Source organism: Ruditapes philippinarum, unplaced genomic scaffold, assembly GCF_026571515.1.
Source record: "Ruditapes philippinarum isolate M1 unplaced genomic scaffold, ASM2657151v2 ctg6046_1_1_1_1, whole genome shotgun sequence".
Lineage (NCBI taxonomy): Eukaryota > Metazoa > Mollusca > Bivalvia > Venerida > Veneridae > Ruditapes > Ruditapes philippinarum.
The window spans coordinates 1,688-73,776 of record NW_026854767.1 but is presented as its reverse complement, the minus strand read 5'-3'; the positions used below and the strand labels follow the sequence as shown (position 1 = coordinate 73,776).

Here is a 72,089-nt window from a genome sequence, read left to right as displayed (position 1 = left end):
TTGTTCATTTTGCCGCCAAAACGGGTAGTTCACGTATTTTAAAGGAACTCCGCGATTGCAGTTTAAGAGCCAAAATTTATCTATTTCGCATTTTTCAAATTACATTTTTTTGTATATAGTTTGGCATTTGGACTCACGTGGAGCTCCTTGGATGTTATATTTCCAGATATTTATATATCACGAGTGCCGTGTGGCAGCCGTAAAAAGTTGCCTCGTACTTCACTTTGCCAAAAAAAAAAATGACGTATGTAAAATATATTGTGTTATGTCTAAAATCTGTGTCTTTTTTAAGCATGCTGATTAAAAGTGTATGATTAAAAGTACAACTACGATCTAAAAGTACAAATAACGGAAAGGTAAATATAAACCCCCATAAAACTTTCATAGATAACAAGTGGCAAGCTTGTTCACGATAGCTCTAAATATAGATACGTATGTGCGAATTCAGTTGTTGTGTTAACATCTAGATCATGTTTTTTGAAGTGGTAAAAATTTGTTGAACTTATCAATTTCCACGTGCTGCGATTCACGGTCTATAGCATCGACCGAGTACGGGTCTTTCTGTTTAGGAAAGGCCTGGGCTGCGTTTCAGGAAAAGTCCTAAGTCCTTTGTCGGTCCGAAGAATTTCATGTAACACGGAGTGCGCGTAGCTCCATTCAAAAGGGTTTATGTATTTTTTTTAATTTTAAATGCAGCGTGACTTGCGCTTATACGATAAGTAGGTCAACGTTTTTTACCATCTGGATACGTTCAGCAAGTCAGTTAAAAAATCACCACATTTAACAGATGCATCGTTCATTCTATTCCTTCTATCTTTTTAAATAACTGTTTTTTATTTATCTAATGATCTTGTAACTAATAAATTAACCCCGTTTTTGCAAAGTGCATCTCAAACTTGTATCATCTTACGACTAATCTTACGATACACCTTAATGTCACCTACTTTTTAAGTATTTGGCACCGCGATCGGCTGTAAAATCGGTAAATTCTAAATATATAAGCTAATTAGTGATTTGCGTGAAGACAAATGCAATCTTTTTCACGAATCTAAAAATAGATCAAAATCTAAAAATATTTTTTAAACGCGAACTTGGACATACTGCAATGCAAAAGTTCGGTTACAGATGGAAATCTTCTGTCGAGCAAATTTCATATGATTTCATTTTTACATTTAAGAGATATTGTACTTGCAATGCAAAGGGGCGAAGCAGAGTACCTGTGTAAAGGCCATTATAATGATAACAGTGTTAAATATTTTACGTGTAATTAAACAAACGACCGGATCCAAAAATGGTATCGGAACAATTGTCGAGCAGTGTAAACAATTTAAATTTGCATTTCTTAATTTGTAAAAAGAATTAGTAGAGCACACGTGTATAAAAGATATAAGCAAAGCAAATACCGTACATGTGTACAATGTAATAAATGCGTGCAGGGAGGTTATTGTTACAAAAGAACTACTTTACGATTTCAAACAAAAAGAAGATATATAATTAGACACAAGATGACGTACAATATAATTATATACCAGGCATTTTCGACTCCAAAAATAAGATCATTTAATTCTATTTTGAAACTATATCGTACGACGATAATCATTGTACTGAAATTATTTAAAAGGACTTCTATGAGTTGTTATTAAAGTGCTAAAATAGAGATTCTAAAAATATATTTGGCGGTATATTTTTTTGATAAAAAATGACAAAAAATGCAGCCATATTTAGCAGACATAATTTAACAAAATAACCGAATTGAAAAATGATTGTAAACAATTCAAAATGCACCTCTTAAAGCAGCATACCCTCATATTTATGCTAATTTTCGTGACACTTTTGAAAAGGTGTTTTAAAGATGAATATTATTGTGAAGTGAACGAAGGAGAAGAATTTCATAAAACACTTTGTTTTTTTATACTAATCCTTTGTGTAAATTGTAACATGTATATAAATAAATTATGTTTTAACGAAACTTAGTAATCAAAGAAAGTAATTTACTCACTGCAAACGACTCTTACTATCTACATAAATTACCAATAAAAGAGGTCAAAATAAGCACAAAAAAAACCCTTACTGTACTAGTCAATCGATAACCTTTGATTCAATCACACATAACATGCAAATTACTACTTTAAGGAACGCCACTGAGGTCCAAAAGCTTAATAACATAAAATTGAATTTCTTACATTGATTAACTTATAGATATACAAAAGACATATAAGAAAAATACTCAGAATAAATTGAAAATTCAATTTTTGTGCTATTTTAGCCGAACATTTACACATAAGTTACTGTACTGGTCTAGACATCAAATGGAACATTAATCTCGGACATCCAGCGCAGATATCTCAAAAAGAAAAATAATAGAGTCAAGTTCAAATTCAATTTCCCCTTTATTTGTTAAAAAGTTACTTGCGAAATTCGGCAATATCAGAATAATTTCAGTGAACAATATGATGACGAAGGCAAAAACTTTAATAAGATAACATTTTTGTTGTTGTTAACTTTTACACACGTAAGGTGCTGATTAAAGGTTTGTACTTTTATAAGTTTACATAACAAAACTACATGCACTTTTTGTCATCTCCCCCGTTGTAGCAATGTACTTTAAAAAAAGTCACTGACTGTTACTGTAAAGTTACGCATGAAGGACTCTTTAATAGCATATTGATCATTTTTCGGTACGAAAATATATTATTAATGTATATAGCGAGTGTAGCAGACGATAGTTTATTTATTCAAGGTATTTTAAAATTTGTAACATCAAATCTCACAAAGATAAATATTAAAGATTATTCTCTTTTTACAATGATAATAAATACTTTATTCACGTACACTTTTCATTTGTCCGGAATCAAAGTCAAACCGACGCGTAATTAGCTCATAAATATTTTGTATTGACGTAACAGATAAAATCCGGTGAAGCGTACGAAGGTCGAAAATCTACTATATATTCTATATAATATATTCGCATGTTACTATCTTTCTCAATGTCGTCTGCTTAGGCCTATTTAATTCCATGTGGCCTCCACAGGGGTGTGTAATACCATTTTTTTTCTGATTGTATTCTTTTTTTTTCTTTCTTTTTTTTTTTTAACTTTTTCTTATTTTATCATTGTAAACTACAATGAAGTGTCTCTTCTGCATATTATAATTAAAGGGCATTACAATAAAAGATTTTCCTTTCATTATCCTAACATTGCACAAGAATTAGCATCCGAATGCCCTTTTGGAGTTGGGATGGGGGCGAGGTTCTCGTATATAAAATGCTAGGTGTACCGTTTAAGAGGCAGATTGGTGTAAAATATATTCTGCTTTTTCAGGTATTAATAACCCATAACAAATAAATTTTGATAATATTTTACTGCATTTCATAGCGAAAGTTTCATCAAATACCCAATTTGAAATTACATTAAAACTTTTTAGAATAATTTAAAATTTTAAATCTAAATCAACATTTTAAAAATAATTTATACCTTTACCAGTTTTGAAAAATGTCAAAAAACAACAAAAAAAAACCAAAAAACCTTTTCCCATACACGTTTGTTTTAAATGCGTATTTTTTTTAAAATTTAAATTTTCAAAATTTCCGATGGGAATTTTTGAGGTTTAAAGATTGGGGTTTATTCACAAAAAAAATTTGCTTGTTTGGAAATGCATTTCTTCAATTTGCCATACTAACATTAATAAAATAAAGGCGTAATAAAAGTGCCGCGTTTCAAAATTTCATAACAAAGTTTTTATTTTCGTTAAAGTTCAATTTACGTTTATTCAACGTGAACAAAAAAAGAATATCAAGTTAGCTCATGGTGGTTTTAAACTTGGGGTTAGGCCTTTATACTTGTTTATAAATTTTTTTAAATTTCGTTTAATTTCCTTTATTCACAACCACCCGTGCCGATTTTGCGACTTTCCGTTCGTAAAAATAACGGTAATTTGCCAGACCTCTCAGTGCTTATAATTTTGAACGTGAACGTCATTTGCTTATAACAGAACACCGTATAAGTTGTTAAGAGGACTCGCTATAAGTAGGCGCGTCCGTTGAAAAAATCATTCTTTTTTCACTTTTTAAAACATTCTTATTTTTGGGTATTGTGATAAAATGAAATATTTATTAGTGTAGGTTTTCAAATACTAATTTATTTGAAACTCGTTTGAAATAAAATAATTATTCAATGCTCGCCCCAAAGGCCTCGAAAAATAAACTTTATAACAAACTCGTTCAATAAATTTTCAGTATTGAACTTTAAACTCCTTCCCAATATTCCCTTTCTATGTAAGTATGGTAAATCTTTTGTTGAGAATAATATGTTATGCCATTTCCTCTATTTTTTTAAAAGTCAAAACATATTTTTAAAGAAAATAATTCAAGGCCTGTTAAAGGCATATATAATGTTATAGATTAAACAAACTCAAACCCCTTAGCTTGCTTTGCAAGCAACCTATTCCTAAACCCGTACGGACCCAGTGGGAGACCCTTAGAAGCAGGCCCGGCGGCAACCACTCTTTTGCCATATGATCATAGTTTTGCTAATTTAGTTTAGAACATTTAATGTTTCAGATTGAAAAAGATGAACAAATACCATTTAAATTTAGGTTGCGAAGGTCATTTCTATCTTTTTAAAGCGTTTTTTTAAAATTAAATTTTCCGAAAACATGTGGACGTCACCAATACTGGAAACAAACCAAACAAAAACAAAATCCCTTTTAATTTTTACCCAATGGCACTCTTAAATAATATTCAGGCTATTGAAAGAACATGCTACATTTTAAATTTGTTGGGTTCAAGGGGAAACAGGTCAATGGAGTCTTCATAAAAAAGCATGATTGAAACTTACCACTGATTTGAATATTACATTTTTACTCCTGTTCGTTCTTTCTGATATTTTAAAGTATTTTTATCATAACATTAAACAAATCAATTACCCCAAATGGACAAAAAAATACAAATATATATTAAAGTTTAATTGCTATACAGCTTGCTTCAAACATTGTTATTTTGAATTGTGGGAAAAAGAAAACTTGCAATATTAAAACCAGCATTAAAATATGTTTGTATATTTTTCCTTTAATTTAAAGGGGGCTCCCACTGAGGGTTTTTTCACATGACTGGGGGACTGACAATATTTTTTCCCGAGGTTTATGTTTCCATCTTGATGGAGATCTAAAAAAATAAACATGTGTGCAAAATTTACAATTTCATTCGCTTACTCCGTTTTTCCAGGGAATAATTTATTCTAATTGTGAAAAAATTACAACAAATTTTTAAAATAGTTGGCAACGATTTTCACTCAAATTAGACCACGAATAGCACACAAAATACAATTTTAGTTTATTTCTGAGTAAACATTTATTAATTCAATTTTTTTACACATCTTTTTCCGTTTTAAGTGCCCCATCTGATCTATGTAAAAAAAATAAATGTTTTATGTTTTTTAGCTTATAATAATAAATAAATAATAATAATAATAATAATAATAAAAATAAAAATATAATAATAATAATAATAATATCTTTATTTCCTCCAAAAGAAGTGCAACTTTTCTATATTACAAACTTACTCAGGAAATCAAAACCATAAGTTATGAAAAAAACAATATTTTTTATAGAAAAAATTAGAATGCTTTAAATAATATTCTATTTTTTTTAGCAATTACATAATATTAGATATTTTATCTCCAATGTAATATTTAACGGTATGTCAGTGCACAATTATCGGAAGAAATGACGAGTTTTTGACAATGCCGTAAAGAGGAGGCTTAGAATTAATCTATACACACTTAACATTAAAAACATTTTATAAACTCGTTCATCCGAATTTAAACCTGTACAATGTTTAGGTTGATTTCAAGTGTAAAAATTTTATTATGGTAATGATTTCAACAAAATGATGCAACACCCAGGCACAAAATTCAACAATTGGTTCTCCCGTTTGCCAAAACCCACTAATCTTTCTAAATAATTAATAACCCCGTAAACCAACTTTAACATTGTCACTGACCGCCAAAAAGTTATATTAGTGGTTTGAAATGCACTTTTAAATAGTCGGTAAATCGGGTTTTACAACTACAACCCCAGTGGTTTATACCGATCAACACTATGATAAAAAGAGGCGCAATAAATAAAACTTATTCCACCTGTCGTTAAATTTATTCTATTTTTTACCTACGCTGAAACGATCAAGAGAAAATCCCAAATTCCGGGGATTCATAGTACTAAATGAAGTTACCCTTATTAAATTCAAACGATATTCCATATTAGGAATTAATTTTTTATGGGCCGACGAAATCTCTTTGACGGGATAAATTTAATTTTAAATTATTGCCGGACGGTATCTCTTTACTTGGGATTTTAAAATTAATAATAAAAATTTTAATAAATTAAATAATTGACGATAATATGATTCGCGTGGTAGCATATATTCCGAAAAGAGTGTTGTTTTTATTTTATTAATAGTTTTTTTTCGCGGCATTGTGGCATATCTTTGGTAATAAATAAAATCCCAATATATCTATTAGGAAGATAATTTTCAACGAAAAATGTATTGCAGTTTGTTTTTAATGTAAAACATTATTAACAAACACGACAGAGTAAAAAAGGATATTTTAGGGAAATAAATTAGAAAAAAAAAATCTTCAAAGGAAAGTTTTTTAAGAATAAAACTCTATTCCCTTATGACCAGAATTGAAAATATAAAGTAAAGTGAGAAATTAGATGGTAACGATAGTGATAACACAAACGCATTTTTGGGATGATAAAGCAACGGATTAGGGCAAAACGCACGGATTAGAGCGAAAAAAGCACGGAATTTTGCTATTTTGGTCCACCTAAGTCGGATTCAGGAGAAAAACGGATACAGCAAGAGGAAAACCCTAAACCCGGTAGGTACAGACTTTTTTTTCAAATTTGAAAATTAATAATCAAGTATTCAGAAAAAGAAACAAATATACTAAATTCTAATGAAAGTTAAGATAAATTTTCAAAATACCACATTAATTTTTAACATTTCAAGTTTTTTTAAAAATATTGCTTGTTGAACGACAGATATTTAATAAAAGCCAAATTTGTTGATTTTTTTTTGTACTGGAAATTTAAATAAGACTGAAATTGTAAAAAAATGATTGCGTTATTTAAAATAGGGTTTTAAATGCATATTTTTTCCCGTGGCATCAACGTCGCAAGAAGCCACGAAGCCCGCAAATTTAAAGCCCGACCCGGGGGGGGGGGGGGGCGAGGCCCTTTTGCAATGTTTATGGGCAGAAAAAAAGGGTGGCATTTAGGGCAATCCTTCATAAGAAAGTAATTCTTTATCGGGAGTTCAGCCTTTTGTTGATCTGTATTTCATATAAAGAAACCCGCTGCATGTGACTTGTAATTGCCACGTGGCTAGTGCGGTGTGATTTGAAAGGGCATTCTAATTAGATTCCGTGCGTGCATGTTTTTCTTCTCTGTTTTTAATATATACCTGCGTGCGCACTTTTTATAACAAGAAATGAAATTAAAAAGTTATATTACATTTTAAGAAAATAAAAAAAATGCTTCTCAACAAAAAAGCATGCTTTTCATTTTTATCAAATGAGCCACAGCTGGTTGGATCCATGCTGGTCGCAAACCCATTATGTTAGTTTTGTGGCACATCAATGTTAAAATTTCCCCAACCGCCCCATGTCATTTCACAGCTTTCAGTAGCTCATGTTTGGATATTATTAACTGTTCCAGTCTCTTCTCCAATATATAGGCTGTTAAAATCCACTTTAAAAAAAAGGTCTTTACTTCATTTACATCATTATGGAACATGTATCTGAAAAAATTTTTTTAAAACATGTACTAGCAATGCTAATTGGGCGGTTTTGAATTGAAAAAAAAAATTTTATCGCGCCATGAAAAACCCAAAATAATGGTTTGCGACCAGCATGGGTCCAGACCAGCCTGCCATTCGCGCGTCTGATCGGAAAACCTGCTGTTCGCTATCGTTTCTCTACTTGTTATAGGGTTTTTAACGAACAGGGATGGCAGCTGGTTGGATCCATGCTGGTCGCAAAACCCCTTTTGTTGGTTTTGTCTGGCGCGCCTTTATGTCAAGCCCTTTTTTTAAATGCAAGACACTCCTTCCGAAAAATACTGATGTTTACCCGGGATATTAACCGTAATAGCCTTTATCACTTTCCTATCCTTTATCTTTTTTTATCAAATTTTTAAATATAAATTCTTAAAAACCGGAGTGTATAAGTTTACAAATACCTCAACTTTACTTTAAACCCATGAATAAGCAATTTTTTCGTTGCTTTTTTAAAAATTTTGTTTGGTTTTTTTTCTACTTTACTTTGTCTTTTTTTTTAGTATAACAAATACCTGTAGTTTTTCTTAAGTCTTAAAAATCTTAAAATCATTACTTTATCTAATCATGCTTAAAAAAAATTAAAAAAAAGATAAAACAGTTGTTTATCTACGTAAATTGCCAAGTTAGGTAACTATTCAATGGTGTATTTATTACATTATTAAAACTAATTTTAATTTTCGTTCCATTCCGTCCGTCCGTCCGTCCTTTCGTTCGTTTCGTTTGTTCGTTTCGTTCCCTTTCGTTCGCATTTCATTTTTAACGAACAAAAAAGCAGGAAAATACCCCAAAAACCACATTTATTTTCTTTTCAGTAATACGAGTATAGCGCGGAAACATTTCCTCATTATGTTGTGAATCTTTTCCTTTTCCCCTCATTTTTCAAAAAACAAGCCAAATTGAAAAACTTGCAAAAACAAAATATATTAAAATATGATATTATTGAATTCAACGTACAGATTTCATTCATTTTGGGACAATGCAACTTAAAATTTTTCTTATAGTAAAAAAGACCAATCTTGTAACAGTATTTTAAAATATGGTATATTTTTCTTAACCCAGTGAAAATGGACGGCGATGGTACATACGTTCTTGTTACATTTAAGGGGGTTTCAATTACCCGAATTAAATATTCATTAAACTTATTCCGCAAGTTTTCGAAATAATGTGCGAAAGAAAATGGACAATGACGTCAGCAAAATCGAAAAGCCAAATGCGTCCGTTCCACAAAACATATAAGTTAATTTTATAGAAATACTAATTATATAGGTAAAGACTCCTATTGGGTGAAACTAATATGTGAAGGAGGGGCTTTACTCTTGTTTTATTAAATTTACAAATTTTCCTGATTGCAGCCAAAAGAGACCCAAGCGCTTTAAAAAGGCAAGATTCGGCTGAATAACCGCTGCTTGCTGAATGTTGCTGCTGTTGCCCCAAAGATACAGATGGCCCTGTTACCTTGGACCGTAATTTCCGTATCTTGTACTGGCATTCTTTTGGTGATGTGCTTGTCTGTCTAAACACAGGTTATGTTTTAAAAGTTATTAATAAGAAATTTGGTATAAAAAGTACAAAATAAATAATAAGATATCATGTAAAAAGTACAAAATAAAATAATTTAAGAATGTCAATGTAAAAAGAAACAAAAAAAATAATAAAGATTATCATGTTTAAAAAGTACAAAATAAATAATAAGAAGTCATGTAAAGAGTAAAAAAATTAAATAATAAGATCAATGTAAAAGAGTAAAAAAGAAATAATAAGAATGTCATGTAAAAAGTACAAAATAAATAATAAGATGTCATGTAAAGAGTAAAAAATAAATAAAAAATATTGTAAAAAGTATAAATAATAGATGTCATGTAAAAAAGTACAAAATAAATAATAAGATGTCATGTAAAAGAGTAAAGAGTTACAAAAATAAATAATAAGATGTCATGTAAAAAGTTACCAAAATAAATAATAAAAGAGTACAAATAAATAATAGATGTTCTATAGAAAAAGTACAAAAAAAATAATAAGTGTCATGTAAAGAGTAAAGAGTAACAAATAAATAATGAAGATCATGTAAAGAGTACAAAATAAATAATAAGATGTCAGTAAAAGAGTACAAAATCATGTAAAGAGTACAAAATAAATAATAAGATGTCATGTAAAAAGTACAAAATAAAAAATAAGATATCATGTAAAGAGTACAAAATAAATAAATAAGATATCATGTAAAAGAGTACAAAATAAATAATAAGATATCATGTAAAGAGTCATGTCAAAAATAAATAATAAGATTCATGTAAAAAGAACAAAAGAGTACAAAATAAATAATAAGATGTCATGAAAAGAGTACAAAATAAAAATAATAAGAAATAAAGAGTCAAATGTAAAGAGTACAAAAATAAATAATAAGATATCATGTATTAAAAAGTAAAAGTAAAGGAAATAAATAATAAGATAAGATAAAAAAGTAACCAAAATAAATAATAAGATGTAAAAGAACAAAATAATAATAAGATCAAAAAGATAATAAGATCATGTAAAGAGTAAAAAGAAATAAACAGAAAAAAATAATAAATAATAAGATCATGTAAAGAGTACAAAATAAATAATGTTTAAGACAAAATCATAATAAGATAAAAAGTACAAAATAAATAATAAGATATCAAAAATAAATAATAAGATGTAAAAGAGTACAAAATAAATAATAAGATATCAATTACAAAGTAAAAATAAAGATGTCATAAAAAGAGATGTCATGTAAAAAGAACAAAATAAATAATAAGATCATGTAAAGAGTACAAAATAAAATAATAAGATATGTCATGTAAAAAGTACAAAATAAAATAATAAGATGTCATGTAAAAAGATACAAAATAAATAATAAGATTGTCATGGTAAAAAGTACAAAAAAAATTAATAAGAATCATGTAAAGAGTACAAAATAAATAATAAGATGTCATGTAAAGAGTACAAAATAAATAAGATAATGTAAAAAGTACAAAAAAATAATTAAGATATCATGTAAAAAAGTACAAAATAAATAATAATAAGAGTCATGTAAAAGAGAGTACAAAAATAAAATAATAAAAGATCATAAAAATTACAAAATAAATAATAGATATATGTAAAAAGTAAAAATAAATAATAAGATTGTCAGTAAAAAGTAAAAAAGAAATAATAAGATGTCATGTAAAGAAAGAACAAAAAGTAAATAATAAGATCATGTAAAGAGTACAAAAATAAATAAATAAGATATCATGAAAGAGTACAAAATAAATAATAAATGAAAGAGTAAACAAAATAAATAATAAGTATGGTCATGTAAAAAGACAAAATAAAATTAAAAGAATGTCATAAAAGGAGTAAGGATAATTAATAAGATCATGGTAAAAATAAATAATAAGAGTACAAAATAAATAATAAGATGTCATGTTAAAGAGTAAGAAAAGACAAAATAATAAGATGTCATGGTAAAAAAGTACAAATAAATAATAAGATGTTCAATGTAAAAAAAAATAAGTAATAAGATATCAAAAAAGTAACAAATAATAAAGGATCATGTAAAGAGTACAAAATAAAATAATAAGATCATGTAAAGAGTAGCAAAATAAAATAATAAGATCATGTAAAAGTAAAAAAGAAATAATAAGATGTGTCATGTAAAGAGGGTAAAAAGTACAAAATAAATAATAAGATGTCATGTAAAGAGTAAAAAAGAAATAAATAAGATGTCATGTAAAAGTACAAAATAAATAATAAGATGTCATGTAAAGAGTACAAAATAAATAATAAGAATGTCATGTAAAAAGAACAAAATAAATAATAAGATACTCATGTAAAAAAGTACAAAATAAATAATAAGATCATGTAAAGAGTACAAAATAAATAATAAGATCATGTAAAAGGTACAAAAGAAATAATTAATAAGATCATGTAAAGAGTAAAAAAAAAGAAAGTAATAAGATCATGTAAAGAGAGTAAAAATAATAAATAAGATGTCATGTAAAAAGTACAAAATAAATAATAAAGATCATGTAAAGAGTACAAAATAAATAATAAGATCATGTAAAGAGTACAAAAGAAATAATAAGATCATGTAAAGAGTACAAAAGAAATAATAAGATCATGTAAAGAGTACAAAAGAAATAATAAGATGTCATGTAAAAAGTACAAAATAAATAATAAGATGTCATGTAGAACGTACAAAAGGAATGAGAAGGCCGAAGGTGTGCAAGAATTTTTTTTTGTATCTGTCGCCTGAATGCACATTGGTTTTTGCACATAACTATGAACACTGACTGATAAAGTCTATGGAAAAAATCAACACTGAAACAGAGAAGGGGGTGGGAGAGTTTTTTTTAAAAAAAAACACGACCTTATGAGTAAAGTGTTTGCGGATGATAAGTAATGAAGGAAACTTCTTTTTTTCACTCAAACAAATTAACACCCAAAAGTTACAGATCTGTTTATATTTACTCTGATCTTACTTGTTTGTTATAACCGAGTGTTCGCTATATCCAAGTTCGCTATAAGTGAGAACCATTGTATTCTATATCTTACTTATTTATGTTTATTAGATATATGAAGGACTTATACTCGACACTGGAGGAACTTTGGCGTGCCCAAAAGGTCGGCAAACCGCGGTGTGGGTGTTTGGCAATGTGTTTGGAGTTTAAAGGAAAGGTAAAAAGCGTCCCTTCTTTGGATTAAAATATAAATGTTTTTTATTGCCATGTTTTTTACGTTAACGCCAGAAAAAAAGGATCCAAACATCACACGACTTCTTTCGTTACTACACTTAAATACTAAATTATCAATAAGAAGTTACGAATATCTTTGTAAAACCATAACATGATACCAGAATGCTTACAAAAAAATAACACTCCATTGTCTTTCTTTCCACCAGTTGCTACTCTTTTGGGTTGTATAACAAGCATTCCAAGATATGACAAATGTTATTAAATTTTACTTACGTTGTTTTTCATATTTAAATTTGGCCTTTCCTTTTAACCAATACAAAAAGCGCGAATAGCAAATTGTTTAATAAAAACATCCATTTTCAAACTCAATCCAATCGAGTTTAAATGTTTAAAATATTTTAAATTCGGCAGATTCTGGGCGGTCTTAGAGGATCTATAATTAGAACAAAACGTTTGCTATAAAAAAAAAACAAATAGTTTGTTATAAATAGAACAAAAAGTTTGTTATAAATAGAACAAAAAGAAATCACCAGAAAAGTACGTCATTTATCGAATAAAAGACATATAATTTATATTCCAATTATTTCATATTACAATGATAATGTTATTGTGAGGATTGTCAAAACAATAATGTCAGTCCCCGAAGGGTTTTCCAATAGAAAACATTAGCACGACCGAAATACATGTAAAATGAATTAATTATTGTACGCATATCGACAAAGGTACAACAAAAACTTAACCTGGAATCGAATTCATTTCAGAACGTATTGGATGTGTTTAATAACTGGAAAAAGAAGTACGGAAATGTTTACGGGTAAGTAACGTTTTAAAATCTAGAACTTATTTTTAGACATCTCCCCAATTATCATTGGCTTGTCGGAACTTGTGAAAATTCACACTGTAAGATTTGCCATTGACGTATGCACACACCTTTTTCCATGAAAGTACTTTTTTTTTTACAATTGAGCTGTGGCTTGAATTATCAGATTTTAGATACATTGACATTACTAGCAACATAATGACATTTAGCTAAAGGTACTCTGTTCTGATATACTCGTTAGATTCCGTCATAATTCGGGAAAATCCGGATAATTCGGTAAATTCCGTAAAAATTCGTTAATTTCCGTATGTTAATCATCTTAAGAAAGAAATGAAGCATTACAAGGATTTTTAAGCTTTATCAGATTGGATCACAGATTTGGTGATTCTTTTAAAAAACAATCTTTTTTTTACAATCGCGTTTGCCTTTTCGCATTACATGTTCATCATCTTATCACAGGTTTTACGAAGGCTTCCGACCAGGAATAGTTCTGAACGATGCCGACTTTGCAAGAGATATCCTTAGTAGACATTTTGAAAAATTTCATATCCGCACTGTAAGTTTTAATAGACATCTTGTTATCTTAATTTTTTCATCCATTTTTTTTTCTTTATTTATTCTTTTATTTATTCATTATTTTTTATTTTATTTTATTCTAATTCAATCACATATTTTTCATTTTAAGAAACGAACAAAACTTATACATTATTTCATGCATTACTGATTATTCATTATTAACATTAAAATTCAACATTTAATTTAAGGAAATATTAATTGTTATTTTTAGAGTTATCGCCCCTTCATGTATTATCCTGACAATCTGCGACTGATTGACATCGAAGGCGAGCACTGGAAATACCAACGAGCGGTTTTGAACAAAATTTTGAATTCAAAGGGAACCATAAAAAGAGTAAGTTATATGTTATAGAATTGATTATTTAGGGGAGGGCCCACGATAATGTTGCAAAAACTTTTGGCCCAACCTTTTTGTATATTGTGTAATTATGTTGACGTTAAAAGAATTGATGTACGCATAATAATATAAGATTATTTATAATTGACTAGGCGTATATTTGAAGACATTTCTTAAATCTCTGATAAAGTAAATGATTCGTTTGTTTCCGTAATAATTATTCATTTTAAAAGAGACGCAATGCGACGATGTGCTCGCATCAATTTCGTCATTTTGACTTTTTCACTTTTGGAGAGGTAACTTCGGAAAGATGTGCTTTCTTTCCTTTCACTATCGCCATTTATTTGAACTTACTGTAATACTATCACTGGTGAAGTGTGATTTCTTGTTAAGAAAAATCCCAGACAAATGGTTTAAAGCCGCACGCACGAAACGTTTGTGTTACTATAAATAGAAAATCTTAACGAGGGCCAATATATTGTGTGTGTGTTTTAATATAAGTTTGTTTGTTTTACAGGTCGGGGAAAAGATGCAAACTACATCAGACAATATGATTGAACTGATTTCAGAGGAATTAAAAACATCCGTAGAAGCAGTGAACATTTCTCGGTAAATAATTTGTGTATTTAATCATTTACAGCATTCAAGCAGCATTCAAAATGAATAGTTAGTCTTATTGACTAAAGGGGATTGCTAGGTACAGTTAACCCTTTCATCACTAGCAACAAAGGTCAAGGACCTATCCTTGACTTATTTATAGGTGTGTTGTTTCTTTCCCTTAGTTCACCTAGTACATTAATTATGTTTCAATGTCTTGGCATTTACTGGATATTGTGTGACATTATTGTCGAATGAAAAGTCACGTATATGTCCGAAATCAGTTCAGAAATTCGTTGCAGAATTTCTTAATTAATTAATAATTAATAACGAAACTTTAATTAATAAAGACACCTTATTTTTTTTATTCATTTTTTATTATTTATTTATTATTATTTATTTATTTGTTTATTTATTTATCTATTTATTTATTTTCTTCAGGTTAGTAAACAACTATGTTTGTGAAGGCGTTATCCGAATTCTGTTAGATATGGACGACGATCAGATGACAAAACACAAAGAAGCTATTTATAACTATAAAGTCTGCAGTAATTGGTCGGCATCAGCAGAAAACGAAGCTGGGGGGCTAGCTAGTACGTATGCACTTATTAACCTCTTACCACGATTAATATCTTAAAACAACTTGTCCGAACAAATCCGATCATTATTTAGACCAATCAGTGTAAAGCATGATCAGGCGGCACAGTCCATGTTGGTCACGTGGGTAAAATATGTTACCGCCTATATATGCAGAATACAGTTTACTGTTAGTAAGCAGAGTAATACTTAACTAATAATTCGACGGTCTAGTGCTATAAGGACGTAAGTCGTACTTACGCCCTTTTTCATGTTTTTACGCCATTCGAAGCAGAACGTCATCGCGCACCTGCTGACTAAATATCTTAACTCTAGCATTTAATTTGGCTTCAATATCGAAGAATGATAGGTAGGGCGTAAGTGCATCGAGTCCAAAAGGAAAATTTTATAAGGGCGTAACTACACCATATCTACACCGTTCTCAAATTTTATAAGAGCCTAAGTAGTAGTTAGGCCCTTTTAAGACTTTGATACGTTAGTTCAAACAGATAGTCAGACAGTCACATTTACGCACGTTAGAACTCTATGTCACGAGTCAGGGACATACCTTGACACATTCTAAGGATACGCATTGTAGAAAAAGGGGATCCAAGGTCTATTTCCCGTGGAAAAAAGCTGACAAAAATCATTTGAGTCATCGTCTATGAATTGAATCAAAGTTTAATTACTTTGCATCCGATTGAATAACTGAATCACTAGAAATATTGCATTCAAACAGGCGCTTTGCATGTTTCGTAATATAAAGGCCTCTAGTTGTACCTATCTATAGTCAGGTGGTTGTGGGAGGAATATCCCCTCCCATAGACCCAGAAATTTTAAAAAAGAAAGCAACGATATTGCATTAAATTAATTGTCTTTATAAACATTCAGAATTTTGTAATGTTAAAGAATGTATATTCTACCCCTACAGCCTTATGTGGCAACAAAGAAACCTGACATTTTTAACAACGTGTCTTTTTGCAGTAAAAAACTTTAGAAGCTGACAAAATCCACACCGAAATCATTCTGAGATGACAGGAGACATCGTGCATGTCAAGCTTGTAAAATGGCCGAAAAGACCCAGATTACATAAAAGCTAATATTAATAATTTGTTCATGGGAAACCTGTTAATTAAACTTATTTAAATAAAAACGAAGTTTATTGTACATTGGGCTATTGGACAACACTGTGTGACTGGAATAGACAATGGTATTGTGACATAGAGTTCAGACACTTTAATGTTAAATACAGTTGACATTGCCTAGTCATAATGTCGTTGATCTAAAGTTGATTGTTAATTACAATAGAATTTGAATTTGAAACTGTTAGTAGTATAAATAGTGTATTCTTTCAAAGTTTCAAGTGCTTTTAAGCTTGTATTTGGCAGTTTGTATTAAAGTAATTCAAATTCCTGATTACAATATGTATACATGATATACATGATTCGATGATTATATTTCATGTGTATCTTATATATCATTCATTCATGCCTCAATATAGAAAAAAAGATTTAAGGTCAATTTAATGAAACACAGTGACTATTCTAAGTCATATAATTATGTAACATTTAAAATCAAGACTTTAGTATTGTTTTATTTATCTGTCATGTAACCTTCACATATAATGTCATAGGTTTAAAGACTAAAGATAGTTTAAAACGGTCACTTATTACAATTCATTATTGTTATAGATACAAACAATTGTATAATTCGACGGTCTAGTGCTATAAGGGCGTAAATGCATTTTTGCAAGTTTCGGGAAATTGAAAAAAACTGTCTGCAGACTTTGATCCTTTTTCAATCATGGTAAAATTTGGGACACACTTAGAAAAACTAATATCGACTTTTTTAAAACATTTTTTAAATTAAAATAGTCCACCACCATAATAAAAACTCACAAAATCCGTATTATGCCCTTTTAATATTTACATTTTTGTGCATCAGCCAATAATTTTAAAAAAAGACGTACCTAGCAGTTTCGCTCTTTTAAAATTGTTACTCGGGACTTGGCTAAAATAGGGCGTAACTACCATATATGCCCTTTTAGATTTTAGTGTATTCATTAATTATCAATACAATTATACAATTGTTTGTATCTATAACAATAATGAATTGTAATAAGTGACCGTTTTAAACTATCTTTAGTCTTTAAACCTATGACATTGTATGTGAAGGTTACATGACAGATAAATAAAACAATACTAAAAGTCTTGATTTTAAAATGTTACATAATTATATGACTTAGAATAGTCACTGTGTTTTCATTAAATTGACCTTAAAATCTTTTTTTCTATATTGAGGCATGAATGAATGATATATATAAGATACACATGAAATATAATCATCGAATACACATGAAATATAATCATCGAATACACATGAAATATAATCATCGAATACACAATGAAATATAATCATCGAATCAATGTATATCATGTATACATATTGTACCCAGGAATTTTGAATTACTTTAATACAAACTGCCAAATACAAGCTTAAAAGCACTTGAAACTTTGAAAGAATACACTATTTTTTACTGCTAACAGTTTCAAATTCAAATTTTATTGTAATTAACAATCAACTTTAGATCAACGACATTATGACTAGGCAATGTCAACTGTATTTAACATTAAAGTGTCTGAACTCTATGTCACAATTCCATTGTCTATTCCATTCACACAGTGTTTGTCCAATAGCCCAATGTACAATAACCTTCGTTTTTATCTAAATAAGTTTAATTAACAGTTTTCCCATGAAACAAATTATTAATATTAGCTTTTATGTAATCTGGGTCTTTTCGGCCATTTTACAAGCTTGACATGCACGATGTCTCCTGTCATCTCAGAATGATTTCTCACACAGACGAGGTGTGGATTTTGTCAGCTTCCTAAAGTTTTTTTTACTGCAAAAAGACACGTTTGTTAAAAATATTCAGGTTTCTTTGTTGGCCACATGAAGCTGTAGGGGTAGAATATACATTCTTTAACATTACAAAACTTTGAATGTTTATAAAGACAATTTAATGCAATACCGTTGCTTCCTTTTTTGGAAATTTCTGGGGTCTATGGGAGGGGATATTCCTCCCACACCCACCTGACTATAGATAGGTACAACTAGAGGCCTTTATATTACGAAACATGCAAAGCGCCTGTTTGAAATGCAATATTTCTAGTGATTCAGTTATTCAATCGGATGCAAAGTAATTAAACTTTGATTTAATTCATAGACGATGACTCAAATGATTTTTGTCAACTTTTTTTCCACGGGAAATAGACCTTGGACCCCCTTATCTACAATGCGTATCCTTAAAATGTGTCAAGGTATGTCCCTGACTCGTGACATTGAGTCCTTACGTGCGTAAATGTGACTGTCTGACTATCTGTTTGAACTAACGTATCAAAGTCTTAAAAGGGCCTAACTACTACTTAGGCTCTTATAAAATTTGAGAACGGTGTAGATATGGTGTAGTTACGCCCTTATAAAATTTTCCTTTTGGACTCGATGCACTTACGCCCTACCTATCATTCTTCGATATTGAAGCCAAATTAAATGCTAGAGTTAAGATATTTAGTCAGCAGGTGCGCGATGACGTTCTGCTTCGAATGGCGTAAAAACATGAAAAAGGGCGTAAGTACGACTTACGTCCTTATAGCACTAGACCGTCGAATTGTATTGATAATTAATGAATACACTAAAATCTAAAAGGGCATATATGGTAGTTACGCCCTATTTAGCCAAGTCCGAGTAACAATTTTAAAGAGCGAAACTGCTAGTTACGTCTTTTTAGAATTATTGGCTGATGCACAAAAATGTAAATATTAAAAGGGCATAATACGGATTTTGTGAATTTTTATTATGGTGGTGGGTTATTTTAATTTAAAAAATGTTTTAAAAAAGTTGATATTAGTTTTTCTAAGTGTGTCCCAAATTTTACCATGATTGAAAAAGGATCAAAGTCTGCAGACAGTTTTTTTCAATTTCCCGAAACTTGCAAAAATGCATTTACGCCCTTATAGCACTAGACCGTCGAATTACTAATAATAGTACAAATTATTCTTAATCAAATGCGTTGTACGAACAATTTTTTGTAGTGTTGTCCATATCAAAATTTGAAGTTTTGAACAGTTTTTTTCTTATTTATGTTTAGTCATTCTTATATTAAAGACAGTATAACAGCAATAGGCTGAAGTCTTACTATGATATAAACATTCACTTTGTATGTTTGAGATAAAACGAAAAAATAAAAATTTTACACTGAAATTATAATTATAATTTTCGTAATAATATTACATCAAAGTTACCACTTTTTTATTGTTTCGGAAAAAACTTATTATTCTCAAATAAATTAAAAACCTTTTAAATTCGATACTAAATGTCCTATAAGTTTATCATGGTATAATTATTTTCAGGGTTATTTCCATCTCTTACTCCACTTCTACAACTGACAGATACAGCCCATAAAGTATCCCATGAAAAAGTCGTAGATATTCTTAGAGAATACCTTACAAGTACAGTTGACGGTCAGGTAAGCACTTTATAAAAGAAACATTCATGGTATTCATAAAAACATATTTAACCATATCTAACACACGTGAAAAATAAAGATTTAAGAAACGTATTAATGTGCTTTTTCTTTTAACAAATGTAATGCTAGAAAATTTTCTTTACATTTCTAAAAAAGTCGTAAAATTTTCTATACAAAATGTTCGTTGGAATTCGCCATATTTCGTCAAATTCCGTGACTTTAAAAAGTATACACAACGTTCACATCATCATGTCAATTAAACGCTCTATACGGAAATCTGCGAACATTGTCGAACTGATACGAGGTGTTAGACGGAATTCCTAAAAAATATACATCTGTATATACGGTAGTCAATATTTCTCTCTTTATTTTCAGAACAACAATAAATTAAATGACGATGACCACGAAAGTTTGCTATCATATCTCCTTTCTTCCAAAGTCCTATTTCGGGATATTGACGGAAGCCTCGGCCGCCGGGGCTTGACTATCGACGAGACAATTGCTCATATATTGTCACTATTGAGCGAGATTTACTCCACGACGACGGCGATTATACAGTTCATCCTTTATGAACTTGCCTGCAATCAGGATTGCCAAGAAAAACTTTACGACGAAATCTGCAGCTTTTGCGGAAAGGTGAGACTTTTCAATTCTTATTGATTAAAACAATTTGTATATCATTATTTTATCATGTTATTTTTCATGAACATAGTCTAAAAAGTAATTAAGTTTTAATTTTTTACAAGTGTTAACACCAAGATGTAGATTTGATAATGCATTTGTTAATGAAGGTGAATTCTTATAGCATTGTTTTTAATTCAGAAAAAACATTTTATCTTATATACCATTAACGAGCGAAAATATTATATATAATGTTTATAATTACAATGCTATATATGTTAATATAGGATGGAAATATCCCACTGACATCATTTCAAGACATGGAATACTTTGACATGTTCTTCAACGAGACATACCGACATCATCCCATTGCTCCAGGGTAAGATATGAAGTTTTATGAAAGTAATTGTTAATATCAGCTCTAATTCACTTAATTAACATTAGGCCTCCAATATTCATACTTACTCGTATTCATTATCTTGCAAGTTGATTGCAAATTTAAAAGTTGCTTAACATGTAGATAAATAATTCATCTGCAAATCGTACAAGTTTCACCTGTATGCCATTCAAAGCAGTTTTCTTTTTTTCTTCAGGGTTTCCCGTGTCTGTACTGAAAGTTGTAAAATTCGGGGCGTGACATTCAAGGAGGGCATGGTAGTCCGAGTGATGACGAGTCCAATGTATATGGACGAGAACTTATTTGAACATCCTGAAAAATTCATTCCGGAAAGGTAAATATTTTTATCACATATCAATTTCATTTTTAATCTATAATTCAATAGGTGCAACAAGGTAGTCTCAATTTCAGTATATTCATTTTCAAGTAGGATTGGTAAATGCCAGAGGTTATCCGAAACTGATATGGTATCTTATATAAGCTTATAAAGTAGCATACTCTTCCTGGCAAAGATAGAGGGCGCTTTTATTTTAAGAATTTATACACCAATGCCTACGAGAAATTTTAGGGAGTTTTTATCCATTAAGACTTGACTGTCAAGATCAAAGTGATAATAAATGAATAATTGTATACATTTAATTAAGGCAAACATAGAGGGCGCTATTATTTGAAGAGTACATAACATGTACATGTCTAAAAAAATGTTTTAGAGAATTTTCCATTCATTTAGATTTAAGTCCCATTGGTTTTGAGTTTATAAACGAATAATTGTAAACGTTTTATACAAACATCATATTTATGTGATTCTAAACCTTATTTCAGATTCTCAAAAGAAAACCGACTCGACAGTCATCAATACAGCTTTCTTCCTTTTGGTCAGGGTCCAAGAATGTGCCCGGGTCAACATTTAGCCAAGATACAAGTCAAAACAGCAATAATCAACATTTTGAGAAAGTACACACTAATGCCATGCAAAAATACAGAGGTACAACATAGTTTTTTTAACACAAATCTATTATATAATTCAATTTAGATAATATTAACTCTACTTTATTTTTGCGTTTCAAAAAGTTTTTTGTTTTTGTTTTTTTTTTTGTTTTGAAGTAATAATCCTAATATGTTTTCAGAATAATAAGATATTCATTTTATTTATTTCAGATTCCAATAAAAGAAGCTTTGCGGCCATCACTGACCCCTGCCAATGCAGTTTGGCTTCAAATGACCAGACGACGACAATAAATTTATCATTCGGAACTGCCTCGGCTATTATCTATAATATTAACCCGAAGACTGACGGAAAGGGCCGAGTAGTTGCGATTGTAAATTTATATCAAATGTTGACAGCAACAACAATTACATTTCAATAGAATACGCCCAGGATCTTTAACTTAGGTTTTCGATTCTTGGCATGATTCTTTGTTGAGGTTTTCGTAAAAGCCCGAGGATTCCGATCTGCAAAAGATAGTTCAAAATAACTGAAAAAATTAGTGTTGTCTTTTGTGACGCAAAGAATCGTTGACGTGACGTCATTTTATGTGTCATCATCTAGCGTGACGTTTATTAATGACTAAGCGCGTGTGTTAACGGATGACTTCTTCGTTGTGTAGTAAACTGCATCAAATTGTGAAAACTGTTAAATGTGTAAATCTGTGATATTAAATAGCTTCTATATAATTTATTCAAAATGTTGATTTTATCAAATGGCATATATTTGTTTATCAATATGAATATTGTTTTGATAAGTTTGTGACATCTAGTTTTGAAATAAAACTGTAAAAACAACTTACTCAAGCATTTGCTGACTGCTTTCCTCCTATATACACCACATAAGGCAATGGTGAGGGAGAAATGATATGAGTTAAGACATACCCCATGGTTCATATACATATCGGTACCCTCTTTGCAAAATCTACTAAGAGACTTAGCTCATGCTCAGGTCTTTTTCTGCTGATAAAGATTTAGTGACTTACACCAATCTAGTAAATGTTCATTCTACTGATAAAAGGCGGTATGTCGAGTGAAAAGGTCAACTGCGGAACACTGATTTCTATGTAATGCATTTTTTTGTGTGATTTCAAAGTTCAAAAAGGGTAACCATAATTATTTTAAGGAATATAAGCAGGAATACAAAGAGATTGATGACAGGACTGTGGCAAGTTTTTCTTACAAGTCAGCTTGTTATATTTCATTAAGTGATATTTTCGAATTTATAATAACTGTATCTGTCAGAAAATCACTACTCTTGCAAATCAAAAGTAACTGTGTAGTTATTTCATATTTTAAAGTTCAATCGCTATAGATTCCACCAAAATCGAAATTTTATAACGGGTCAATTGGTTGGTTCAAAATTCATTGAGTTATTTTAGCACTTATATAAGAAGCTGAGTGGTTTGGTAGCGGTATATTCCGGTTAGAAACGTAGAAGAATGTAAATATTCAATTTATTTCAGTTTCCATTTCAATTTAATCTACTCAATAAACCCGTCCGCCCAAAACTAATTGATGTTATGTGCATTGCTGCCGGAAGTTTAACGTATTTGTCAGCCTATGACTTAAATTTCTCACCAACAATTGTCAAAATTTCGCCAAACTTTTATTTAGTCATACAAATTTATTCCATATCCATTTTTGAAAGCTGGGCTTATGTAAAATTTGTATCGTACAAGAGATGCCAACGGGCAGAACGTCAAGGCCGCTCAGCTTAATTCAAACCTGAACCTATTAGCTTCAGATCAAGGATAAAGGTGTATAAGTTATATTAAAATCCATGCATGTATGCATATATACTCTCAATTGAATGTTTAATTTTTTATTTGACCTTTGACCCCAAAGTGTGCCCTTGACACTCCGGACACGGGTTCTGCAAAATGTGTCATTGGCCATTGAGCAGCAGACTGCGTTTCCTGTAAGACACACCGACATATCATGCTGAACATTTGTATCAAATTATTTTGTAATCCTTCAAAGAATAAGTAAGATAAAGACCGAACAAATCCAGGCCAACAAGCAAATTTTAATATCTTAATTTTACCTTTGACCTCTTGTGTCCTTGACCTTTACTTTTATTTTGCACGGGACAACTCCACTCAACATGGAGAACATTTGTGCTAAATTACATTCAAATCCATCTACGTATGTAGAAGATATACCCGCAAATGAATGTTTTATTTTGTTATTTGACATTTGATCCATATGTGTTACCTTGACGACCTTTGCCACAGACACCTGATTTTTTCGTGCAACACTTCGCCTCCTTGAAAAACATTTTTTTCCGAGTTATATCAAAATCCCTCCGTTTATGTAGAAGTTACACCCCTGACATGGGTTCTACACTCGTCACAATTGTGACCATGACCTTTGAGCAGCAGACCTTAGTTTTGTGTGAGACACACCGACCTATCATGATGAACATTTGTATCAAATTATTTTGTAATCCTTCAAAAAATGAGCAAGCTTTAGATCGGATAAATGGAGGCCAACAAACAAATTTTAATAGTTTTATATATGCTTTTTCAACTCTTTTGATCTTGATCTTCATTTTGCTCGAGACAACTCAACACAACACGGAGAACATTTGTGCAAGGTTATGTTAAAATCCATACATGTATATAGAAGTTATACTCGCAAATGTATTTTTTTCCCTAAGTGTGACCTTGACCTTCACCACAGACACCTGAATTGTTCGTGCGACACTCCCCCTCATTCTGGAGAACATTCATTTTTCCGGAGTTATATCAAAAAACCTCCACGCATGTAGAAGTTATAAACCGGACACGGGTTATGTATTCACGCCCAAGTGTGATCTTGACCTTAATGCAGCAGACCTGAGTTTTGTGTGCAACACATCACCCCATCATGGTGAACATATCAATCAAATTATTTTGTAATACTTCAAAGAATGAGCAAGATACAGACCGGACAATTTCGGACTCACGGACTGACGGACGAACTGACGCACGGACGCAAATACCCCGAAAAATACGCACAATATGACGACTATGGTCGAGCTCACTGCAAGCGGGCTCGACAAAAAGTATATCTTTTAATGATTCTATAAAGATCAGTATATCTATATTTTTGCATACTCGAATCACGGTTAGCAAGGCTGATATTTGTTCTTTTGTTAGAAACATAATTATGTTGTACATACTGAACCACTTTAGATACAATTTGTTCTTACAGCATAAAATAAATTAGATAGAAAAATCCCAACCCGTGGTAGTTGAAGCAACCGTAAAGAACGAGTATTGACCAGTTCTCGATGGATCCGATCGCTCGGGGATTGGGAATCTCACAGTCCTCTGTCAATCATAATGGTGAACCGTTTTTTCTTCTTCCTTTATCACTTACCTGAAAACATAGAAAACTGAATAAATGTTGTATAATACGGTCATGCATACTGGCGTTATTTGCCTGTACACGACCAAGTTGTAGTGATAACGTTGAAGAAGAAATGTGTAGTTCGCAAAGATCTCCAATATCTTCTCATCTCAGGCTATCCAGCTAGCTTACGGAACGTCGGTGGTTCTACTCAGGTGCCCGTTCGTGCCTGAAATAATGCACGGAAGGGCACCTGAGGTCTTCCTCCACCAGTAAAGCTGGAACGTCGCAATATGACCTATACTGTGTCGATGTGACGTAAAAACCCAAAAACAAACTTCTCATCTCAGCTCCACAAATTGATATAGTTCGTTCATTATAAAGCAACGCTATTATAACAAAAAACATGAATGTTACAATGCAAAGTGTGAACATCATTGTCAACGAAGAACTGAGTCAAATGTCAAATGGTGATTTTTGTGCAAATGATGTAAACAACCTCGCTCCCTAACTGAAGCCAATATATTTCCCCGAGGACACTCTGACACTATTTATCAATACAGTATGTTTAACTTTATCGTTGTTTACAAGGTGTGTGCAGGATAACACTTCATGTAAGGTTTTCCTAATTAGTAACTTCACGTATTTTTTTATCAAGTTAGTGAGGGCTTGCCGTGTTGTAATTAAAATAGTCAAATATACCTGAATGATCGAGGAAAAAAGAACAGGTAGAACAGATCGTGTTCCAGATATAAATGGACTTTATCATCAAAACAGTCTTTTTTCTTCTTATATAAACAAGTCAATAAACCCTATTATATGTTATTGTTTACTCGAGAAACGCTGTTAACTATTACACGTGAGATATCATATGTTATTTTTTTGCTATTTCTGTTGTCATGTTTAAATTTAATGTGAGCGATATTTGTATATTGGTATTCCATAAGTTGTAGATAAACACACATCATTATCATTATTTTGTATATCATATTGTCTAATTTGCTCTAATATTGCATATATTATGAAAATTATGTTACGTCATTTGTTTTTTGTTAACGTCAATTATTTTCTGGAAAAAAATCTTAAGAAACTATTCGGCAAAAACTAGAACCATCTACAAGACAGGGAAAAGATCGCGGGCACTTTGAGCTAGATTTGAGACGAATCCATAAAGTCTTTCGGGCCTATAGCCCTCAGGCCGTTATGTTCATCTTCGGGCCATTATCGTATCGTATAATGCTGACATCACTCTAATTAAAACATATTAAAATTTGTCAAGGAGTAGAGACAAATATAATCAAAGGGCTGCAAGCTCTGTGATATTTTCTGATTTTTGCCATCTAAATCGTACTGTATATCTGTATGTATTTTCCTGTATAAGTTTATTTTGATATACCATCATTCATCTTGCAAGGCACCGAGTTGCAGCAAATGCATTTAGATTTTTTGCTATAACAGTTTGAGTTTGATACATACGGAGTTGTAAAAAGTTTGAATGCGTTATAACTCGTAAGATACTTTTAACAAAATAAAAATATGTCTTTCTTTTACATCGCTAGTTTTAAGCTGTTTTGAGAACTACTTTTTATTGTTAGGATTGTCGGGAAGCGCTGTTTCATATATTGAATGTCAGCATTGTATTTCCTGATCTGCGATCAGAAAATACAAAAAGTCAATACTTAAAAAGTCTTAAAAGTAAACTCCCAATATTGATCTGAAAGGGCCAGAATAGCGACTGTATTTCTATGTAGGGCGATGCTCTTTTTTGCGTTACGCAGATTGCGCATGCGAGAGAAATACTATTCCAATCGATTTACTTATCGTAAAAAGGTCTATATCTTTTTCATACGTACCAAATAGTAAGATTTATCCAAATCGGACCGGGAGAAAATTGCTATCATCGAAAGGTTAAAAGTGCCATTATAATAATATTATAAAAATACTTTGATTGAAGATTTATTGAAGTTAAATGTCGTATTTACAGATTCATTGAATAAACTCGAGGCGTATAAATACGTCTCGGTAAACGGCCTAGTTTTATTACCAGTGTAGGAGGTAGTATTATGTATGACAAAATAAACAGACCAAGGTATAAAGTACAAAAATTTAGACAACTATAAGGTTTTTGACTATGTGTATTTACAAACGAAGAATAAATATTTTTAAAAGAAGATTTATTATTTTCTTTTAAATAAAAAAAAATTGTTTGTTATAATCTGAAATTAAGGGTACTAAGAACCAATGTTTTTGGTAAATACATAGGTAAGGAAAATGTAAAAAGAAGAAAAACACGAGAAAAAAAAACATTTTTTTTTCTTTGCATGTAAGACCGAAATGAAATGTATTTCACGGAATGAACACCAGATGTAATAATAACATGAGTGACGTTGCTTCGAGTTAAAATATAATAGTTTATGTTCAAGAGTGAAATATAACTTTATCTAACATGCAAAACAGACAAAAATGTTGTCTTCGAGCTTTTCTGTGGTTTTCAGTCATTTTTTGCAAAATTTTACCTCGTAACAACGACACACGCTTCATTGATGACGTAATTTTGACACGCTGTTGAAAAATAATTCTGCAAAATTTTAGGAATTTTAATACATATTAACTAGGATATGTGCTTCTTATGGTGGCTGATTTGGATGTATGCCAAACGGCGCGTTGTCGTGCGGCGTGTTGTCGCGATGTACATTGTCGCTCGGTTCAAATAGAAGGATTGGCGTATAATCCAAGCGACAAAACGACATCGCGACAACGCGCCGCAGGACAATGCGCCGTTTCACGTGCTTCGCTAGAGACAGGACGATAAGAAGACAGTGCCACAACGCGCCGTTTGGAGATTTGTCGTGTTGTCGCTAGCAACAAAACGAAAAGGCGATAACGATATAGGTTATGCTGTCGCTATCGACAACGCAACCCGCAGTGTACCAAATCACCTGGTAATCAGCCACCATAAATAGCCAATCCTTCGATTTGAGGCGAGCGACAATGTGACATCGCGACAACACGCCGCACGACAATGTGCCGTTTTGCGACAGGACGACAGTGCAACAAGGCGCCGTCTTGCGCTTTGTCGCTAGTGACAAAACGACGTACAAAAGTGTTCCAAATCAGCCACCAGCTTCTCGTTGTCAAGCACATTTCTGATTATACTTCTATCTGTCTATGATAAAATATTATTCTTTTCATCCGCATTCAAATATACTTAGTAGTCCGGCTACTAAATGTGACACTTTCAGTGTTTCTGTTTTATGCTTATTGCATTGTCCTTTATTATCAAACACATTTTAATTTTGATTTTTTTTTCTGCAACATTCATGTGTAAATGGCGTGTATACGCCAGTTATTCTGTCACGTTTCTTTATACTTATAATGTTTTGTAACATTATTCATTATTTACTAAGACTTCATATTGTGTTGATAAAAAATGATAAAAGTCGAACTTGTTATATACATGTTGGTAATAATATAAAAGCATCCGATTTTACAAGAAATATAGTCAGTCCAAAAAATTTGACAAAGGCCCCAACACCCCTATTTTGGCCACTCCGCGATACTTTCCTCAGATATCCCTTATGATAAGTGAAAAGATATGTTCGAACAGGTGGGATATAATACAACGTCAGAAGAACGCCTGAACGTACAGATTATAAGAAGCCTTGTGTTTTTTAGGTCGGGTGTGTACATGCCATTACTAAGTTTAACTTTAATAGTTTGTCCAGGCACCCGTTTCTCCATCTCCATCGTTCAACCGCACTCTCTACTATATCTTATATTATCTAAACTCTTGGTAACTCATAAATTTGGCCATTCTAGTAATGTTAATAAGTCGAAATTTCGAGTTAGTAAGTCGAAATTTCAAGATAAGTAACTCGAAATTTCGAATTAATAAAAAACATACACCTGGCACTAATGCTCCTCCGTAGGAGACAGCAGCTTTAAAAGTCTGGTATTTCTGATTTAACCAGTAGGTACCTTTGGTGTGTTCAACGATAAATTTGATTTAGTTTCAAACTGAAACCATGCAGTCTATAATTACTATACGTACTTCAAGGGACTAGAAACTAGGCATGAAGATCTGTGTTTTTTAAATGAGCCGCGCCATAACAAAACCAACATAATGGGTTTGCGACCAGCATGGATCCAGACCAGCCTGCGCATTCGCGCAGTTTGATCAGGGCTTAAAAACCCTACAACAAGTAGAGAAACTGACAGCGAACAGCATGGATCCTGATCAGACTGCACGGATGCGCAGGCTGGTTTGGATCCATGCTGGTCGCAAACCCACTATGTTGGTTTTGTCATGGCACGGCTCAAATTATTATTTCTGAGATTAAGTTATATGTGTATAGTGCATGCTGCAATCTGACTAGAGTTCAGATCTACTTTTTGTTATCTAGATCTGATGAAGACCTTATATGTTTCGCCTTCTTTATAATTCGGATTTCCCGAGAGAGCTATTGTTAGCCATGCAATCAAATCGGATTTTACATATATTTGCATAAGAAGTGGAATCAAAATAACGCTAAACAAATTGTTGATTTTTTTTTAGAAAAAAAAATGTTTGAAGTAATTTTAAACAAATTAATTTGAAAAAATAGTGTCAATTTTTAATTGGCAAAATTGGTTTGCCAGTTTACTTGTCGGCTATATTAATAACACCATGTTTGTTAGATTACCTACTGAGTATATTGGTATTCCCAGGGTTGAAATTAGAAACCACGTCGCTTAGCACGCCGATGACTGGCTGTGTGAAAGGTAAACAGATATGATTTCATATTTGGTCACGATCAGATCTGAAAGCGGAGCGTTGTTTAGAGCTGATTTTAATCAGATTGGTGCATGCTTTTTTCATGACTTTAAGTCAAGATGAAGAAAGCGTCGAAATTAATTTTGTTTCAGTGTAGGGGGTCACTATTGTTAGGTTATAAAATCATGCATATAGGTATTTTTAGTCTTTACAATATGTTATGGTTATTTTTCATATTTAGGTAATAATAATAATAATAATAATAATAATAATATCTTTATTTAAAGAAGGTTACACATTAAGAACATACAATAACAATCATATATATCTTATTTCCAAAGTATATATATATATATATATATATATATATATATATATATATTTGACAGTAAATATAGTTTCCATTTAAAGCCTTAACAAGTCATGTACAATTTTAATAACATAATTAGATATACCAGATCAAAAAGTTAAGCATCAAAATTATATATAGCGAGCCAATAATAACATTTTATTTTACGTTAGCCATGTTAACCACTATCTACGTACTTATTGCTAGAGTTACACATGTTTTTTTTTGTATCTGAGACTTCTTAGCGTAGTCATTTCGAGAGCAGTAATAGACCATTGGTTGAAATTTACAGAGAGTAGAAATATAAATGTTGCTTATAAATGTCCCTTTTGGTCGATTTCAGTTGTTGTTTTACAATAAATTGTGTTAAAGAAGGGAGGCAATTGTTTATTAGTAAAAAACGATAAATTACCGGGGTTTTTATTTAAGAATTTCAATGAACCATAATTTAAAAGTGATATGAATTATATTAATTTTGATGTTATTTAAACTATTACAGAGGCAACGGGCGTCCGTGGTCGATTGATTAAGGTCGTTGACTTCAAACCACTTGCCCCTCACCGCTGTGGGTTCTCATCCCGTTCGTGCCTGAAATAATGCACGGAAGGGCATCTGAGGTCTTCCTCCATCAGTAAAGCTGGAACGTCGCCAAATGACCTATATTGTATCGGTGTGACGTAAAACCCAATCAAACAAACAAACTTACCCACTGAATGTGCTCTATAATATTATTGAAACATTATTTTACTAACAAGCTTATAAAGATACAGCGTATAAAAACAACACCTATAGATTGGTAAACTGGTGAAATAGTTGTTATCCGGAACCCTGCAATTGTGTTTTTTTTTTCAAGCTACCCTCCCCCCGGTACAAACGAACTGTTACAGTTATAGCTTCACGGTATGTTCGTGAAGTTGGCAGCCTAGCAGCCTGGCAGCCTAACAGCCTGCAATTGACAGCCTAGCAGCCTGGCTCCTAGCAGCTTGGCAGCCGAGCAGCCTGAAGTGGCAGCCTAACAGCCTAGCAGCCTAAAGAAAACTAAGAATAGTACAAACGAGAAAGTGATCGGAAATACATCAGTAGCACTTCCTTATATCATTCCACGCCTTTTTTCAATATCGTGATCTTTATTTTTTAAGATGTTAAACTTAATCTTAACATAATTTTTTCATTAATGATGTTATATTTGTTGGAAATGTAAATATATATTGCAGATGCCATAACTAAACATTTAACGGAAATTACAAAACTATTTAAGAAATCTGATTTTAATTGTAACAATTTTTCGTATGTAAAATACTTTCTGGAACAAAATCTTAAATATAAGCAATTAGACAATATGACAATTTATTTTCAATCAAATAAGGCTTATAAGCCCATGATGACATAGTAACAGCATATTTACAAGATAACGAACAGTGCATATGTTAACATACAAAATCATTATCACAATATAATTATGACTTTACAGGAGAAGGTCATAATAACAAGTTATTCGTAAGAACGTAGAATAATGCAGATATTAATTTATTTTTGTCTTACATTAACGTACTTCATATCTATTAAAATGATTGTATGAATTATATGTTCTGTTCTGGAAATGTTTAGCTACCCTGATTAAAATAATATGATTTACCATATTAACCTATGAAGTAGTGTCACAACAAACATAATTAATGTTCACTACATTACACAAATCATTAAACTAAATTAGTTTATCTACAAATCTTACCTCAATATTGAGTCAAGACACATAGATTATATTGTATATTGGACATTGATCACATTTGAACCTTGATAAAAAATCTTCTGGCAATGGTGAGTTCGGTTCTAATGTTATAAAGACCCTATAAGAAAAGCATTAATGCAAAGCATCAAAGGGCGTCCAGGCAAGAAATGCAGCAGGTGATGATGAACTAGCTAGTAGACATATGATGACAGGATATTCTTATAAACTTTTCAAGTGTTAATTGGTTTTTACCAGAATTGTATATCACTTATGAATGAACGGACGAAAGACATTGTTCATTATTAACTTTGATTGGCATGCCAGAGATTAGAATATTACTTGTCGTGGTTATTAATAGCAACGGATATACATGCATACAATCATTTATAATCCATATGTGTAACGCATGATCAACACCACACTTGTGTAATTGTCCATTGTATCATAGTTTGGGGACCTTTCTGTTGAGAACAGCTAAGGATGAACACTAAGTTTATTTTTGATGATTATTGAAAGCCTTGTTAAAAAAAATAAGATTTTGCATTGCATGTGCTATATTTGATACTTTGATACTTTGATGTGTTTTCTTTATTAACTACCTTCGGTAAATAATGAGTTTATACTCATAGAACAGTTTTTGCTACTGCTGCTTCTACTACTACTACTACTACTACTATGATTATTATTTATTTATTTATTTAAATTAAATATTATTTATTTATTTATTTAAATTATTTATTTATTTATTTTTGGTTAAAAACGGGTAGAGAGATTGATTTATAATTTTGCACACACGTTATTAATCTAGACCTTCATCCGGGGTCTTTCAAATAGAATTTGAAACACCCCGCTTCATCAAATTGAACTTAAATCTTGAAAAATAATTTCCAGTCCAGTCCTGCCAAATTAAAACCTCAGTGGAGTCCTTTAAATACTTAAGCAGATTTTGTAGATATTAATATAAGGTATCTGGATATAGAAATTGGACATTTGTGGCTGACCAATCATATAAAAAAATTGCAACGTCAGCATATTTTTAAACAAATCGGAATTGAAAACTCTTAAGATGAGAATGTTCATGGATTGCTGAAATAGATTATTTCACCGTTCACACGTTAAAATAGATGTTGGTATTCAATTTCATTGACACAAATACGATAAATGGCCTAGATGTATTGCCTATAGAATCAGTTAGTATTAAAGTCAAATTAAACAGACCAAGGTTTTTAAAAATTGGTATAACGTGTGTGAAATCTAAGTATTTACTTATGGTCTATATATTTTTTAAACTTCATTGTTAACTTTTTTTAAAAAAGCAAAAAAAAGCATTGAATCGACTGTCACAGTTTGACAGTAGGGGAGCCATTAAACTTTTGTTAATTAAAGTATTTTTTTAATATCATCCTCGTTTATTCAATGTTTATTTCGCAAATGACCTTTAAGTTAACGTACATGCCATGTGTACTTACAGCTCGTATTCGCTATTCTTTTCATTATATGTTTATATCAATATTGACCAAAAGGGTTGACGATAATTTTTATAAAAAAGGATGCTATTTATCGCCTAAATCTTTAATCATCTAAACAATTAGTCATACTGCTATAATAGCGTAGTGGTTGAGAGTTGGCTTCGTCAGTGTTGAGACCCTGGTTTGATTCGTGGAAAAGGCATTTTTTTGTTTTTAGATATTTTTAGTTCTTCGTAAATTTCTTTCACACAATACTATTAGATAACTTTTATTAAGTAAGAAACAACAGACTTTTAAATATAATTAAATTGACAATACTATTCAATCTGTTCAATGACTGTTGAAATCAAATACATTCAATTTTTCTAAATCATTTTAAGTTTAAATTTAAATTGTACAAAATATTAAATAAATCAAAGGTTTATTAAAGAGAATATGAAAATGTTTTCTGAAAGTAAAAACCATACAGATACAAAAATTAAACTGAACTTTCTAACCACTACGCTACTCAAATGTACATGTCCATATCCACTTTTATTTACTATATTGCAATAAAAATACAAAATGCAATAACTGAACAGCTCAAGCACAACCCATTATTAAAAAGCGTCTATTGTATTCAACTTGTATCACTGTTGGTGATCGCAGAAAGTATATATGTATACACAGCGAAATAAGAATAAAATTCCTCATTAATGTTAAGAGCGTGAGATATTCGTACAATTGCACTTAGTTGTGCTTTGATAAGTATTATTTAAGTTAATTCTAGAGTCATGATTATGATAATTAGAACACGCAAAATATATACTAATCTGTTTACATGTAATTTTTGTAAGAAACACGAACTGGCTTTTAATCCGCACGTTTTTAGTCATAATAGGCTTTTTTCTTATTGTATATTGTAATTTTTTGTTTTTTCGAAAAAAATGAATCAGTGACTCATAAAGCTATAGACATAACATGTAAGACTAAAACAAAACAAAAACAAAGAACAAAAATCAATCAATCAATCAATCAACCAATTAATGAATTAATCAATCAATCAATAAATAAATAAATAAATAAATGATGATTAATAAATAAATAAATGATAAGAAATAAATATAAATAAGTAAATAAATAAATGATGATAAATAAATAAATGATTATAAATAAATAAAAATAAATAAATAAATGATAATAAATGAATAAATAAATAAAAAAATAAATAAATGATAAATAAATAAATAAAAATAAATAAATAAATAAATAAATAAAGAATAAATAAATAAAAATAAATGAATAAATAAGTAAGTAAATGAATAAAAATAAATAAATAATTATATAAAAATAGATCAATAAATAAATAAATAAATAAATGATAATAAATAAATAAATAAATAAATAAATGAATAAGTAAATAAATAAATAAATAAATAAATAAATAATTTACAGGCACAGAAACATAACGATATTTTTTTTGTATATTGTAATTTGTTTGCTGTTTGTTTGTTTTTGTTATTGTTTCTTTTTTTTCGAAAATGGATCTCATGACATTGAGACAAAAACAAAACAAAACAAAGAAATAGATTTTAGATCATCAACAAGACGTTTTTTGTTTAAAAACGGCGCTTTCTGTATTCTGGGCAAAATGCAAATTATATACAAAATGCGTTCAATCAATACCATTAAGAATTGGTGTAACCGTAAACTACACTCCACGGAGATTCAAAGATGCCAAGGACTATAATTATATCGCAGTGTCAGCATAAGTTAATATATCTTCATGGGAAAATGTCACGCTGAAAGGCTGCAAATAATTAATTCACTTAATTCACCGTTCACATTTCTAAATAGTTGTATCACCGTGTAGAGAGCACATCCGTATTTTCTGTGCTCGCAGAAAATGATTCAAGTTTCATGACTTATGCTTGCAATAAATGATACAGTGTTTTTGGAAGTAAAAGGTGACTATAATCGCAATAATGCGTACACATTTACGTATAGAATAGGACTTTAAACTTCTCATTCATAAACTAGTATTCAAACGTACGATGAATGCCCTAGATGTATTGCTCGTGAACGAGATAGTACTTATTAAATTAAACAGACCAAGGTTTTTAAAAGTACAAAATTTCGATTAGCATGGCGTCTTTGAATATGATAATTTATTTATGGTCTATATATCTGTCAAAATACATTGTTAACATTTTTGTAAAGAAGTAAGGTAAGCATTAAATTGACTGTCACAGTCTGACAATAGAGGTATTATTAAACGATGTTTTTATAAGAATGTTAGAGTAAATATTTAAGATCATCCTCTTTTATTTGATTTTGATTTAGCAAAACAATTATCAATGAACGTCCTCAATAAAGACCACAGCACGGCGTAATTTTAAAGGGCATTATAATAATAATGTTTGAAATGTATCATAATGATATATATGATTTTGATAATGATCTGATGATCCTTCTAAGGAGAAGGAGTAGGAGAGAGAAGGTAAGATATCATGAAAAGCAGAAGGAACAGGTGGACGAGGAGTAGCAGGAAGGTGTAAGGGAGCAGCATGAGGAGGAGGAGCATGAGGAGCAGGAGGAGGAGGAGCAGGAGGGTGAGGAGGCACAGCAGCAGGGGAGGTGTGGAGGAGCAGCATAAGGAGGAGGGTGGAGATTAGGGGGAGCAGGAAAAGAAAGAGTTGCAGGAAGGTGTGGAGGAGGAACAAGAGGAGGATTAGCAGTAGGGGGAGGCACAGGAGGAGGAGCCGGGTGAAGAGGGGGTGGGCAAATGGATGAGCAGGAGGAGCAGGAGCCGCAGGAGGAGGAGCCGGGTGAATAGGGGGGGGCAAGAGGATGAGCAGGAGGAGGAGCAAAACGGTGAGAAGGAAAAGGAGGATCAGTGTGATGATGAAATTTGACTTTGAATAATAGTTAAAACAAATTTGAAACGGCATCTTGCCAATTATTTACATTCTTTCTCGTTTTGGCGCCAATTTTATAGATTTTGATATGCTTGTTCATACATTTCGAAGCCTTGTTGTGTACAATTTATTTACGAACAAAAATTATTTTGCTTCGATGCCTTTATTGACATTTTTACACTTCGATATTTCCATAGGAACGGAAGGTCTATTGCATGTTCTAATTATTGAATTTTCTTCGGAATCATTAATTTGTAGTCTTGCCCTTTCGTGTGTTACCGTATCATTTAGAACATTTCTATGTTGGGGTCATTGCGTTGATTTTCATTGTCCATCTCTTTTGTTAATTTTGTATGATGGTTATAATAATAATGATGATGATGATGATGATATAATAATAATAACAATAATACTAACAACAACAACAATAATAATAATATTATTAATAATAATAATAATAATAATATAATAATAATAATAATAATAATAATAATAATAATAATAATAATAATAATAATAATAATAATAATAAAAATAATAGTAATAATAATAATAATAAACATTATAATAATCATAATAATAATCATTATTATCATTATAATAATAATATTAATAATAATGATGATGAAAATTGTGCTAATTATAATATTAATGATGAAAATAATACATTTAATAAAACGATAATTTTGTCAAAAGTTAAAAGAAAGTTATCGGAATCATTGATTTAATCATTTAGTTGATGAATGTATACTGCTTGAGCTGGGGATGGAGACGAGAATGGGGTTAGAGATGGTCCATTATTTCTGATGAACTTGCTCAATTAAACTGAGTCCGATTATTTTTTTGTTTTCATTTTTCCGGAGAGATTTTTTCCTTCCAAGAATTTTGTTTTCTTTATTCAACCAGTGTTTATGATTGATGCTATATACTTGCCTGGAAACATATACACTGTGTGAACGGAATAACCGTATCATTTATTGCGAGTCAATACATTTCAACATTCTATTTTGTTGTTGTTGTTGTTGTTGTTGCTGCTGCGAATACAAGAGGTGAATAGGTTTCAACACGGCGAAATAAGAATATACTTCCTCATTATTATTGAGGACACGACACTAGATGTCCGTGCTATTGAAACTTGTTGTGTTATGATTATTGTTATTTTAATAAGATTTATTAATGAGATAATAATATCACATAAATTAACTAATCAAAATGGATTCCATAAGTAGAGACATTTCAAATATTGATAAAAGCAATACAACTGCTCCGTGTCTCTTTAGCACGTTTTAAGTACAAAAAAATACACGCGTGTAAACAGATTGATATATATTTCGTGTGTTCTTATTATAATCATCATAATTATTAAGATTATGATTAATTTTATTTTGATTAAACTCATTATATGACATGATTTAGTTAATTCTTAAGTCATGATTTTCGATTATTAAAACGCACAAAATATCCGAGTGGTTAACGCGTCGGACTAGTAATCTAATGATCGCTAGCCGCATGGGTTCAAACCCCGTCAGGGACCAGCCGTTGTTTCCATGAGCAAGTAATTTTACACTCATTGCTCAGTACTGGTTGGTTCCAGGAACGGATTCAAAAGTGTGTCTGTAAGCTTATAGCTTCCTACACAATCGAACTAAAATAAATTATGTATATAAACAAAATGGATTCCATAATTAGAGCCATTTCAAATATTGACAAGAGGGCCATGATGGCCATAGATCGCTCCCCTGACCCATCGAACTCATACGAACAATTACCTAGACAAGCATTCTGACCAAGTTTGATGACAAAATGTGACCGCTAGAGTGTTAACAAGGTTTTTCTATTTTTAGCTCCAGTGACCTACTTTTTCATCCGAGATGACCCATGTTCAAACTCATTCGAGCTATCAACTAGACAAGCTTCCTGACCAAGTTTGATGTTGATTGAGTCAAAAATGTGACTGCTAGGGTGTGAACAATATTTTTCTATTTTAAGCTCAGGTGACCTAGTTTTTCATTCGAGATGACCCATGTTCGAACTTGTCCGGGCTATCACCTAGACAAGCATCCTGACTAAGTTTGATGTTGGTTGAGGCAAAAATGTGACCGCTAGAGTATTAACAAGGTTTTTCTATTTTTAGCTTCTGTGACCTTGTTTTTCATCCGAGAACTCATCCGAGCTATCAACTAGATAAGCATCCTGACAAAGTGTGATGATGATTGAGGCAAAAATGTGACCGCTAGAGTGTCATCGAACAAGTGTGGACGGACGACAGACACTCAACCACCCTGAGCAAGCTCAGGTGAGCTAATAAAAGCAATACATATACATCTGTTCCGTGTCTCTTTAGCACGTTTTAAGTACAAAAATTACATGCATATATATTTGGCGTGTTCTTATTATAATAATCATAATCATAATTATTAAGATTATGAAAATTTTCATGATAATTAAGGTTATTATATGACACGATTTAGTTAATTCTAATGTAATGATTTTCGATTATTAGAATGCACAAAATATCTATTAATCCGTTAACATGCAAGTGCGGTTTATATATATTCAATCGTGCTGTCCGCAAAGTACAATCGGATTTTGCAAAATTAATTAATTCATCTTTAGGGCTGATACTAGTATATAGTTCTTTACCAATGGAATAATTAACGAAAAGTCAGCAATATTAATACATGTAAATAAATGTGAATACGATATTCATTAGCTGAAAAATCTATTTTATAAATACAAAGCAAAAATGCGATCAATTAAGATCATTAGGTACGTCACCTAATTTTATGCTGTCCCGTTAGGGCCTTCAAGATACACGCATACACACAAATCTTGAAATAACAAAAAAAAAACGAATTACACATGAATTACATGATGAAAAGAGGAAAGTGCGATGGTGACGAGAAGAAACAACGAAAACACGATGATGAAACTCAATATAATTGCGTGTTTTTACCATCGTTCGTTCGACCTTTCACCATCATCGTTCATTAGAATTTTCTCCCTCGTATTTTCGACCTTTCACCATCGTGGTCATCATCGTACATTAGAATTTTCACCATCGTATTTTCGACTTTTCACCATCGTTGTTTCGTTATTTCGACTTTTCACCATCACAATTTCGTTGTTTCGAGTTATATGTGTCACGATACCGTACTTGATTAAATATATACATTGTCTTTGTAAAAATTCAAGATTCAAGAATCTGTCGTTGTGCAGAAAAACGAAATGAGAGAAAGATCTGAAAAAATTTGTACACAAGTTATTGGTCCCGACCTACATCAAATTAAACGCCTTCACTCTCATTGATCCTACTCGATGCGTATATAAACGATAATTACCCGTTGTAGGAGGTAATATTACAATGTAAAATCAAAATAAACAGACCAAGGTTTTTAAAAGTACAAAATTTCCATTGGTATAACGTGTGTGAAATCTGAGCATTTACTTATGGTCTACATATTTTTCAAACTTCATTGTTAACTTTTTTAAAAAAGAGACAAAAAGAAGCATTAAATCGGCTGTCACAGTACTGACAATTGGGGTGCTATTAAACCGCGTTCTTGTTATCATGTTAGAGTAAATATTTAATATCAGTCCTTCATTCATTTCTGATTTAGCGAATAAATTTTGAATGAACGTAAACTGAATGGGTACCACATTTTTGTTTTATAAATGGAAACATAAAACTATGTAATATATGACTTTGGTGATGATGATGATAATGATGATGACGATGATGATTATGATGATGATATTATTTTGATGATGATCACGATGATGATTTACTTTTAGATATCATTTATAATAAGCGGCATTCTACATAATGTTCATACAGTTATTTACTAGTTTCAATATTTTTGTACAATGCTAGTTTCCAGTTTCTTCTACTGTGGAGAAGCTTTTGTAGTTTTTAAAGGAGCCCCGTCGAGGTCAAAAAGCCTAAAAACGTAAAATTTTAAATTCTTACATAGATCAAGTGAAGTACTTTAATGAAAATATCTGAAAAAGGAATTCAATTGAATACCGTTTTTTTTTGTGCGATTCTTCCGACCTCCATCAAATGGTACACAAATCTTGGAAAAATATTTCCAGTCCCGTCATGTCAATTTAACTGAGTGGAGTCCTTTTAAACAATTGTTCAAATATTCTGTTAGTCAATTATTTTCGGAATTGATTTATTTTTCAGTAACTTTTATTATGCTCTAGATTATTATTTTTTTCAAAATAGTGTCTTAGTTTTTACTATGTTGTAGCAATTGAACTTTTTTTCAGAACACACTGACACCCTTTCAGATAAAGGTACTAAATTGATGTAAATAGAAAATAATGATAATATTTATCAATGACTTTTTTGACATATCACTTTACATAGATTAATGTTAACTATCAGGTCTCTCACCTTGAAATATGAAATTATAATAATCAAAACAGTACTAAGGTATCTTTTTTAAAAATGAGCCCAAAATTCAGGGTCATAGTATAGGTAAGGAACGTTGTATTATCAATATCTATGATTTGAAAATAAGATTTATCAAAATATACTAAATACCTATCTAGCCTATACTTATATATACAATTTATTTTTACATTTCAGACAATATTTTGAATAAAAAAAAGGACAGCTAACACTGGTTGTTATTATTTGGGTTAAGTTTTATTTCCTCTAATTTTATTTATTTATTTATTTATTTATTTATTTATTTATTTATTTATTTATTTATTTATTTATTTATTTATTTATTTATTTATTTATTTATTTATTTTTTTATTTATTTATCTATTATTATAATTATTTTTATTTATTTATTTACTACTATTTTTTATTTTAAATTTGTATAAATACTATTGATAACAAATGGGGGTAACAAATAAAAATAAAACATCGTTTGGTGGGCTCTGAATTTGCATCATTTCCGACTGCCTTCCTGAATCATTCAAGTGTTCCGATATTAACGCACGTGTTATATGGTCACGTGATTCGAATCCAGTGGAACTAGTATTTAAGCAATATTAAAGCACAGTTTGGTTGGGCTACTGTGCATCAGAGAAACAATCTGTTTTAAATAAGGAGCATGTTAAACAAAAAGCAACACCGACAACAACAACAACAACAACAACAACAAAACTAAAAAAAAGTTTGCCCCAGGTATCAGAAGACAATGACCATTTCGGTAAATTAGCCAAAATATCTATCGACTAATTACAATTATCTGAAGTCTGTTGTAGTACAAATATAGTGATTTAGTTATTTGTATGGTCAAAGTCAAAAGACTACATTTTGTGACTATTATAAAAATATTTTCGCTTCCAGTGCTACTTTCTTCAAGTAATAAGCATCTAACTTGCTCTAAAAAACAGTAAATGTTATAAAACTCATGTTTGCTTTTTTCTAAAGAAGAACAAATTTATTCATTTCTGGGGCATAATGTGTGTTTAATGTTTTCAGCAACAGGAGTGATTTTTCTTCTAGTAAACATAAAAGAATTTTATATATTCGACAAAAGTATGCGAGAAATTTGATAAGTGTTCCTAAGCAAACCTAAGGAGCAGATATTATTCACTTTGTAAAACGTTCTAATTCACAACAAAATAAAGTGAAACAGGCCTTGTTTGAATGAACCTGTTCATGGACAGTATACTGGTAAGTGCAAGCTATCGTCCACACCCCCTAGCACCAGCTAAAGCAGATTTCAACATTTTAACATGGGAATACTGAAAGTTTGAATTAAGAAACATCAGTACCGATGTGTTCATACGGCGCTTATCAGATTATCATGGAACATTCAATGTGACAGATTCGTGCCATTCCATGAACAGCTTGGTATGATCCGAACATCACAGAATGTTTTACACACTAACAATGGGCTGAACTAAATAAAAATGGAATTTAATTTAGACAAAGGATCACAGGTTATAGATCCTGCGTTACGAACATACGCGATTCCTAACCTTAAATTCTTGAATTAAAATTGAAAACAATATTATAAAGGAAGGAACTTATTTGGTTGGTAATTATGCTTTGTCTTATTTTTTTCCTGATGCACCGCGGAGCAAAAATACGAACGTCAGGAATCAGCCATCATAGAAATTAAATAAACATCTTCATCAACAGAAAGTAGAAGAATTAAGAAGCTCCACTGAAATTAAAAAGCCTAAAAACATATCTTTTTTTTAATTCTGACATAGATCAAGTGAACCACTTTAAAAATGGAAACGGCGTGGCAAATATTGGTTTCGTTAATTATACTGTTGACGCATGCGCATTAAAGATACCAGATATATTAAACATTATAATAGATTTTATACTATTTTATCAAACTATATCACGACTATCGTTTAGCAGATTCAGCACTTACAAATAAAAAGTCGCTATATGAACAGATTTTCATTTCCGAAGTCCAAATGTCATTTAACCCAAAGAAGGCAGTAAGAAGTACATAATAGTGAATCTTTTGAAATTTATTTTCCATTTGTACTTTTAAAAATTTATTTTCATTTCCGGTACCGGAAAGTCGGAAAGTTAATAAACTCTTGGAAAGCAAACAAAAGAACTTTTATTTGTTTGGAATTTTAAAGTACACAGCACTTTAAGGATTGTTGGGAAAATATCGTTTTACCTTCGTAAACTACTGCTAAATTGTTATTACATATCAAAGTCTGAACGACATTTAAAAACATTTAAACATTTATTTTGTACTCATCGTTATAAAGTTTGTACTAGCGTTTTAATACAAAACTGGTTTTGTACATTTATTGTTCGCTCGAATGATTCGAGCTGTATATAATCAGGTTTTTCATATTTGAAGTGAGCAACTCTTCGGGACAAACTCTTATTCAAATTCATATTCAATGCAAAAATTTTTTTGTGATAAGTACAGTTTCTAAAGTGTTCAAGTTTTGCGTTTATTTTTTGGATAGCTATAATTTATTTTGACATACTACATAAAATGCATTGTTTAAATATAACGCAAGAATGAGGCACATCATTCGGTGGTATTTGACAGTCACTTTCCTCTGATGGCAAATGGGCAAAGGTTACCTAAATATTTCCCCTTAAATAGCACTGCAATCAAATATAAAATTTATATGTTTTTGTTTTGTTTTTGCTTTTTTCCTGGACGAGTTGACCACGTTTTACAAAGCATTTATATGACAGAGATTTTATTAATCAATTACAATATTTATTGCTTTATGCTATATTTGCATTTTTGTTATGTCATCTTGTATACTGTCCCTAAATACAAAAAGCGTTCTCGCATATTGCATTCGAGTGTGAAGTTGTTAGTTCTTGTTTCTTAGTCTTCAACAATAATAAGGCAATCACGTTTTGTGTACTTTTAAAGTAAAACTTTTATTCCTTTTTTTATTCTGGGAAGGGCTTTTAAAATGTTGATTATATGTTTGGTTAATGATCCATTTTTTTTCAAATGTTTTCTTATCTGTTTCTTTGATATGCTTTTGCATTGAATGTACTCTACACTTGTTATAGCGTATATTACTTAAAAGGCCCATTTTGCCAAAGGACTGCTTTCTTTTTTCTTACTCATTTTTTGTTTGTTTTTGTTTATGTGTCCAGCTACAATTTCCAGAAAGTAACTCACATGCCAATTACCTGAACCGTTGTACGCTTCTGTTGCTATTTTTTGGCAATTTGGCAATTTAAGTGATTTAGTAATTTGCATGGAAGTCAATTACCACTATGCTTACATTTTGCTACCTTTACAACACACTTTTTTACGTTCATCACTTCTTTCTTTAGGTAATTTTGCTTTAAACATCAACTATTCTCTTATATTTAAACGTTATAAAACACATGTTTACCCTTTTCAAATAAGAAAAAAAAAAAGAGTTGTTCAATGCTGAGGAATGACGTGCCTTTAAAGGCAATGAAATATGATATTATATAAATACATCCACCAAGCACGTACCCGTATTTTCATTACATGAAAGTATTCACATGTATCATTGGCAGGATTCGAACTCGGCGACCAGGGACAGGCGATTAGATGTCAGCAACCTTAACCATGCACTCTGTAAGTCTTACCTAACACGGAATAACTTATTTTGTTTCAAGTGGATCTCCCTGGACTAAAGATTTTTACTCACACCAGCAGTTTGCCGAGACAGTAATAGGTATCTCTTTCTGCATCCTATGTCTTTAGTAATCCCGCACATTCTGGAGTTTTTGATTCGCATACATAGTGCTGGAAATATAAAACTGATAATAGTCGATGGGAGGGTTTATACGTAGCTCAGCGTGAGGTTTTGCACAGTTTACTTTCTCAAACAGTCTTCAGTTTTAACCCTAAAGTTCCAGATAGCTTTTTTGTTGCCCATTTTTTGATATTTCTACTTTTTCAGGCTTCACTATTCTTTACAATCCTTGAAATTCTTCTTTTTTTGGTTTGTGTTTTACGTCGCACCAGCACAGTATTGTTCATGTGGTAACGTTACAGCTTTACTGGTGGAGGAAGACCTCAAGTGTCCTTTCGTTCATTATTTCAGGCAAGAACGGGCACCTGAGTAGAACCACCGACGTTCCGTAAGCTAGATGGATAGCTTCCAAACTCCATAGCGGGATTCGAGCCCACATCGGATATGACCTCCACGACCTTAACCAATATGCCACGGATGCCCCTTATTTTTCTCTACACTCCTAGGCTAGAAAATCAATTTTGTATATATAGTAGTAAACAACCATGGCTGTATGTTTCATTTTTTTATTGATGCCAAATTGTTTTATACAGTGTCTATTTTGTATTTTTTTATATAAAGTTGTGCATCAGATAAAGTATTGTTCAAGAATATTGTACATCCAAGTTACGTTTAAACCACGGTACATCTACTTATATACATATTGTAAATACTGAAAAAAAAAACATCATTTCATTTTCAGTCGAAACATCTTTAAACAAAATCAAGTCCTCTAACAAAACCCATGTTTACTTCAAAGCAAGAAAACAACATATATAACAACATGTAAAAAATAGTTCAATGAAAAAAATGTGTTTCCAACTTAAAGTGATACACCCATCATTATGCGTGAAAATTTAGTCTCGTCACACCCACACGTCTTTCTAAGATCGAATAAGCGTTTCTCTGATAATGAACAACATCACATCTTGTCACCTAAACGCTTCCAAAACAAATCAAAATAACTAGAATGATGCCCAGTGAAAGATTTTAAAACGTAAATTTACAATCATAATGAACCATGGACGTATCACCTCATATCATTTGGACCCTTACCTACAATATACAGACTTATTTACTTATTCACCTTGCTTCTCAAACTCAGATAATTCATTCCCCTTACTTCCAGGTCCATATTTTCTTGTTTTTTTTCTCTACTAACAAAATTCACAATGTCTATTTCCTTGCTCTCTCAAAAATGAACATTCATTTCCCTTTGCTCCCTAATTTTACATTTTAATTTCCCTCGCTACTTGCATCCACACATTAACTTCCCTCACTCCTTTAGTCAGAATTTCATTTCCAATACTTCCTTAATACAATTGTTCCCATTATTCACATATTCATTTCTTTGATACACACATTCGCATGTTTATTTCCCATGCTCTCAAAAGTTAAATTTTCATTTCCTCCATAAATATTAACTTTTTTCACTTAAATACAAGCAGTAACTGTATGGCAAATGCCTATAGCAACTAAAATAATAATAATAACAACTTATCATCATTAAAACAAAAATGGGAAATTCATATTTTCAAGCAAGAATTTTGACAAGGGAGTTTCTTAAGAGAAACTAAGGAAAACAAAAAGAATTTTATCTCTTGTTAACTAAATGCATTCTGTTTGGGGCTATCTTTTTAAAGTATTCATTAAGAAAACAATATTAAAAGTATGTAAAGAGCACATAAAAATAATGTAGAAAATGTAAAAAAAAAAAAAAACATGCAAAAAAAAAATAAGGCAGTGTCATAAAATAATAAATGGAAAGGGAGAGCATGCTGTCGTCATTAACAAGTGTACATGTAGTATACATGGCAAGGGAAGTAACTCATGCAAATAAATGTTTCAAAGCAGGACCCTAGACATATGAGCCACGTCATGACAAAACCAACGTTATGCGTTTGTGACCAGAATGGAACTAAACCAGCCTGCGCATCTGCAGTCAGAAGGATCCATGCTGTTCGCTATTATTTTCTCTACTTGTAAAACGGAACAGCATGGATCCTGATCAGACTGCGTGGATACGCAGGCTGGTCTGGATCCATGCTAGTCGCAAACTCACTATGTTGATTTTGTCATGATGGTTTTTAAAACAGTAAATAGGGTAACATACTCATACAAATAAAGGGAGAAAAAAACAACAGAATTCCGGCTTTCAAAATCTCTTCTTGGCACAAAACACATTTTGATATTTTAATAATTTTAATGACACCTTAAAAAGTACCTGAAGTATTTTCCTTTTTGTTTCGACCTCATAAAAAAAGAAGGAATTGCTACTGGCAATGCTTGGTTTCAAACATGACAGTAAACGCTCTCTCTACAAAAAAACTCCGTCCTTGTTGTTGACATACAATAACACATATTTGCCCTTTCTCGAAAAAAAACAACAAAAAAACAATTCATTTCTGATGCACAATGTGCCTTTAAAGATGGTCCATTTAAAACATAACATGTATGTAATATTTGCTATAAACACACACATCTACAAAAAAACTACAATTTTTCTTAATGTAATTAATCAATTTTTTTTTTCTTTATAAACATACATGAATTTGAAGACCATCTCTTCACTTAGTATGTCACATAATTAAATATCAATATTAACCAATGTAACTCAACGTTTTCAGTATTAACCAAACCAGAAATAGTTCAAAATAATTATTAAACCAGCTCTACTTGATAAGAAATATTCACCTGACAAATATTCACCAAATGACTTGACTAATATTCACAAAACGCCTAAACAAATATTCACAAAACAAAAGAGGCTTTACAAATATTCACCAATAAAGCCATATTTCAATTCAACAATGTTTACCAAACCAGCAAAACTTACAGAATGTTCACCAAACCAGCAAAACTTACCATACCGAATGTTCACCAAGCCAGCAAAACTTCATGAATGTTCACCAAACCAGCAAACTTACAGAATGTTAACCAAACCAGCAAAACTTACTGTACCGAATATTCACCAAACCAGCAAAACTTCAAGAATGTTCACCAAACCAGCAAAACTTACAGAATGTTCACCAAACCAGTAAAACTTCAAGAATGTTATTCAAATCGGCCAACCTTAAAATGCTTTCACTAAACAAAGTTTAAGATTTCTTAAATATTCACCAAAACCAGTAGGACTTCAGCGAAATTATTCAAAAACATGGTCTGCATGTCTCCTCATATCTCAAATACCTCATAATCTGATATATCATATATATATGAATATTCATCACTAGCAAAACTTCATTAATATTCACTAGCTGTGACTACTACTTCATTAATATTCATAAGAATTAACATTCATAATAAGTGTCATAGATTTTTCAATGCCTTCATGTAAATATATAACATATCATAATTTTTAAAATACATGTGATTACTTCACACCTGAATAGTGCATGCCTTTATCCTAGAATTAAAACCTTTAATCAGGACACTCAAAGTTGAATAAATCATACATTGTCCTATAAAGTAGCTTTCTAAAAATGCCCATCTCTTATATATACAGTTGAATTCATTTTCTTTAGACTCCAGTCTGTTTGACATTAATATCAAGTATGCACACTTTAAACAATTGCTCATTTCATTTAAAATATGTACACTAAACTCAACTTCGTGTTTTTTTCACTGTGTAGCTCATATGTTCAGAATTAAAGATATGTTCACAATTTTAAAAACTGAATGACACTGTCAGGCTGACTTGATATATATACGATGCTTGTAATAACTATGTACACACTCCAAAATATGTTCACAATCCCAAATATGTTCACAATCCCACAAGGAACTCTCATCCTAAACATGTTCAACATGGTCTCAATCTATTTATATCTCAAGTCATGTTCACATCTGACAACTATTTACACTCCTTGTATGTTCACAATTATTTACTCTTTTCACCAGTAAAAAAGGTTATGTTCTTCCTAAGTATCATTTTTCTTAAGTATCAGAATGTTCACAAGTTTAAACATTCCAAAATCCAGACATGTGCTCTCCACATAAACATGCAAGCAATTATAAACATGTTCACAAAAAATCTAAACATGTTCACAAAAATATAATCATGTTCAAAAATCTTAACATGTTAAAATAGTTTACAATGTTTTTAAAGTTAAACATGAAGACATACCTAAACATGTTTTTTAAAATCTAAACATGTTCTCAAAATTCAAACATGTTCAAAAATCTAAACATGTTCACAAAATCTAAACATGTTCACACATCAAGCATATTATGCATAAATCGCCACAGCCCTCACTAATGAAATCCTGTTCACTATTTACCTATGTCTATCCTTCGTCAAAAATGTTCAAACCAGTAAAAGTCATAATTATTTCCATGGTTTGGGACATCCATCCAGTCCTGTTTATGAACATGTTCATATGTTCATAATCTAAGCATGTTCATTGCTCACAAATGTCAACATGTTCAAACACCCAGCATGTTATGTAATTCATCATCGTCCATGATCTCTTCCTCGTCCGATTCTTTCTTCTTGTCCACCACCTTGGCTTTGCTGGACTTTACTTTATCTTGACTGTCGTCAGACGTAGGTTCAGCTGGGTCGTACATGTTCACCTCCTCTTCTTCTTCTTCTTTATCAGATATATCCTTACTTATTCCAGCAGAACCCTGAATGATGGCTGCTATTCTAGCATCAAGATCCTCTCTCTGTCAATAGGCAAGAATGAAAAATAATTCTTTATATTAGGAGAAATGGTTAAAAACATGGTGAAAAATAACAAGCTTATAGAATTTTATATTGATTTTTTTTTTTGCAATTTCCAAAACAACCTGATGATTTCTGAAGGGGAAAATATGGCACAATAAATCAGAAAAGGGGGAAAACCTGAAATCAAATTCAAACAACTGAGAATGTAATTTACCCACACATATTAATTTTTTTTCAATTTCAATTCAATTTACCATGCATGGTACAAAGTAACATAGCAGAAGCTATCTTCTAGCTAATGTAGGTCAGCTGCTGTTAATTCATGGTTCTGGTGAAGAATGTGCACAGGGCATTTCAGGGGAGGGAAAAAATGCATTATTAGGGGAAAATATACCTATTTTGGGGCTAGGGGAAACAGCCTTTAGTCAGCTGTAATATACAGGGAAAAAGATCACTGTGATATTTCAACAATCAAGGCCAGGGATCATTTACCATTAACCTGGAGAGTATCTTACCCAGCTTCAATATTTGTAATTGTCCATTATCAAGTATAGGGATAGGATATCAAAATAACATTTAAAAGCTAGTGTATTATTTAAAACTTCTCATCTTCAATGTCTATTCTAGGATGGGTGGATTCACTCATATTTTTGAGAATTCGTCCCCTATTTTTTTTCCAGTGGCAGGGGGAGAAATTTTACATAGAGAAAGAAGGAAAAAGATCAACAAATGTAAAATAAATTCTCATTTATTGATAAAAATCTCCCCTGTTTTTCGAATCCTAGAATAGACACTGATCTTTCCCGTCTTTTAAGTATACCTGTACACTGACCTCATTCTCCATCTCCGAGTCGCTCTTGAAGTCATCTTCCGCCGTCAACTCGCTGTCGGCCTCCGCCATCTTTGCTATAGAGTGTAACATTTCCGACGCTTTCGCCAGCGTTGCTAGCCTGTCGTCTAAATCTGTGTCCGTCCTGAGAAGTAAACAAAACAGACTTACAATTTATACATATAATTATGTAATTACATTTTTTTTTAAACACAGTAATTTTCTTTGGCACTTAATATAAACCTTTTTTTTAGGTCATTAATAAAAACGGAACGTGATAAGCTCTCCTTAGATCTTAATCATTGTATGAAGTGACATTTTGAATATTATATTATATATTTAACATGTACATTACATAAATACATGTACATTACATAAATGCATGTACATTACATAAATACATGAACATTACATATATGCATGTACATGACATAAATACAAGTACATTACATAAATGCATGTACATTACATAAATACATAAATATTACATAAATACATGTACATTACATAAATGCATGTACATTACATAAATACATGTAAATTACATAAATACTTGTACATTACATAAATGCATGTACATTACATAAATACATGTAAATTACATAAATACATGTACATTACATAAATGCATGTACATTTAATATATAAATACATGTAAATTACATAAATGCACAAAGATTACACAAATACATGTACACTACATAAATACATTTACATTACATAAAAACATGTACATTATATAAATACATGACAAACTGAAAACTACCTTCATTTATTAGCTGAAATTAACTATATAATAACTATCTATATGAGTAAAAGTTAATTAAAATGATTTTAAATGAGTGGAAATATACTATATGGCTTTGCTCTAGCTATGAGTGGAAATTATCTTCTTAAGATATACTACAAGTGGAAATTTACTAAAACTATTTACACTGAGTGGAAATTAACTACATGTATAATGAAATACTATGAGTGGAAATTAACTTTAATAATCTATTATAACTGGAAATTAATTATAATCCTTCACTATGAGTGGATATTAACTATATAGAGAGGGAAATTAGCTACATCAAATCTCTATAGTATATACGTTTAAATTCATTGAAATGATTCCGACTATTTACCTGTCATCAGCAGATTCAGCTGACATGTCATTTTGTGCCGTGTCCGCCAGGTCAAGTTTCGGAGAGAAATTATGTGGATTGAGATCATCCTCTGTATCGACATTTTGCGATGTTTTTGCGTCGCCCTCGACAATTTTCTCAGTTGTGTCCATTTCACTATCAATTGAACCGTTTTTAGCACTTTCTAAATTTGTACCGATTGTTTTAGCGTTATCACTTTCACTATTATCCGGTTGAGTCTCACCATTCTGAATGTCCGGTTCATTTTCTGTAGGTCTATGATTCGAAACTCCGTTCACAACAACGTTGTTTTGGATCTCCGTATTTTTCGGTGAAGTTCCATCCTCCAATAAATCTAAACCTGGAATTGTGACACTACTGCTAACATTAAAACCGGAAAAAGTTGACATGTTTAATAACGCTGACTCATTGCCCGGGTTTTCCGTGTTTTCTTTATTTTCTGTGTTCTCTGATTGGCCGGTCTTTTCCTGAGCTTTTCGTTCCTTCATTTCTTTAATTATCTGGAAACATATGAACAGATATTAACAAGAGATGCTTTTAAAATAAACCAGAATTTATTCAGCAAAGTTTTAACAAAATTAGTAAGTTCCCAGTGCTTGTCACTTAAACAAGAACCTTAAAAAAAGTTGGACTTAACAGACAAGATTTCATTCACAAATAAATACATGATATGACATTATTTCAGGCACAAGTTGGCACCTGAGTAGAACCACCTACTTCCTGTTAGCTGCTTGCTGGATAGTTTTCTCACATGAAAGAAATCGAAGATGCAGGTGCAGACCTAACTACAGTGGTAAGAGGCAAGTTGTTTAAATTCAACAGCTGTAACCACTCAACCACAGATGCCCTGCTTACAAGAATTAATGAATCAACAGTTCCTGGCAAATCAACACCCATAGCAGTTACAAAGAAGTGATCTTATACAAGTAAACTTAATCATCTGGGCATATTGGCTGAGGTAAACCAGCATGGTGGCTTAAATTAAACAAATAATGGGCAGTGATTTTTCCTTTTTAGGAGAATGGTGGCGAAGCCAATGGAGAAGGATAGACTGTGTCGCACAGGAAACTAGAACTCCCCGAGTCGGATGTGTCGCCTTGTGAACAATGTAGTTTAGGAGAAATGGCCAGGACAAAAATGAAATATGAAAAATAACAAAGGGCAATAACTAAAAAAATAATAAGTGCAGAGCAGCAGTTTCTGTGCACTGTACTTCTTATCAATAAGATCTATCATTTTATGATGTTTCAAGTCCATAGCTTTCATACTTGAGGAGAAATGACCATGACAAAAATAAAGTAAGAAAATCAACAAAGGGCAATAACTCAAAAAATAAGAAATGCAGAGTATCAGTTCATATGCACTGCACTTTTTCTTAATGAGATCTATCATCCTATGAAGTTTCAAGTCCATAACTTTTATACTTTCGGAGGAATGGCCTGGACAAAAGTGAAGTATGAAAATTAACAAAGGGCCATAACTCAAAAATTAAAAAATGCAGAGTACCTGTTCTTGTGCACTGCACTTCTTCTTAATGAGACCTATCATCCTATGAAATTTCAAGTCCATGGCTTTTATACATTAGGAGAAATGGCCCGGACAAAAATAAAGTATGAAAATTAACAAAGGGCAATAACTCAAAAATTAGGGAGTGCAGAGTACCGGTTCTTGTGCACTGCACTTCTTCTTAATGAGATCTATCATCCTATAAAGTTTCAAGTCCATAGCTTTTTTTGTTGAAGAGAAATAGCCCGGACAAAATTAAAGTATGAAAATTAACAAAGGGCAATAACTCAAAAAAATAAGAACTGCAGAGTACCGGTCCTTGTGCACTGCACTTCGGGTTATTGAAAGAAGCATGCATACCAAGTTTGAAGTAAATCAGACTTATAGTGACTGTGTTATGCTTCGGACAAGCTTTAGGGGCCGCCGCCGCCGACAACGCCGACAAAAGTAACCCCTATATGTCACCTTTTCAAGGCGACACAAAAAGGGAAACTTAGAAACCAACATTAAACCAACGTTAGAAAACAGCTCATTTTATGGAAAATGTGATATAATACCATAATTTTTATATGCCCTTCTCTGTCAAATATTTTGATAAAATGGATCTAAAAAATTCAACCCAAAATTGGTCGTAAAAAACTGATCACTGTTGGTATACTCACTTCTTCCCCTGGTAATCCATCTCCCAATAGAAACAATTGTTTAAATTTACTGTAGATATATTCTGCCTTCTTCTTAATCTGTTCACTTCCTTTATACTTTCGACACTGAAATAAAAAAAGACATCATTGTAAATACAACACTGAAAAAAAGGAACAACAACATTACACCATTGTACTTCCGGGACTGAAATAAAACACGATACTATTATGTTCCTTACACTGAAATCAAACTCCACACCATTGTGTTCCTTATACTGAAATCAAACTTCTTCTGAAAACTGCCATGAAACCAGGTTTTTTAAACTGGAAACCATTTTTCTATTTTAAGTTACTGTGACCTTGATCTTAGCGGGCCAAAAAAGCAACCCAAAGCGAGGTCTCTACAGTAGGGGGCTTGCCATATACAGAGTATATTTACAGTATCAGGTTCCAAACTCTAGTTATCGACCGAGAACCTTCAGTAATATTCACAGTTTTACTTCGTCTTGTGAATCGTCACTTTTGACTTGAGGATCGGATCGCCATCTGGCAGGCAATACTTAGCTCTACCACACATTATTTACAATATTTGAGGGACGCTCTTCTTGAAAATAGAAATAACAATCCTCAGAACATGTACAAGTAACTGCTTACAAATATATAAATGACGAATGCTAATTTATCAATCCATTCTGCTAATTGAAATCTTACACGATCATTTATCAATCCATTCTGCTAATTGTAATTTTACACGATAATTTATAATGTATCTATGCAGGATGATTATTAACTATTCAAATTAAATAAATATTAGCTAGTAAGAACACTGAATAGTTAAAATTTGATTGAACATTTCCTGTTATTCGAATGGTCAGGGACCCTATGCTAAACCATTATGCACAAATTAATTAAACACAGATGAACACAATGGCTAAGGAGGCAACAACAACTTCATAAAAAAAACCATTATTTATTAAATATCAGATTTAGCTAAAAACTAGAAATGTGTCCATAGGACACGGGTGCCCCCACCGCGACACTGTTCTGTCAATCTTTTTACTAAGTCAAGGGAAATTACTCTACAAATACTGGATAAATCCACAAGCAAAACCCCAGGTGCAAATCTAAAATATGCTGAGCAACCTGCCTATAGGTTAAATGACAATGTCAAATCCTTTTTGAGAAACTTGCGACACAAGTTGAAAATTGCAAAAATTTTCTAAGTGAAGGGCAATAACTCTAAAAATACTAAATAAATCCAGACGAAAATACCTGGTGCACAACTGCACATGCTAATCAATATTCCTGTAAAGTAACATGACTCTAGGTCAAATACTTTTTGAGTTACCTGCGACACATGTTGAAAATTGCAAAATTTTACTAAGTCAAGGGCAATAACTCTGAAAATAATGAAAATTTCCAAACGAAAATACCCAGGTGCACAACTACACATGCTGATCAACATTCCTGTAAAGTTTAATGACTCTAGGTCAAATACTTTTTGAGTTACATGCGACACAAGTTGAAAATTGCAAAATTTTACGAAGTCAAGGGCAATAACTCTGAAAATACTTAAAATATCCAAAAGAAAATACCCAGGTGCACAACTACACATGCTGATCAACATTCCTGTAAAGTTTCATGACTCTAGGTCAAATACTTTTTGAGTTACATGCGACACAAGTTGAAAATTGCAAAATTTTACTAAGTCAAGGGCAATAACTCTGAAAATACTAAAAATATCCAGACGAAAATACCCAGGTGCACAACTACACATGCTGATCAACATTCCTGTAAAGTTTCATGACTCTAGGTCAAATACTTTTTGAGTTACATGCGACACAAGTTGAAAATTGCAAAATTTTACTAAGTCAAGGGCAATAACTCTGAAAATACTAAAAATATCCAGACGAAAATACCCAGGTGCACAACTACACATGCTGATCAACATTCCTGTAAAGTTTCATGACTCTAGGTCAAATACCTTTTGAGTTACGTGCGACACAAAAGTGAACGGACGGACGGAAGGACGGACGGAAGGACGGACGGAAGGACGCACGGACAGACGGACGGACAAGGGTAAATCTAAATGCCCGCCACTAACGTGGGGGCACAAAAAACAAAAACAAAAAACAACAACAACAACCACCAATGTTTTTGGTTAAGAGTGTATATAGCTAAATAACTTATGCAAAAATTATTGTTTGGATTAAAAAAAAAAAAAAACATACATCACAAATGCTTGTATGAAATAAAAATGGCAATACAATTGCTTAAAATGAGTGGGGCATGCACAAAGTCATTGCTTTTTTGGATAAAACCCTACTTTAAATAGCAAAATAAAATTTTCTGGAACATTTTTTTCTGTTTACGTACATTATTCATATGTTAAAAATTTCAGAGACATTCTACATTACTACTCTCTCGTGGATCAACCATACAATAATGGAACCAATATAATTTAACTTATTTCATGTAAGATATAGATTTCTACCCTTTAAACATTTTAATTCAAGCTTGCTTGCTAAACAAGTTTTTGCAACTTATTCACTCTGGAGTCTGCTTCCTGGAACCAACCAGTACTGGTGTCGCATGAAGAAACATTGTTGTGACTCAACTAGGGCTTGAACCCATGATCCCTGGTTTGAGAGGCAGACACCTTAACCACTTGGCCAACACTCATATGTTTTTCTAAAATCGATTGAAAACAAGATGGATATTTTGTAAAAACATTTTAAATAATCATGAACAAACACATAGGAGCAGCTAAAATTAATATACTTTTGTTATGGACCACCACAAACATCGTGATTCCATAATTATTGAATGTGCAGAGTACAAATGTTGTTACTTAATCATTCCCCCCCCCCCCCCATGGTGATAACAATTGTTTGTCATGTAATACTTAAAGTCAAGGCTTTTGTTATGAATCATAGGTAGGATTGTTTTTACAGTAAAGAATATTTGCCCGCAGTAGGGGAGATCATTTTCTGCCTACGATACTGGGCTATCCCATATATATATATGAGGGATGATAAAAAATTAACCGGACTTTGTAAATGATTCTTAAACTGTTAAATGAATTTACATAACAATACACAGAAAATAAATCGCAATCTATCCCCTAAATAATACAAAAATGCCAACAAGAAATATTAGCAAAGAAAAAAGTTATGCTGTTATTGGCATGCACATGTAAAGCAATGTGGCGCACGGTATAACTTTAAAATTGACGTTATCGACGTCACAAGCGTATTGTCCTTATAACGGAGCAGATTTTTACTCATTCACGGAGTAGGCCAATATGTGGTACAGTCATGTTATTGATGCGGCGGATCCCCTGCCTATATATATTTCTGTACAAGTGGGTATCATATTGTATTGTAATAGAATGAATGGTGATAAAGAGCTCCTGTAATGACACAAACCTCCGTTATTTCCTTCTGTAACTTGATTGTTGAAAAATTCGCACATGCAATTAACTATATTATGTATTACAAATAATGTAAAATAATGTTGCTGAATTATAATGTATCATACATACGAAAAAATAACAGAATAATACAACTATGATCAAAATTGCCATTATTTTAAAATAAATAAAACGCATAGCCAATTTGAACAGTGGCTGTTAAATTGTTGCGAAATTTCTCCATAAAACTACTGCGTAAAATAAGAAAAGAAATGATACAATTGTAAACCAAGAATACAATACATGTAATTAATGCATTAACTATTATCATTTTAAGATCCTCAGAGTTGACTGCACCGTCCCGTAGTTACTGTCGAACATCGTTGACAATGTCCGCAGTCAATCGACTGTCATTTTTCAACCTCTTGGCGATTGACGTCACCAACGTCGTTGAAAATGTCTTTTTTCTGTCTCTCCCTTACTTGTTTCTATTTCTCTATTATCCTTTCTTAATCTTTCAAGCTAATCAAATAGTATGCTGTGGCTTTCTGGAACTTTTCCCTTGATAGCCATAATCTTTTTCTACGTTTTAAACAGTTTCTCGTCTTACATTTGACAAAGTTTTCCTATTTATCGATTTTCGAGACATTCCGACGACATAGTTTAACGCGAGTATTTCATTAACATGTGACGTTTGAATTGTGATTGTAAATATAAATATGGTTTAAATGAAGTCATTTTTACTGACAACGTCAAAGATATGGTACATGACGTTTTGGCGTATTTTGAAATCTAAATGTGCCATATTGTAAAATACACGCAGCATTAAGCGCCTTATGTCAAGGCGAATTTATGCACTGCGCCGGGTGTGCCTTACCATGGTTTTTGAATTCGCTGTTACGGACAAGCTATTTGCGTTATCAGATTAGATATAGTATCAGTTTACAGGTATTGTTTTCCGATTAAGTGTGATATATAACAATAAGTGATAGGATGAAAATTCTTCAATTGCCAGTCACAGTCCGGTTTATTTTTGATCATCCCTCGTATACATGGCTTTATACACTTTTAAATCGACCAAACGACACAAACAAGTTTTATAAGACATAGGCCATGGGTCCATCGACGCCAATGGCTCCATGAAATGCATAGCATAAACACACAAAATCATTATTATTCTAACAATTCAAAGACCATTTAAATCATGACAGGATTTTTCATTATGAAGTGATAAAGCGAGGTGAATAAAAGTGATGAAATATAGTTATTATATATGAAATTGTTTCATTTTAACAGTATTCTTTACTATAGCTGACAGCTTGCCATGTTTGGTTCTTTTGTTGACAGTGCGTATGAATACCTAAATAAGGTTATCAGTCACCTCATTTGCATACGCTCTAAGTATAGGTTAGAGTGCATATTGGGTGTTCTTCGTAAATAAGAAAGCTAAAAAGGAGCGGAGCTTGCGAAGCGACTGTAGCTTTCTTATTTACGAAGAACATCCAATATGCACTCTAACCGGCTTAGTGCTCCGCCCATTTTTTTTCCGCCCAACACACTGCGTGACGTCACACGATAGCCTAAATGTGTATAACCATATTTGGAAGAGGTAGCGGTACACATTTTCGGGTTACGTATTTTGCATAGCTTATTCCCGCATTCTGCATAGCTTATTCCCGCATTCTGTCTAGGTAAATCAGACAATATCACGGTGCATATCCATATCGGTACCCTCTTTGCGAAATATTCTCAAACGGTACCCTCTTTGAACATGCACAGGTCATTCTCTCAATCTCTGCAAAAAACAAACCAGCGATGGATAACAATGCAGTAAAGTTTCATTGTAATAAGGAAAGGAGGTATGACACGTAGAAAAGATGTATACCACGGAACACTAGAATGTTTTATTTATGTGCTGAATTGTCATGTGCCCGATTTCCATGTACTGCAACTTCACAATAAGCTACAAAAAGTCGACATGTCTTGCCTCGCCCGTCACCTCGACATATTTTTCGGGCTGAAATGAACCTGTGGCTTGATTATATATGCATCATACATATTTATTATGTTCATATACATGTCATCTTCGGACAAATGGCAGTATATTGTCAAAAATAAATGTAAAATTCATAAAAACACCCTACTTTCGGTTTTGCAGCGACACGGGCTGTAATATTTACATAAAAAGTAAGAAATATTACATACATACTTTGTTGGAATAAAGTGAACTTTTTATTTGGAATCTATAAAATGATACTGGTTCCGTAAGTAATAAAACATTTTTTACTGTTATTTTGCCTGTTTTCATTTCAATGAACCTCTTTTTTTAATTATATGCCGTAGTGACGATATACATGTGCGTGTACGGAAAAAACATGATGCATAAATATTGATTAGTAGGAGTAAACTTCAAGATCTCTGCACATGCGTATATTTCACTTTAGCGCTCTTCGAAACTTAGCTCCGCCCACTTGCGTTTTATAATATAAAACGTCCAGTTTATATAAAATCTGTTCTATTAAGATTTGAAACCTGAAAATTTGAAAAATCCTCGTCGGTGATTGGCTTAAAAAAATTGGCGAGCACTAAGTTATTACATGGTTTATACTAGTAGTATAATATTGATTTTATTAAATGGCTTTAAAGCCGTAGGTTTATGCAATTAACACATTTTCACAATTCATTCCCTGGCCACATCATTTCCTATTTCCTGTTGTTGTTTTTCATCCAGAACAGGATATTGAAGTCCATACAAATATTAGAAATAACTGCCTGATAATTACAGAGTGAACAATATTTCTTAAAGTGATACAGAGTGAACAATATTTCTTAAAGTGATACAGAGTGAACAATATTTCTTAAAGTGAATACAAGTGATAATAATCAAGATTAGAACAAAGGTAAAAACCCAGATATTGCTCAATTCTAATGATCATTTGTTAGAGGATACTGCTATGAAAAATAAGCACCTCAGGGCAATACGATTATTAGTATTAGTCACTATTCCCAAACAAGAAAGGATTGTTCAGCTTATAATAGGACTCAGAAAATGACTTAGATGGAATCAATCAACCCTTCATGGACACAAGTTTGATCTTCTTTAAAAATTAAAATAAAAAGTCATCAAAATCTCAAATTTGTGGTTGTTTCATTTTTTAATTCAAGGTCATATGTGGCGACTTTGCAGCTTAACTGGTGGACGAAGACAAACAAGACTTATTATGTTGTGTGCCTGTGCTTTTTTTTCTACAGTCAATGAGCTCAGTGAACACATGTCCTTTGTCTTACTAAATACAAATTCTTGTCCTTACTTAGTTATTCTGAAGTTTTATATGGAATAAGGAAGGATTCTTGATAGTTTGACAAACTGAGGAATAATGCTTAAATTCTTTTACACATAAAACAAAGTATTCTAAATCACAGCCTCAGTTCTATTGAAAAACACAGCCTCGAATTTAGAAAAACACAGCCTCAGTTCTATTGAAAAACACAGCCTCGAATTTAGAAAAACACAGCCTCAGTTCTATTGAAAAACACAGCCTCGAATTTAGAAAAACACAGCCTCAGTTCTATTGAAAAACACAGCCTCTGTTTAAGAAACATCCCTACCTTTTTTATAGTGTTCATAATGTCTGGATTTTTCTTCAGCATGACGTGATTTACTGGCAGATGGTCCAAATCTTCCATAACGGCTATACATTTGTCCACGTCCTGAAATGGTTGGTATATTATCATGAATCGAGACATACAAATGCCATAAGTCCTTAACATATCAATGTCCAAGTATATTTATGTAAATATTTTATAAGAGGGGAAAAAGAAAAGTAATTCTTGAGATTGAGACCATTAAAACAGTTCTTTAAATGGGTATACTTATGTATAAAGGAAATCACTTAAAATGTCCTATTAAATCATTCAAAGGGAGTTAACTCTTGTATATTTAAATTGTTTTATTAATGTGTAAAGGGTGGTAACTCTTGCGTCTAAATATCACTGATTTATAAATAAAGATATTGAGAAGGGAAGAAACTCTTACAGCATGCCCAACTTTCTGAAGTGAGCGTTTTATCTCAACGTCCATCTGTATCAGCTTTGCCTCGGTCACAGCAACTAAAATAACACAAAATCTGAACTAACGTCTACATTTACTAGATTATCAAGACAGTATGAACTAACTTTTGAAACTTTGAGAGACATATGACATATTCCATTATCATTAAAAATATTACACATATCAACTTGCAAAAACCAGAAGTTATTCCCCTTTGCCACCAGTATAGAGCAAGACAAGCCTGCTTGTTTCCCTTCCAATATGACCAGGTTATATACTTGGTAGCTCAAATTTTGTATTCTGATATAGTGAAAGAAATTCAAGCTATATGCCTTCAGATGAACCAAAATATTTCAAGAAAATCAAATTTGAGACAAATGTGACTAAGATTTTAAAAGTGAGGTTTGAGATTCGAATAATATTTCACTGTAATGTGCCATTAATGACTGATTTTGCAGTATTTATTACCATATTTCTAACATGACTGTTATAAATTCAATGTAGGACAACTCCATTACATAAATTCCAGAGATTACAGTTAAATTAAGATTGAGAAATGATTGAGAATAATCTATCATTTTTTCACAGTTCACAATCATATATAACAAAAAGACAAACAATTTCTGATAATACAAAATTTTCAAGTTTCTTCTCTTTTTTTGGGTGGGGGGGGGAGGGGGGGGGTGTGGGGAGGTATTATATGTTGTAGCAACACAGTATAGGTCATATCATGGTGATTTTCTAGACTCACTGGTGGAGGAAGACCTGTTGGGTGCCCTTCCGTGCATTATTTCAAACACAAAATGGGCACGTTAAATGCAATAAAAGTAAATGCAATCAAGAAATCTGTGTACGTGCAGCACAGGTATTCCTATCAGTTAGTGTACACAGTTTTTAAAAGTACCCAATTTACATAAAATCTAAAAGCGGTGAATATCTCACAGTTTCTTAGAAATGAAGAAAACAACTCTGAAAACTGCCAAAACTGTTAAAGATATAGGATTGTTTATCATATGTTCATTACTTAAAAATCCAAACTAACAAAATTATTTTCATTATCAATAATATTTATCTTCCTACACACAATATATTTGACTTTATTAACAAAACACATAAGGTAATTCAACTCAAGCTATTATCTTTCATATGCTATTGATGCCCTTCTGTGCATTATATCAAACACAAACTAGGCACATAAAACGAAATCAAAGTAAATGCAATCAAGAAATAAGTGCACATGCAGCACAGGTATTTCTATCAATTAGTCAATTAGTGTACATGTAGTAATTAAAAGTACCCAATTTACATAAAATCTAAAAGCGGTGAATATCTCACAGTTTCTTAGAAATGAAGAAAAACAACTCTGAAAACTGCCAAAACTGTTATCTTTCATATGCTATTGAACTCAAACTATTAACTTTAAACTATCCCTTCCACCAAAAGTTCTTTGACCGCAACCGGAAGTTAATAAAGCAAGATATACATGGAAAAGTAATCGGTAATCAATAGTGCAAGATTTATATAACTGCTACAAAACTTGTCTTCATTTTGGATCATTTGGATCAGATCAGAAGAAAAGGTTACACAACACTATGCTATTGTATGAATAAATACTTTAAGCTAAAATACTTTAAAATCTCTGCTGGGGTCAAAATTTCACTAAAATCCCGTATGACTTATTGCCAAGGTCAAATATTCATATATTTTTTTCTTTCAGTACTTTTTAATTAATTGTTACATAGATACATAATTCATGTACTTTTTTTTTGAGGGGCAGGGTGGGGGGGGGGGGGGGGGGGGTGGGGGGTGCGAAACTGACTTTATTACTGGTAAATCCTTTGTGTAATTTCTGAGTAAAAATAACTGATCATATTTAAATAAATAACTTTCAGGATACCGAACGGAAGTAGAGTAAAAGAAATTTTTACTTTTAAAGTGTTTTTTTTTCTTTAAGGCCTAACACTGGGAACTCTGGCAGAGAAAGACAGCATAGAAACGAGTCTGTCCTTAGGACTTTTCGTGATTTTTCTTTTCTTTTTTTTCTCAAGCTGCACACCAAAATATGTCAAGAAAATCAAACTTGAGCAAAATGTACAAATACTTTAAGAAAAGTTTAAAGATTCCAGTAATTATTTACATGTTGTGTGCAATTAATGACTGATTTTGCAGTATTTATCACCATATTTCTACTGTATGACTAACACAATAAGGGCTATTTTTTAAATATTTTTTCTCCTTTGGGTAATTTATGCAGATTGTAACTGCTGTTTTGCAATGTGTAAATAACTTTTTTTGTTCCCTTCACATCATTATACTTTTAAATACATTTTCATGAAATTTTGCTTTCATACTGGTATGGCCTTTAGCCTTTAGCAGTGGGGATTTTGAACAACTGTAAAGAGACTTTCTCAAATAAGGGTAATTTTTACATGAAGCATTAAACAGAAAACTTTTCTGAGCTTCATTTCAAAGTGCCTAAAATAATGTATCAATCAAACTTACAGCTTATCTTTTCTTTCTTTCGGTCTTCTTTCTTTTTCTCTAATTTGAGCTTTTTTAATCTTTCTTTTTCCTCTTCTTTTTCTTTCCTGAAATACCCGAAATTATGCAGCTAGATTTTGTTTACTTTCTTAAAAATATGAAATAATTATATATTAACTTCATTCCGCTTTTTTTTTTCTCTCTTCAGGAAAAATAAAATTATCACATAACTATGCAACTTTTTTTTTTACCTCCTGGCCTGAAAATTGAAATTAACACCTTTATTTTCCATTTTTTTCCTCATTTTCAATTAACATGGCAAAAGACTTCTGGAAATATCAGAAAAATGAAGCAACAGTTTCACTTACAATCTCCTCTCTTTTTCCTTCTGTTTTTCTAATTTTTCTTGTCTTTTTCTTTTGATAACTTCTTCAATTTGTCTCTTCTCTTCTTCTGAATCTTTTGTTCTTGATTCCTACAAAAATCACAAACATTTAAATTTATCAAATATGAGTCAGGGCAATAATTACCTTATATTGGACTTTGGGTTAAGGGCCCTTGGAGGAATTTCAGGTAGTTAAAAGAAATGGATTTATTTTGTTTCCCATCACCAGGGAAAGAAATAAGGCCCAATTTACAAACCAAAATAGCCCCCCCCACCCCCAGTTTCATATTAATTTTTTTTTTACATCCGAATATATTCCTAAAAGTACAAACCTGCTCTGATTTGTTCCTATCCGTCTCTGTAACTTTGGATTTCTCTGATTTTGTTTCTTCCTTATTGTTCTTATCACTATCATCCTTTTCTATTTTCTCTTTCTCATTGTCTACATTCACTTTGTCTTTTTCTACTTTCACTTTGTCTTTTTCTACTTTCACTTTGTCTTTTTCATCTTTCCCTACCTTTCCATCTGTTTCAGTTTTATCAATGCTATCTCCTTCTTTGTCAAGTTTATCTTTTAACTTTTCTTTCACTTTTTGAGACACTATTTCCGGTTTATTGGACTTTTCTGATTTCACTTTGTCTACACTTTTTCTACGTTCCTCTTTATGATTTACAGGAGAGTCATCACTTGAATGCTTAGAGTCTTTCACATTGTCTTTTGGCATATCTTTCAAGTCTTTTTGCGTGTCTTTTGTGACTTTGGGTTCTTTTTGTTTGGATGATTTCGGTGTTTTGTCCTTAGTTTCCGCTTTAACTTCTGGTGATTTTAGTTCTTTCTTGGTCGGTGAAACTTCAGCCTCCTGAAATGCAATTAAAATCATGGCTGTAAAAGAATTTTGTGTCCTTAGCATCTTAAAGCTACATGCCTCCAGATAAGAAAAATATTTCAATAAATCAAACTTTAAAAAAATATTACTTAGACTTTAGGAAAGTAAAAATATGAAAGATTCAAGTAATAATTGACATGCTATATGTGGTTATGACTGATTTTTTCTCAATATTATGACTATATTTCTACTGCTTTACGAACACAGTAAGGGCTTTTTTTGCACAATTTTACCTCATTTTTTGTAGTTTATATGAGTTTTAAGTGCAATGAATTAGGTGTAAATTGCTTCCTTTTGGGCACTACAGATTATAATAGGTTTACACATATTTTAACATTTTTCATGAAAATAAGTATAAATCTGGAGGCGTGCCGCTTTAACCCGGTCAACAAAGAATTAAATGTCATTGTTGTAACTTGCCATTGTAAGTGTCGGCTCAAGTCACTAGTATCTAAGAACTTAAATACGTTACTGTATGCTTACCTCTCCATCGAAGAATTTCTTCTTTTTCCTTTCTCTTTTTGGTCTATCTCCAGGGGAAGATTCTTCATCGTTGTCTTCGTTCTCCTGTTCTATCTTCATTTCTTGTTTAGCTTTCTTGATCCTCTCGGCCTCCTCTTTACGTTTCCTTAAAAACAAAAAATTGGGGAAATTAACAGACAATATGGGAAAATTTATAAAACAATTGGGAAAAATTTAATAAACAGTTGGGGAAAAATCAATACACATTTGGGGAAAATTTAATAAACAATTGGGGAAAATTTAATAAACAATTGGGGAAAATTTGATAAACTATTGGGAAAAATTTAATAAACTAGTGGGAAAAATTTAATAAACAATTGGGAAAAATTTAATAATAAAACAAGAGCCATCAGTAGCAGCATGCTTAACTATTCTCAGAGATTGATAGTCAAACAAGAGACTATTACTGTAGAATTTTCTTAGTTCAAAAAGGGGCCATTATTTTGTCAAAATCCATGTTAGAGTTATGGTCCTTTGACAGTGATCTCCTATTATGTTCTCAATTAAATGTGTGAAGTTACCACCCATTCCTTTCAGCAGTTTTGGATATACTAATTTCCTCATAAAAATCTAACAACGACGTAGCTGACACATGAGTGAATACAATAACACTTCTTATTCTTTGAATAATTGAGTAAAAAATGGTAAAATTCTATAATGCTACTAACAAATGTACTTGTTCTCCGGATGATAAAATGCATAAGTAATACATGTAGAATTTCTGATTTAAAATACAACAGCAACAACATATATTTGCATAAAAATGGCTTGGTAAAGAGAAGTATTAACAATCTTTGAGAATGCTTAAGACAACATTTGGAATTTTCAAAAATTTCTGTCCATTCTGTTAGGTGATAATACAGTTGTAAATAAGTCATGATTTTCATTTTTACCCCCCCCCCCCCCCTGCCACAGAAAAACAAATACATGCATTTGAATATGTCCAAAAATCATCTTGTTAGGCTAAACACAATCTTTGAGAATGTTAATATCAGCTAAAATATTAAATATTTTAAGAAAATCAAACATCGGAAAAACATACTAAAATTGCAAGAAAAGTTAAAAGATTCAAGTAATAAGTTATATCATATCTATGATTTATGACTGATTTTGCAGTAATTCCTTTATGTATCAACATTTATCTTACTAACGCAGAAAGGGTTGTTTTTCATGCATATTTTGGCCTCTTTTTGGTAATTTACAATGGTATTTGCAATTTGTAAATTACTTCATTTGTTCACTTCACAATATTTTACTTTTAAGACACATTTTCAATTTTTTCATGAAAATTAGATGAATCTGGAGGTGTGCTGCTTTAAAAACTGAATTAGGAATTTTTAACAGTTTTGTCTATAGGGAAAAAGGTCTATTTCAAATTCCTACATGTACTTCATGCAAAAAAAACCAACTCATAAGTATAGTAATTATAGTATTTTCCTTTCATTAAATGTAAAAAAAAAAACAACTACAAAAACCCTGTAGTGAAAGACAAATAATTTCATATACAAAAAGGGAGATAACTCAATCAAGCATAAGAGATTGATATTGGTTAGTGGTAGGTATAGATTCAAAGGTAAACCTTCGATGAAATATAAAAATTGGAAGTTGCTAAACAATTTTAACTAACCCCAAGCATTTTAATGGTTAAGTCAAGAGAGCTTACAGTCCCTTATACTGCATCACTTTTTCAAAATAATTTCGCATTTTCATGTGAGCAGTACTTACATTGTTTAAAACAGACCTAACATAAGTCATACACCTAAACAAAACAAAGTTTTAATGCAAAATATTTTAAATAGTCTGTTGAATTTTGAGCTTATGCCTGAAACATCTTTTTCCAAATGTTAATTTTCGTGGAAAAAAACCTAGTTTGATATAACATTTAGTTATTTTAACTGAAATACAAAAAAAAAACTTCTAGATTAATGATGACTTTTCAGGAAACATATGGTCTATGTCTGGCACATGAAATGCCCTTTTGCTAGTATATTCTGTTATTTCATTGCGTCATTTAGTATTTGTTTTGTTTGGTTTTATGGCACACCAACACAGTTCAGGAAAGATGACTTTGGCCAACTTCAGGTGCCACAAATTCAAAGCAACACCAGGGGCCTAAACCTCGTCACCTGCTGGAGCTACAAGATGCATATACTCTTATATGTATCATGTAGTAGAAAACACTCAAAGTTGTAGCATATAATAGTTACTTGTATTGTCAATTCATTGTTTGTTTTCCTTCTTGTTTTAAAGCATTGAATACCACCATCTTTGAGGAGCCCAGTATAATGCCAGTGCCAATGTAGGCAGAATTATGATTTGCTATTATTTGAATAGTCAAGCTTTTTCTTTCTTGCCTTTCCCATAAAAACTTACTTTTCACTAGCCTCCTCTATCTTCCTCTGTAGTTCCTTCTTTCGTTCTTCTTCTTTTTTCTTCCATCCACTCAAGTCAATGTCATCAGACTCACTACTACAAATTTAAAAACAATAAAAAAATATATAACAACAAATGATACATATACCCCATTGCCCCCTTTACTTGTAATGGGTAGAGAGAATAATTAGTTATTATAAATTTAACAGAGAAACTGGTAACTAGTATATAACAATGTGTTTATGAATAAGGTAAAATGTACACAATTACATGCATCTACTGCACTGCTCTTGAAATATACCTTTCAGTGAAATATATTCCGATCTTACACTAAACTAACAAATTTTATTTTTACTATATGCAAAGAAACTTTTAAAAAAACATTTTAACCTAATAACTAGGGGAAAAAAGCTTTAGTCTTTAAGTTGGTTTCCAGTACTATGCACACAGGTATTTCACTGAAACAGGCTTAAATTCGAAACAGTGAAAAATATCAAATTGATATTTTTCGCTGTTTCAAACAGTGAAAATATCAGTTTTATATTTCACTGATATATTTCTATAAACCACAGAAAAGCATGTAATAAACTATTTTCTAGTGCAATATGATACAAAATGTTCAAGTCACTGTTACCTACCTGTCACTAAGTGAGCTCAGACTGTCACTAACTTCATCCTCCTCCCCAATATCTTGCTTTTTCTTCCGACCAGCTGCTGTCTTTTTTGCTGGTGTCGCTATTTCAATAGATAATTTAGTTTAACATGAAATAATACAAGGTAGTTGTAAAGGCTAAATCAATGGCAGGTGTAAAATAAATCATATTCCAAAACCAAAGATATCATCTGCAAAACTGGATCTCCACTAAACTGGAATCCAGAACATTTGTCAGGTCACTACCATGTCAAGTATAGTGAGTTTTTACTGTGTTTTTTCCCCCTCCTAAATCCCTAAAGATTCCCCTTAGAAATGTGTGTTTGTTTGATTGGGTTTTACTTCACACCGACACAGTAAATGTCATATGGCGACATTTCAGCTTTACTGGTGGAGGAAGACCTCAGCTGCCCTTCCGTGCATTATTTCAGGCACATAACGGGCACCTGAGTAGAACCACCAACATTCAAAAATCTAGCTGGATAGCTTCCTTGCATGAAAGAATCCAAAGTCCCTGTTGGGATTCGAACCCACAGCAGTGAGGGGCAAGTGGTTTGAAGTCAACGCCCTTATCCATCTGGCCATGGACACTCTAGAAACGTGTTTATTGTTATAAATATGTTGGTTGTTTTATGTAAATTTTGTACAATTTTTTTTCTGGCTAAAAATCTGACAAAAATTCCAAAAGCATGCAGACATATTTGTATGATATGCAAGATGTTCTAGTTTTACTTCACAAATATAAATTAAGCAGCTATTTTTAAATGTATAGTTCAAAATATGGAAACATTTACATTCCATATGTTTGGTTGAAATTTTTACATTATTTTTCTTTTTGGTGGGGAATTTTAAGTCATACCAGCACTACAATGGTGATAATTATGGTGACTTTCCAGCTGTCCAGGTCCAGGAAGACCTCAGGTGGCGTGGCACTCCCTTCCTTATTTCAGGACTTAAGCAAGTACATCAGTAGAACTATCAAAGATCGTTAAGCTAGCTAGATAGCTTCCTCACATGAACAAAATCAAAGTCCCTGACATCATTCAAATCAATATGTGAGGGGAAATGTCGTTTAAAGTCAACTACCGAAAACACTCACTTACAGACACCCTACTTTCATCACTATATCTATAGGCAGAAGGCAATGAAAAAAGACCCCAATGAATTCTAACCTTTCTTAGCACTACCACCTGTGCTCTGTTTACGAGGTTTTGGCGTCTTTTTGGCAGGTTTTTCCGTCTCTTCTTCCTCGTCACTGCTTTCGTCGGCCTTCTTCTTCGGGGGCCGACCTCGCTTCTTTGTCGACTTCTTGGGAGTTTCTTCAATTTCAAAATCCTATAATGACGTAATTAAAAGGTAAATAATTGTTCAATCTTGTTATAACAAAAAGTTAGTATGTGTATATATTGTATATCCTCATTCTTTACAAAGACAGTACATCTATAATTTATGAATATATACACAAATAAAAGTAAGTTTCTGGGAAATGCAAAAAATAAATATTGTTCACTTTTTATATATGTTTATTTCGGTTCGAGCTTTCAGTCATCGAATTTAGCACTGACCCGGTGGCACATGGCCAGTGAAAATTAGTTTGGGCCAGTGAAAATGTAAGAAAATATAGTTAAATATATAGTAGAATAAATTCAAAACTGGAATTTGGGCTAGTAAATTCAAAATCTTTAATTCATTGACTGCGCTTTCAAATTTGTACACATATCTCCAACAAAATCTGATTAAAAAGTGACCCATATTTATAATTAACCTGAATTTTGAGCAAATGCCTGAAAGCTTGCAATTTTCTCCTGGCCATTTAACCTAAAATTTCCCAATTGAATTTCAGACGCAGTTTGCTGCCAAAAAAAATCAATAAATGAAAAAAATATGTTATATCCGGGACAAGCAATCTGCAACAGACCAAGCGACCGCCAGCTGACCCCATTTTGCCCCCACAAACTTCATTTGTCTAGGGTATAACAATACCCATTCAACTCACCTCATCATCAGGATTGTCAGACGGAGATTCTACTTCTTCTTCTTCTTCCACTTCATCTTCTTCTTCACCATCCTCAGCTTTTTTCTCTACTTTTTTCCGTTTCGCTGCCGGCTTGCCACTCGGACTGGTCTTTTTCTTTCTCTTCACGCCTGCTTTCCCCTTCTGTAAACATGATAATAGAACATTATATTTCCGGTGCAATGATATAAACACATACTTCAAAAGTTTTCCGGTATTTATTTTTTGAAACTGGCTTTTGAAAAAAAACTAGAAATGTGTCCATAGGACATGGGTGCCCCCACACTCCACTGATTTGTCAATCTTATGTGTCTAGGTTAAATATATTTTTTTTTTGCTACATGTGCCCAAGTTGAAAACTAAAAATCTTTTTGAAGTAAAGGGCAAATACTACAAATACTGAATAAATCCACAAGAAAACCCCAAGGTGCATAAGTACACATGCTGACCAACATTCTTGTAAACTTTCAGGCCTACAGGTCATAAACGTTTTGAGTTACGTGCAACACGAGTTAAATATTGTAAATTTTTACTAAGTCAAGGGCAATAACTGTACAAATACTAAATATATCCACATGAAAATACCCAGGTGCACAACTTCACATGCAGATCAACATTCCTGTAAGGTTTCATGACTCTAGTTCAATTACTTTTTGAGCTATGTTCGACACAAAAAGGGAACAGACGGACGGATGAACGAACAAGGGTAAATCTAAATGCCTCCCCCCCAAAGCAAGTGACAAACTTTATATCTGTATCAAGGTTAAGTAACTGCTACTGCTTATCTACCCATTTCAAGAAAGAATTATCTTAATAAGTTACGTATCTTATATAAACGTCCACCCCATGTTATATAATTTCCCCAAAAATGGTATGTAAAATGGATTTCAAATTCCCAAATACAATGATAAACATTATTCACATAATGGGAAACTGCACAATGATGTTATCAGCTTAAAGTCTTTAATTATAATATATGCATACAGGGATATAAATTAATAAACTTTTGCTCAATAGAATTCCTATGAACATGGGGGAGGGGGGGGGGGGTTGAAAGGAAACATAAAGGTTGGGGTGTGGGGAGGTCGGAAACTTATAATTGTTAAATCTTACCTGTTTAGTTTGATCAGGTGCCTCGACTTCCTCCTCAGACACTTCTGCAACTTCTTCTTTCTCCTCTTCTACTGCCTGTAAAACACAGCAAAGATTGGTGAAAAACTACAACTAAGAATGTTAAAACTACCAGAAAGAATGAAAACACAACAAAAATGAAGCTTTGAAGGAAAAATAAATCAAAAATGATGTAAATATACATTAAAATATTTAGTTAGATACAGAGGGTGAAAGATCAGGGAAAGATATATATAACAAGAGCACCGAAAGTGTTTTTTTTTTAGTAAGGATGAAGCATTTGTAAGAAATGGGAATAAGCTCTTCATCCTATAAAATTTTACAGCTGTAGGTTGATTAATACTTAAGTTATAAATAATGACCTTAACCTTTGACCTTGTGACCCCAAAATCAATAGGGGTCTTCTTCCTATATGGACAATAATCCCATGAAGTTTGAATATTGTGGGCCAAATGGAACTTTACTTATGCTCCGGAAACTGTTTTCAATTTTAAGTAATAGTGACCTTGACCTTTGACCTTGTGACCCAAAAATCAATAGGGGTCTTCTATCCAATATGCACAATCATACTATGAAGTTTGAATATTGTGGGCCAAATGGAACTTAAGTTATGCTCCGGAAACTGTTCTCAGAATCAAGGTAAAAGTGACTTTGACCTTGTGACCCCAAAATCAATAGGGGTCTCCTACCTAATATGG

General features: G+C 31.9%; 2 protein-coding genes across 2 annotated transcripts; one reads left to right on the top strand and one right to left on the bottom strand.

The window, feature by feature from the left end:
• Positions 1–12,475: 12,475 nt before the first annotated feature.
• Positions 12,476–22,763, top strand: LOC132740994 (cytochrome P450 3A4-like). Its single transcript, XM_060729066.1, has 13 exons — positions 12,476–12,511; positions 13,290–13,342; positions 13,808–13,904; positions 14,136–14,258; positions 14,779–14,870; positions 15,300–15,451; positions 19,844–19,959; positions 20,335–20,595; positions 20,868–20,959; positions 21,174–21,311; positions 21,800–21,962; positions 22,136–22,222; positions 22,307–22,763. The coding sequence occupies exons 1-12, from the start codon at positions 12,488–12,490 to the stop codon at positions 22,214–22,216; spliced, it is 1,392 nt and encodes a 463-aa protein (XP_060585049.1). The 5' UTR covers positions 12,476–12,487; the 3' UTR covers positions 22,217–22,222; positions 22,307–22,763.
• Positions 22,764–45,201: 22,438 nt separating this feature from the next.
• LOC132740996 (hepatoma-derived growth factor-related protein 2-like) lies at positions 45,202–71,448 on the bottom strand (the record flags this gene model as incomplete). The annotated part of the gene is made up of 15 exons (XM_060729069.1): positions 45,202–49,358; positions 50,180–50,333; positions 51,316–51,836; positions 53,505–53,609; positions 60,505–60,606; positions 60,932–61,005; positions 63,449–63,534; positions 63,796–63,902; positions 64,145–64,672; positions 65,183–65,327; positions 67,595–67,690; positions 68,233–68,329; positions 69,419–69,581; positions 70,243–70,404; positions 71,374–71,448. Coding segments are annotated over 15 exons (2,658 nt in total), but the record flags the coding sequence as incomplete, so codon positions are not given.
• Positions 71,449–72,089: the final 641 nt, after the last annotated feature.

Bases quoted from the DNA above. Each gene is read 5' to 3' on its own strand.
- LOC132740994 (XM_060729066.1), top strand. From the start codon at position 12,488: ATGTGTTTGGAGTTTAAAGGAAAG. The intron at 13,343-13,807 runs GTAAGTAACGTT...ATCTTATCACAG, and splicing joins AAGTACGGAAATGTTTACGG to GTTTTACGAAGGCTTCCGAC. The intron at 20,596-20,867 runs GTGAGACTTTTC...ATGTTAATATAG, and splicing joins TCTGCAGCTTTTGCGGAAAG to GATGGAAATATCCCACTGAC.